Source organism: Eptesicus fuscus, chromosome 9 (assembly GCF_027574615.1).
Source record: "Eptesicus fuscus isolate TK198812 chromosome 9, DD_ASM_mEF_20220401, whole genome shotgun sequence".
Lineage (NCBI taxonomy): Eukaryota > Metazoa > Chordata > Mammalia > Chiroptera > Vespertilionidae > Eptesicus > Eptesicus fuscus.
The window spans coordinates 28,982,423-29,037,996 of record NC_072481.1 but is presented as its reverse complement, the minus strand read 5'-3'; the positions used below and the strand labels follow the sequence as shown (position 1 = coordinate 29,037,996).

The following is a 55,574-nucleotide window of genomic DNA, read 5'->3' as shown; positions in this document are numbered from 1 at the left end:
TTTGATCATGGGACATAATTTGCTGACCAATCTCATTTGCCCTTTTTTGACCAAGTTCATGGGCTGGGGTTTCTATGTTGTCCAGACTTTTGAGTCTTGACTAGATAATTTATTCACTCTCTGGCTTCCTTTTTTGTTAACTTTATTTTCTTCTTCATTCTCTTTTCTCCTCCCCCTTCTCCCCTTTCCCTCCCCCTTTTCCCTCTTTCCCTTCCTTGTCTCCTTCCCTCCTCTCCTAGCTGCTAGGAATACTGACCATAAAGACATGGCCCCTGTGTTCTCTGAGTGCTGGAGGTTGGCACACAAACCCATAGTCCAATGTAGGATGACAGCTGTGTTACAGTTGTTCCCAGAGGAGGGCCTGAACTTGGCCTGTGTTGGATATTGGGACCCTGAAGTTAATAATAGTCCTTCTTTCAAGGGACCCAGAGGAAGAGAACCTTCCCTCTGAACAAGGTGTTGGCGATCATAGGTGGGGATGGCTAACTCTTTGGAGGGGATGAGAAGGCTGAGATGATGATTGAATTTGTCTTAAAGAATGCATAGGTGCCTTAACCGGTTTGGCTCAGTGGATAGAGCATCGGCCTGCGGACTCAAGGGTCCCGGTCAAGGGCATGAACCTTGGTTGCAGGCACATCCCCAGTAGGAGGTGTGCAGGAGGCAGCTGATCGATGTTTCTCTCTCATCGATGTTTCTAACTCTCCCTTCCTCTCTATAAAAAATCAATAAAATATAAAAAAATAAAAATAAATTTAAACAAGTAAAAGTTCAAAAGTTCATGAGTGGGTCAGGCATAAGGCAAACTTCCTTAATAAAAAAATGCATAGGTATTTATCAGGTAAAGAAGAGGAAGAGAAGGCTTATTGTTTTAGGGAACGTCTGATGTAGTTGAGAGTGTCCTATGAGGATGAGATGGAGCTGATAAGGTAAATGGAGGCCTGATCATGAAGGGTGTTGGATGACAGGATAAAGAATTTTGGATTGTGGACAATAATTTAAATCAGGAGGATGTCTTCGATCACATCACCCTTAGGAAGAACACTCAGGTTGGTGAGGATGATGAACTAAAGGGTGTCAAGTTAGCAGGGGCTAGAGGGGGCTCTCCTAACCCACGAGAGCTCTGTAGGATTGGCCCAGAACCTCGCCAATTTCACAGAAAGGGAAAGTTCAAACTCGCCATACGATTTCTGCAGGTTCCTGTGATTTATGCTTTATGGTCTCCTCTTGCCAAAGGTTCCTATGGTCTGTACAAGCCTTCACTGTTTTGTCCCCATTAGCCCTGTCCCAGAGTGAAGCACCTTCATGGACTTCTCTGAGAAATTCTGCCATTCTAGGTATTTAGAATCCCTTGGAGACATTGGGAATCTTGGGGAGGGGTTTTCATCATGGCATGTCACTAGCGTCCTCACCTCTTTCCTCCCATTGCTGCTCTTAGCCTCCTTTTCCCAGATTCCCTGGAAACTCCCAAGTTGTTATACTCTATTATAGAAAGTCTTTTGGCTTTCCTCAGCCCCTGATGCCAATTTGCATACACAAACACATTAAGGAGCTCAGTGGAAGAGGCCTCACCATTTACCAGCTTGTTCCACCCTCATAAAGCAGTTGCAAAAATAAATATCTTCAGAGATTTGCAAAGCATGTAAACATTAAAGGTTTAAGACAGTAGTCTAAACTCAAGTGATTTTCTCCCCTTTCTCATAATAACCCCCCTAAAACAACAGAATGGCAGAGAAGAAGGGTGGCAGGTGCAAAGACATCCACAAATTTCTAGAAGTAGATGACATACAATGATGGCTTAACAGACTAAAGGAAGCCATAGCCCAGAAGTGGGCAATGGAAGTGAGAGCCAGTCTTTCTGGCAAAATTCCAGAGAGGCTCTGACTTTATAATTAGCAAGTACTGAGGACAGGTAAAAAGTGGACCTAAAAACTAGGGAGTTTGTAGGTCTGTCTATGCAGAAGCTCGTACTAGTCACCCCCTCTTATCACCAGAATGGAGGGTGACTGGCACTTAGTTCCAGACAAACAACACACACATGTGCACGTGTGCACACATGCACATGTAGTAAGAACCCAGAAGGGTCATTCTGTAGAAATCCAATAAATCTCTAGGAAAAATCTAGTGGGTTTTTGTGTGGTGTTAGCATACCAGAATAAAACTTTTGTCATTCTGACATTTACAAACCCTCCCCCAACAATCATCCACCCTATAGTCAAGCCTGCCATAAAACTATACTCATTCTTCCTATTCAAGATGGTGACTGTATCAGGGAAACAGATACAGCAACAGAGGAAACATACAGCAAAAGAGAAAACCAACTCAATTACTAGAATTAATCACATTTGTTATTTCATAAACAGGCAACCAGGAGCACCAGAATTATGAAGATAGCTAGAAGCATGAGAGAGGGAGGGAAGAAGGGAGTGAGGGAAGAAAGGAGAGAGAGGAGATAAACAGAATAAGTGACTCTAGAAAACAGAAAATAATGGCACAGTGGAATCTTTAAAAATTCTAATTATATCCTCAGAAAGATCTGAAAAGATACTACCTCCATAAAGCAAGAAAGGTTGCTAGTGGAAAGAAATAATTGGAAAATAAGAAATAGCTTTTGGAAATTAAACATGGTAGCTAAAATAAGATATTCAAGAGACCACTTGGAAGATAAAAATCGAGAAAAGCCCCTAAAATGTAAGCAAAAACACACAGATGTGAAAAGAAGAAATAAAGGACATAGAAAATCAATCCAGAGGGTTCTTATGGTGAAGACTGCTGGTAATCCTCTTACCCAATTTTTTTTTTTTTTTTTTTTTGGCGGGGGGCATTTAACTAACCAACATTTCCTAGTCTCCTTTGCAGTTAGGCATAATCATGTGATTTAATTTCTTGCCAATGGAAAATGAGCAGAATTGTATGTGACACTTCTGGACTTAGACCTCAGGAGAGCAGGTATACCTTCACCTCATTTTCTTTCCACCTTTCACCAGCTGTAATCTGCAGGAACCCAGCTTTGCTGGTTGTAGACTATACAATGTTCTACTGTAGACTCGCCAGATAAGACACAGGAGACCCAGTTAAATGTGAATTTCAGATAAACAGTGAATCATTTTAAGTATGTCAGATATTGCACCCTAGTGGATGCAGAGCAACAGGATTAAAGGAACTGGGTTCTTGAATCTAGCATGTGACTACCTTACCCTACTCACCTGGACTCTTACCTCACAGCTGTCAGTGAGAGAGAAATACACTTCTTTCTGTACTCCAAGCCACTGCTTTCTTGGGTCTCCTTTTTTACAGCACCCTAACCGTTCACCCTAATACTTAGAGGTTGGTTTCTCTCATAATAAGACTGGTGCATTTTACTGTATATGGTGACTTACTGTTACCATTGGTTATTTCCCCTCATTTAAAAAAACAACAACTTTATTGTTCAGATTATTACAGATGTTCCCCCTTTTTTCCCCCCCATAGCTCCCCTCCACCTGATTCCCCCCCCCACCACATGCCCTTACACCCCGCTACTGTCTTCATCCATAGGTGTAAGATTTTTGTCCAATCTCTTCCCGCACCCCTCACACCCCCTTCCCCCCGAGAATTGTCAGTCCACGCCCTTTCTATGCCCCTGATTCTATTATATTCACCAGTTTATTCTGTTCATCAGATTTTTTATTAACTTGATTTTTAGATTCACTTGTTGATAGGTATGTATTTGTTGTCACTTTGTTGTTCATAATTTTTATCTTTACCTTTTTCTTCTTCCTCTTCTTAAAGAATGCCCTTCAGCATTTCATATAATCCTGGTTTGGTGGTGATGAACTCCTTTAGCTTTTTCTTGTCTGTGAAGCTCTTTATCTGACCTTCAATTCTAAATGATAGCTTTGCTGGGTAGAGTAATCTTGGTTGTAGGTTTTTGCTATTCATCACTTTGAATATTTCTTGCCACTCCCTTCTGGCCTGCATAGTTTCTGTTGAGAAATCAGCTGACAGTCTTATGGGTACTCCCTTGTCGGTAACTAGCTGTTTTTCTCTTGCTGCTTTCAAGATTTTCTCTTTGTCTTTTGCCCTTGGCATTTTAATTATGATGTGTCTTGGTGTGGTCCTCTGGATTCCTCTTGTTTGGGGTTCTCTGCGCTTCCTGGACTTGTAAGTCTATTTCTTTCACCAGGTAGGGAAAGTTTTCTGTCATTATTTCTTCTAATAGGTTTTCAATATTTTGCTCTCTCTCTTCTTCTGGCACCCCCATAATTTGGACGTTGGTACGCTTAAAGTTGTCCCAGAGGCTCTTTACACTATCTTCATATTTTTGGATTCTTTTTTCTTTTTGTTTTTCTGGTTGGGTGTTTTTGTTTCCTCATATTTCAAATCTTTGGTTTGATTCTTGGGGTCCTTTGGTCTACTGTTGAATTTCTGTATATTCTTTATTTTAGACAGGGTATGCTTAATTTATGACTGGTCCTTTTTCATTTTTTTGGCATTCTCATTAAGATCCTTAAAGGTCTCACTAAGTTCCTCAGAGGTTTCTAGAAGATTCTTGAGTAACCTTATAACTGTGGTTTTGAACTCTATGTCCAGTAGTTTGCTTTCCTCCCTTTCTTTCATTCGTGACATGTTTCTTTGTCTCCACATTTTGGCTGCTTCCCTGTGTTGATGGAGTGGTTTTCTGTGGTAGGTGACCTATAGGGCCCAGTGGTTCAGCCTCCCCAATCACCTGAGGTGGACACTCTTGGTGCACCCCTTTGTGGGCTGAGTGCACAGTCTTGTTGTAGTTAAGCCTTGATTGCTGTTGATACACTGGGAGGAATTGACCTCCAGGCTAATTGGCTGTGAGGACCCACTGTGTCTATAATGGAAGAACTTCTGTGCTGGAGACACCCTTATGGGGCAGGACTTGTTTCAGTGGGGCTTTGGTGCTCACTGAGTCTGCCTCTTGAATGTGTCACTTATGGATGTGAGGAGTTGAAATCTGGTGTCGTCTCACTACGTACACTGGCTCCTGGATCTCCAATGGGGTGCAGGTCAGCTTCTGTCTGAGGCCACTCAGCAGTAGCTACAGTGAGATCTGCAGATTTCTCCTCTTTGCTTGGGGTTTGGAAGTTTTGGAGCTGTCTGACCAGAGCTGCAGTTTGTTAGATTAAGCTGCGATAGGGCAGGCCATTCATATGCAAAAGCTGCTGCACACAGTTTGAGTGGGTTTGTAAATTGGGCGGGGTGGGGTCTCAGGGAATCACTAGGGCGTGGCAAACAGCGATGGCTGCCAGTCAGCCGTCTTTGCGTCCCCGCATTTCTGTGTCCCCGCGTTTCTGCTTCCCTGCATTCCCATGTCCCTGCGTCCCGCGCCCCAGCGCAGTAAACAATGATTTCTGCGCGCATGTCTGTAAGAAAGCCACCCTCACTTTCCGACCCAATGGCAGACAGTCCAGCTTCTCCCTGTAGGAGTCTGGGTCCCCAGAGTCTCGCCGGAAACTGGAGTTCAGAGCAGTAGGGAGCTTGTGTCTCCCTTCAGATTGAAAAAAACAGCGCACCCAGTCGCCAGCCCGATTCACATGCCTCCGTACCTCTGCTTTTCCGCGCTTGTGCAAGTCCTATCCAGTCTCAGTGCTCTTTTCTCTTTCCTTCTCATTGTAGAACTTCTACTCAGCCAGCTTTCCTGTGGTTCTGGGTGATAGATGTTTTGTCTTTTAGTTGTAGTTTTGGTGTGGTTGTGAGAGGCAGCACATATAGGTGTATACCTTATGCCACCATCTTGGTTTCTCCTTTCCCCTCATTTTTAACATACCCCAAATTGGGATGTGTTCAATAATTAATGCTGTTTTAGATAAAACAAATTATCACATTACGAGAAAGAGATGAGGCAGTGATCTCAACAAGATAAGTCCCAGCCTTCACTGTCCAACAGAGACACCGACTTAACACCAATATATGGGCCAAAATGCCTTTATGAGAACTCCACAAACCCACAAGCCAGCACCTCAGCTCAGGTTGTTCTTGGGTTGGTGACAGGAGTTCAGGGATGGGAGGAGAAGAGTGGATGGAACATATACCCAACGTTCTGGCTTTTCAGAAGGCGGCTTGAGAGATTGGTTTCTATCTTACCTGATTTGGGACTGATGGAGAGCCACAATACTCTGATGCCACTGAGCACAACATACTTTTTTTTTTTTTTAACCAGGTTGGAGTAGGGTGAAGAAATACCTAGTAAGGGAGGAAATAAAAGTATTGCATTTAAACACCTCTTTTGAAGAACTTGGCACTGAAGATTTAAGTAAAGATTTAAATAAAATGGTGGCTGGATGCAAAAAGATTTGCTAGATTTAGCAAATAACAATATAGGAGACCCAGTTACATTGAATTTCAGGTACACTGTGAAAGATTTTTAGTATGTCTAATGAAATATTGTGGGCATACCCTAAACAAAAAATTATTTGTGCATATATTCAGGGCATGCCTATTCTATAAAATAATTTTTTGTTGTTCTAAAATTCAAATTTAACTGTGAGTCCTGTATTTTATCTGGGAAATTTGGATGTGGGTTCAAGATACTTTCTTATTTGAGAAATCTTGAGCATATTTAACAGTTAAAAATATCTGGAGAAGTTAAAAATGCAAGTGAAAGAAGGGAGATTGACTTACAAAGAAGGGAAACTTCTCCCCTGCACTGAAACAGAGAGAAAGGAGAGGATGGTGCTGGTGCAAGCAGATATGTAGATCTTGTTTTGGAAAGATGCTGAAGCCTTCTTTTCAAGGCTTCCAATCTATAAATATAAAAGCCTAAGCAACCGGCTGACTGGCTGACTGGCCGACTGGCCGGTAGCTATGACATGCACTGACCACCAGGGGCAGACGCTCAATGCAGGAGCTGCTGAGTGACAACAACTTTGCAGAGTGCCCTCTTGCACCCTGGGACCCCTCGGGGGTTGTCGGACTACTGGTTTTGGCCCTATCCCTGCTAGCCAGGCCAAGGGACTCCACCTGCCAGAGGGATCCTGCTCATTCCGCAGACAACCTTCAAGCCCCAGCACTGCCCCAGGTGCAGTCAGCTGGAGGGACCGTGGGAGGTTGGCTCCAGAGTGTGTCTGGCATGTCTCACCCAGTTCCACCCTGCTGGTCACCTTCTAATTAATTTACTTTCAACGTTCACGAATCCATGCACCAGGCCTCTAGTTTTCTTTATAAAGCAGCAAGTCAATCATAAGAGCAAAAGGGGATTAGGATGAGAATGAATAGGAAGAACAAGGGAATATGAACTTATTGCAAGAGTGAGCAAAGCTGATTTACAAAATAAGTTAAGATGCTGGTGATATAGGACAAAGTGGGGGGTCCTTTTCCCCAGTGAATTTTCTAAGACTTGCATGGGAGAATGAGTGATTTTTATTTGTGTGGAATTCCATCCTTGGGTTTCCAAGGTGTCATTTCTCATAGTCCAGTCATAGAAGAAATGTAGCTGGGGTTTCAGTACAGCTAGAAGCAAAGCCAGTTTCAAGAGTTTCCTTTCCATATTGGGCCTGGGTTGCAGTCCATTAGTCCATTGTGTATGTGTGTGTGTATGTGTGTGTGTGTGTGGGGGGGGTATCCACATGGCTGTGGGCCATGTAGGCAAATGCAGGAGAGCACACCCCAAGTAACAATAGTTCTAAGGGTCCCAAAAGTATAAGAGCAACAAGAGGGTGAATTCCTTTATTCAGGGGATTAAATATCCCAAATTTCCATGCACTTGCAGTGGCCACACCCATTCTGGCCAACCATCTCTGTCCCCAGGTGTGATAAATAGAAAGCACCTTTGCGAGTCCTCCCAACTTTACTGGGCATGTGTCCACCTTCCCTTTGTTGGACCCCTGGGGAGTGTAAAGTTGTAGTTTCCTGGTGAAGCTGCCTAAATGACATGCCTATATCTGGCCATCCCTTTGCTCCTTTCCTGTTATTAATAATTAGGTTAAATTACAACGGTATCATTGGCAGTGTTGAAGGCACAGTTAATGTTGGTACCAAAAGGGGATTAGAATGGTACCAAACTACCTCTCTCTTTGTTTCTTGATGAGTCTGGCTAAAGGTTCATCAACCTTGTTTATCTTTCCAAGAACCAGCTCTTGGTTTCATTGATCTTTTGTATTGTTTTTTTTTTTTTTTGTGTGTGTGTGTGTGTGTGTGTGTGTGTTTTTAGTCTCTATGTCATTTATTTCTGCTCTAATCTTTATTATTTGATTCTTCTAGTTATTCTGGGCTGTTGTTGTTTTCTTTCTAATCCTTTAAATTGTAGAGTTAAATAGTTTATTAATTTTTCTTGTTTTTTTGAAGTAGGCCTGTAATGCTGTAAATGTCCCTCTCAGGATTGCTTTTGCTGTGTTTCAGAGATTTTGGGTTGTTGTGTGTTCATTTTCATGAAGTTTTTTATTTCTCTTTTTAACTTTTCTTTTAAAAATTAATTTATTTTCTAAATACAGTTGACCTACAATATTATATTAGTTTCAGGTGTACAACATAGTGATTAGACATTTATATACCTTACTAAGTGATCACCCTAATAAGTTTAGTACCCATCCCACACCATACATAGTTATTATAATACTAGAGGCCTGGTGCATGAGAATTCATGCACTCGCGGCGGGGGGGGGGGGGGGGGGGGGTCCCTCAGCCTGGCCTGTGCCAACTCGCAGTCTGGGACCCCTTAGGGGATATCCACCTGCAAGCTTAGGTCTACTCCCTGTGGGATCAGGCCTAAGCTGGCAGTCAGATATCCCTCTGGCAGCCCAGGAGCCCTTGGGGGATGTCCACCTGCCAGCTTAGGTCCACTTCCCTTGGGATCCTGAGAGGGAAGTTCATAGCATTACAGGCCTACCTCAAAAAAACAAGAAAAATTAATAAACTAATTAACTCTACAATTTAAAGGATTAGAAAGACAACAACAACCAAAAAGCCCCAAGTAACTAGAAGGATGAAATAATGAAGATTAGAGCAGAAATAAATGACATAGAGACAAAAAAACACACAACAATACAAAAGATAAATGAAACCATGAGATGATTCTTGGAAAGATAAACAAGGTTGATGAACCTTTAGTCAGACTCATCAAGAAACAAAGAGAGAGAAAGAGAACCCAAATAATTAAAATCAGGAACAAAAGCGGCCTAATCCCACGGGGAGTGGACCTCAGCCTCAGTTGGACATCCTTAATGCAGCCAAGAAGGCAGGAGAGGTTCCCACCACCACCGCTGTGCTCGAAGCTGTCAGCCCGGCTTGTAGCTGAGCCAAGCTCCCCCCTGTGGGAGCACACTGACCACCAGGAGGCAGCTCCTGCGTTGAGTGTCTGCCCCTGGTGGTCAGTGCATGTTATAGCGACCGGCTGTTCCCGGTCGTTCTACTGTTAGGGTCAATTTTCATATTACCCTTTTATTATATAGGACTAAAGGCCCGGTGCATGAAATTCATGCATTGGGGGGGGGGGGGGGGGGTGTCCCTCAGACCGGCCTGCACCCTCTCCAATCCAGGACCCCTCAGGGGATGTCCAACTGCCTCTCGCAATCTGGGACTGCTGGCTCCTAACCACTTGCCTGCCTGCCTGCCTGATCGCCCCTAACCCCTCTGCCTGCCTGCATGATTGCCCCTAACCACCTCTGCTTGCCTGATTGCCCCTAACTGCTCCCCTACTAGCCTGATTGCCCCTAACTACTCCCCTGCTGGCCTGATCTCCCCTAACTGCCTCTGCTTCACCCTGCACCCAGGACCCAGGATTCCCTCCCTCTGGCCGGCTGCAGGCACCCAGGGCCTGGGCCGGCCGCAGCCACAGGGGACCATGGGCAGGCAGATTTGCCTGGGCTGCAGCCACAGGTGCCCGGGACTGCAGGGCAGGTGGCTTGTCCCTCTCCTGGGCCACAGCCGCAGGTGCTGGCACCCGGGACCATGGGGACTGTGGGGTGTGTGGATTGTCCCACTCCTGGGCTGCAGGTGCAGGCGCAGCCACTGGTACCCGGGACCGCAGGGCGGGTGGCTTGTCCCTCTCCCGGGCTGCAGCCTGGCTGGTCCTCATTTCTCTCTCTCTCGAGTTGAGTCTCTGAGCTGTTACGACGTGATGGCGTGAGGGCATGATGATCATTTGCATATTAGCTCTTTATTATATAGGAGGATTATTGACTATATTCCCTTTGCTGTGGTACAGACACTTTGGAAAATAGGCAGTTTTCTATAAATTTAAATATACTATAAGACTTAGCAGTTCCACTCCCAAAAGAAATGAAAAGTTATGTTCCTACAAACAAATAAACAAACAAACAAACAAACACCCTGTACATGAACATTAATAATGGCTCTGAAAACATGACTATACTGTCGGGAATGATTGACTCTAATTACAGGAAGTTTTTTATTTCTTGATCTCATTGTAACCCATTCATTGTTTAATAACATACTAGTTCATCTCCATGTGTTTCAATGTTTTTGAGTGTTTTTACTGTATTTGATTTATGATTTCATTTCATTATGATCTGAGAAGGTTCTTGTTATGATTTCAATCCTCTTGAGTTTGTAGAGATTTGTTGTGTCCACAATGTGCATTACCACAAACAGACACCAGAGGGAGCAAGAGCCATGAAAAAGAAAGCGGCAACCTAATTGGGAAAATAGCCTCACAAGCTGGGAGAAGTCACATCTAACCAAAGTTTTGCGAGGTCCCCAGAATCTCCAGCCAGCTGATCATTAAAGGTCTTCCCCTGCCTCAAGCCAGTGTATTAAAAAATCAGAAAAATGATGTCTGAACAAAATGAGAATGTCAACAAAGAGAAGCTATAGGGAAAGAACCAAACAGAAATCATGGAGCTGAAGAATACAATCACTAAAATGAAAAATTTATTAGAGGTTCAACAGCACATTTGATCAAAGAGAAGAAATCATCGCAAACTCTAAGACAGATTATTTTATGTTATTGAGTCAAAGAAACAAACAAACAAAAAAAGAATTAAGAAGAGTGAAGAAAGCCTAAAGTACTTATAGAATACCATAAAACAGACCAACACAGGCATACGTTGGAGATATTGTGAGTTTGGTTCCAGACCACAACAATAATGCGAATATTGCAATAAAGTGAGTCATAATATTTTTTGCTGGTGGAGTGTCTTGCCTTTAATTTGTTAAAAAAAAAAAAAAAAAGCAACATCTGTGAAGGCAATGAAGCAAACACAATAAAGCAAAGTATGCCTATATATGCATTATGGAAGTTCCAGAAGAACAAAATACTGAGAAAAGGAAAGAGAACTTATTGAAGAAATCATGGCCAAAACACTCGCCAAACTACCCATGAATCTAAAATTATTTCAAAGTAAAAAATTAAAAAGAAAAAGACACAGACTTTCTGAAATAAATGGTGTTTGGGAAACTGGTTACCTATTCGGAAGAAAATAAAATGGGATTCCCATCTTACAATAGAACAGTCTATTCCTAGAGTATTAAAGCCATAATACAAATAGAAAAGTATTAGAAAACACAAGATGGAAGATTATCTTTGTGACTGCAAAATAGGAAAATATTTCTTAACTTGGTCCAAAAAAGAACAGACCAAAAGGAAGAAAATTAATACATCTTTAAAGCTAGAGAAGGCCTCACAGTGGTTCTCAGCCTTGGCTGCATATTAGAATTACTTGGAGAGCTTTGAAAAATCCTGATGCCTCGGCTGCACCCAGACCGATTACATCAGAATCTCGGAAGAAGGATGAACAGCCACCTCAGTAGTTTAAAAATATCATAAAAGAGCTTAAGCATCCACTCAAATTCTGTGAGAGAAGTTTCCTTTCTTGCACCCTGGGTGAGGCTGAAATGCTGATCAGATGAATTGCAGAAGGGTGTAATTTGAACCCAGGAGAAGGATATGGACTAGAAGTCCCCTGTTGTTATGGTGACTATAACAAGGGCTCACTGTATCCACCCCTGGCTCAGGTAGACTCACCTGGAAGCCTGCAAAGCTCAAGTGCTGCTCCCCAGTGTCAAATCTCTGACTGATAATGACCTTATTGGCTGATAAGTTGTCAACAGAATAGCCTCAACTTTTTACAGATGTCAACCTCAGCCTTCCTGAGCAGGTAACTATGAATTGTTGAGCCAGTCACCTCAACGTGGCCGCCCTGGATAGTAACTCTATCATGGTTGTGAATTGACCCAGTAATCTGAACTCCCTGGAGATGCTAGAATTTCTTTCTCAGCGAGTTAAGTGGTTTTTCAAACCTAGAAAGGCTTAGAATTAAATATAGAGATGATAAGGAAATCAAACCTATCCTATTAATACTTAGGGTTTGAAATAAGTGTGTGTGTGGTACTTAAAGTGTACTTTTGAAATAACATGACATATTGAAGAATTTGGTGGATTAGCCTCATTTGATAGGTTAGACTTATGAGGTGTAAGAAAATTTAAGTTTGTAAATAGTATTGGCATATTTCACAAGTAGATCTGCTAGATTGATATGTTATATATATATATAACAAATTTTTGTTAAGTACCTGGAAAGGATTTGCTCATTAGGGATGAAAGTTGATCGATCAGGCATATGAAGGATGTAAAATAAAAAGAGAATATATGAAATTTACAACTTTAGTTTAAAATGCTTAATAAAATTATATTTTATAAGTTTAAAAGTGGGATTAATTGTTTAACAGAGATTAGAATTAATTGTTTAACAGAGTTTAGATTGTTCTACCTGAATTACTACCTGAAGTATTACTAACTTCAATAAAATATCCCCTTAAACCTAATTATTTTTATATAAATATAAGCAATTTAGAAATAGAATAGTATACTTGAAATTGAACTTATAAGACTTAAATAAAACCAAGGTTTTGAGTGTGTAGAAAAATTTAATATTAATTTAAAGTCCAAAATGCTGTAAATAGTCTTTAAATATATATATATATATATATATATATTTGTATTGGTTTCAGGGAGGGAGAGGGAGAGAGAGATAGAAACATCAATGATGAGAGAGAATCATTGATCGGCTGCCTCCTTCACATCCCCTACTGGGGATCAAGCTCGACACACAGGCATATGCCCTTGACCAGAATCAAACCAGGGACCCTTCAGTCTGCAGGCAGACGCTCTATCCACTGAGCCAAACTGGTTAGAGTATAAATAGTCTTTTGTGCTCACAAATCTGCTCCCAGATAAGAAAAAAAAATCACATGGACACTATTGTTACCTGCATCTAACAGATGAAGAAACTGAAGCTCAGAGAGGTTAAGAAACTAGCAATCAACTCCTGTGCCTGGCTCTGAAGCCTGTGCTCTTAGCCAGTGTGCATGTGGCCTCCTGCTGGACCAACCCCCTGAAAAGCCAAGACTTCAGAACAATCAAATAAAAGGCTTTGAAGTGACTTACTCAGCGGAAGCCAATATGTATAATAAGTTGATTTTATAGCTAAGCAGTCCATCTCAGCTCAAGGAAAGATACTTTATTGGCGCATGTAATGGGAAAGTCTGGCTGCAGGCAGGGTGCTAGACTCAAACCCTGCTTCTCTCTGTCCATCTGTCCTTATTGGTTCCACTCAGACAGACAGTCTTTTCCCTTGTGGGGCAAGATGACCGCAGCTATCTCTCTGGGCTCAAGTACAGCTAAAACATGTGGCTGCCTCTCTCCCAACCGTTCTCACAAGAGCATTGCATCTCATTGACTCTGATCACCTCATGGGCGTATTCTGTACCCAACCACTGTAACTGGAGGAATGTGATGTTTTAACTGCCCCTGCCTGGGGTCCCAGGATGACCCCTAGAGTTCAAGGTGAAGTCAACTCCACCACAAACATATGGGCTGAGAGTAGGGAAGGAGCTGTCGTCCTTGAGAAGCTTGATTGGATCACAGGGAACAAAAACAGCTGTCTACTACAGTGGGAAAATGTGCCTCTCCCACTTGAAGTTCTTGGGAGTACCTCGCTATATCATTCCCATTTACTGCTGACATATACACTTCTACTCTGCCAAACATCACAATACGCTATAACTTAATTGTGTAGCCTTTGTTCTTCCCATTTTGAGAGCAAAGGTATCTGTCTTGCCTTTCTTTGTGTTCCCTTACTTCATTCAAATCTGTGTTCAACGATCACTTTCTTAGGAAGGCCTTCAAATGATCTTATCTAGAACTGACCCACCCACCCAAACTTGCCCCCACAAACCATCATCCTCTATTCTTCAGTTTCCCCTTTTTTCCTCATAACACAAATCACTATCTGATACTTTATTAGACATCTGGTGATGGCTTGTTGGGTTTTCCCCACCAGAATGTAAGCTCCATGAAGGCGAATCTTCGTTTACTGCTGTATCCCCAGCACTGAAAAGACCAGAGCTCCACAGCAGAAAGCAGCTTGTGCTGGGAAACCTGCACCAGGTGGTTTAGGAGATGCCAACTATCAGAGCCAGATGAACTTGCAAAGGGAAGACCCTTATATTAAAAAAAGAAAAGGAAAAGAAAAAAAGCCTGGCAGGCGTGGCTCAGTGGTTGAGTGTCGACCTATGAACCAGGAGGTCATGGTTCAATTCCTGGTCAGGGCACATGCAGGAGGGGGCATGCAGGAGGCAGCCGATCAATGATGCTCTCTCATCATTGATGTTTCTATCTGTCTCCCTTTCCCTTCCTCTCTGAAATCAATTTAAAATATATCTATAATAATAAAGGTGTAATATGCTAATTAGACCAGACAGCTGAACGACCTTCCGGATGTCCTTCCTGACGACCTTCCGGATGAAGCAGGGGCTGCGAGGGCTGAGGCAAGCTGCCGCGGCTGGGAGGGCCAAGCCCCTTACATGAAATTGTGCATCAGGCCTCTGGTATATATAAGGAAGGAAATGGAAGACCCCTCTTTGCCTTCTGCCTGGTAGATTACATGAGACAAGTAACTATTATATTAGCCAGAGACAAGGCAAGAGAGGAGGAAGAGCAAAACATACAAAACAAGACCCAAGTTAAAGAGGAAAGAAGAGCCTGGCAGGTAGCAATGCAGATGGACTTCCTTTTGGAAATCCACCTACAGGCAGTCCTCGGGTTACGTCGGACTCGACGTTGTCATTTCGTGGTTACTTCCCATCTCCCATTTATTTATATAAAAAAAAATTTCCGTCATTTCGACGTATGTACATATGTGCTTTATGTTTTTTATTATTTATTTACCACAAGTAAAGGTCAGGAATTGTTATCTTTCTTTTAATTTTTTTTTAACTGTTTCACTTCATTACTGCTGTGTATGTGCTCCATGTGAGTGACGTAGGTGCTGATGTAGGTGGGTTCTGACTTTCGGTGAAACGGATCACCGATGTAACCCAAGGACCTACTGTATTTCTATTTTGGAAATCCAACTAAATTTTAAAAGAGGGCATACATGATTTTTGGTGTAGTTTTACTTTGTTATTTTGGGGGAAAAGCTCTAAAAGAACTTTAAAAATATGACTCTAGGAAAGATAACAAGGGATGAGTTGGGCAATCACAGAACTTTCCAGCCCTGGGGCCTTAGATGTTTCTGAAATGACACTGAAACTTGGACTTCTATCTGCTAGTGCCTCCTGTAGAATTAAAGCCTTTAGACATCTCTCTCAGCAAAGATAGCTGGTGTGTAATTTTGCAACAAATATACAGTAACTTTTATCTGCTTTTATTTACATATAGTAGGGCAAAGAGAAGAGAAGATGCAATAACTCAAAGACAGGTTTGAATAGATCCCTTTCATGGAACACAACCTGTACTTATTTTATGCAAAATATAAGTGTATAAACAAGGAATAACAGATATGGAGACATCTACTAGCTATCCCATCTGAATTGTATAATAAACCAGTTTATTACATAAGCAGGCACACTAGATAAGATTTCCATTTTCTAGATGAGCAAGTTGGAGCTTTATACTCATTTAACCTAAACAAGCTCATCGGGAAAGATGTCAAAGATATATGTATTGTTGAATTAATAAACTTTTTTTTTTTTTGGGGGGGGGCAGGAAAGTTAAAAGAAAAAAATAAGAAAATGAAAGAGATCCCTGGGAATTCACAGAAATCTTGGGTATGAGGACTAGACTTTCTGAAAGGGGGAAGGGAGAATATAGGGTAACTCCAATTAATACCTGCACTACAAATACATTATCTTATTTCATCTTACTATCACAACACAGCTGAGGAAATTGAAGATCAGAAAGGTGAAGTGACTTACCCAAGGTTATTCAACTAAGTGGCAGAGTAGGAATCTGAAATCAGCTCTATCTGACTCTGGAAACCATGTTCTTTTCAAGATACCACAGAGCTTAGGAGAAAGCTTGGCAAAGAATGTATGTTCTGGTAAGTAACAGTTGAAGGAATGAACAAATGTTTCATAGAGAACATGACAGTTAATTTGGTCTTTTTGAGAGACCAAAGGCAGACCAGGAGAAAGAAGAGCTTGAACAAAAAGTTTTAGAATTAGATGATTAGGAACCATCCAGGGAACACTGAGTAATCAGCATGGCTGGATCTTGGGGTGTTGAAGGAATGTATTAGGAGCTAAGGTCTCCAAAGATCAGAATGTGAAAGATCTTGTCTGCTAGATTAAGGAATTTGGGTTTCACCATGAGACACTGGGGAGCATTAAGCGGTAGAGTAATATGGTCAGACACTGACTTCAGAAAGTCATTGTGGGGTGCAGGGTTACCAAATGGATTTCTTGTAAAAGAAGAGTGATCTCCAAAGCAACCTGCTCTCTGAATCCCTGAGAGGTTGAGGTTAAAACCAGCCCTGACTTAGTTGTTCACACAACAGCCACTAGTAGGCAGCAGTGTCCCAAGAAACCGATGAGCCTGAGCTCCAAGTAGCAGCTTCCCCAGCCAATTCCAGGGACCATGATGGGACATGATCACCTGGTGGGCAGTATGAGTAGGTGGAAGGACAATCTGTGTGGAGGGAACCCCCAAGGCCCATAAGGGAAGGAATACTGGTCTATGGAGGTCAGAGGACAGAGTGACCAATGGCTGGGAGATGGGCGGGGTGGGGTGGGTGGTAGTGGTGAGAGATGAGGCTGCATCTGAGCTAGAAATGGATCATGAATGGCCTTGAATTTCCAGGTTAAGGAATCTGGACATTATCCGAAGGGAACTGGGGACCCAGGGAACATTTTAAGAAGGAGAGGCATGACTACATTTGCATTGTAGAAAGATGATCAAGACTGCAGCATGGAGAATGAGGGAGAAGAGACAGGAGCAGAACAGAGAGGAGGTGCTTCAGTGATTTTGGAAGAGATAAGAGGTCCGTCCACACTAGGGCCAGCAATTGCAATGGATGGAAGGGGAGAGATTGCTAGGAGGCTTAAGAAATTATAATAATAGGATGAGAAAGGGCTCATTAAAAGTGTTGTTATGATGGAGGAGAATTAATATTCTTTCCCTGGTACACAGTCTCAATTGGATTTCCTGCCTAAAACCGCACAGGAAAAACTCAGATTGTGGAACTTCATGGAGTGCAAATTCTAGTTCATGCCTCAGTCCTGACCAGAGTCTGTGGTGGGAACTGGGGACAAAGGAATGACTTCGCAGTTGCCTCCCCAGTCTGGTGGAAGGACAGTGTGGAGAGGGCTTTGATGGGAGAAGTACAGGATGCTATGGGGTCCATCGGGGAAAACGATCCAGAAGGCTTCCAGGGAGAGAAGAGTTTTGAGCCCAGAATAGCAGATAAAGGATCTCACAGAACTTCCCGTGAGCTTAACTAAGCACCGGAAAAGAAAGGGGTCTGCTCCGTGACCCATTTACCCCTTTGTCAGAAACCGTAGGCATCAACTAATGCGCGACAGGCATCCCAGTGAGCTCCTTTCCCCAGGATGCCGGCGCTAAAATAGCAACCGTCGTTCGCTCCTGGAGCAAATGCAACTCCCAGGAGACCGGCGCGCAGCATCCCGGAGGCCCCGGGCGCCCGGAGCAGCCAGGCTGTGATTGGTGGGGCCTGGGGTCCGCCCCCCCTGCGGGCGACGAGAGGAGGCTAACGGGGTGGGTGTGCGACCTCTGAGTGGGGCCTGGACCACAGCTGTTAGGTCTGGGGAGGACGAGGGGTCGGCAGGCCCCGAACCCAAGCCCGCGGGAGCCTGCGGTTCCTGGGAAAGGTGTCCAGGGCAGGAAGCCGCGCCTCCCGAGCCTTGTGGGCGCGGCGGGTCGCTCGGCTCCCGGCGCCTGCGCACTTCCGTCGGGGGAAATGACCAGCTCTCCGCGCGTTGATGCAAACCCAGAGAGGGAGGGAACCTGGGGGTGGGCGGGGCTGGGGTGCGGCCGGGCTCTGCCCAGCTTCTGGGCCTCGGGAGGGCGAGGCGCGTGGGCGCCCAGGAGCCTCGGCCCTGATCACCATCTGCTTTGCATCCTTAAGCTCCTGCCTCTAGCGCGCCCCTCCCACCCCACGTGTTTTTCCATCCTTTGCTAACCGCTGCCAGAGTGCAGCCCTAGGATTTTATGACTCAACTAGAGGCCCCATGCACGAAAATTGTGCAAGAGTAGGCCTTCCTTCCCCTGGCTGGCAGCACCGGATTCCCTCTGGCACCAGGGACCCGGGCTTTCCTCGAAGCCCAGGCTTCATTCAGAAGGTCATCTGAAAGGATGTCCAGTCGAATTAGCATATTACACTTTTATTATTATAGATAGCACCCCTGACTCTGCATTGTCCTCTGGGGCCACCCAGTGAAGGTGACAGAGACAACTCCTTTCAGCGGGTGCGGGGGGAGGGGGGAGGGGAGGTGGGGCAAGTGATAGGGCTTCCCTGTCCTGATTGCTCAGGTTATCTTTACCTAATACACACCTCATAGGCACTCCCAATTACTCCGTACCTGCTTTCCCTTCTTCACCCTTCCTCATAACCCCTCTTCTTGCCAAGATTGTATAGTTTTGCCTGTGTGCAGTTATGAAGGCTTCAACAGGAAATTCTTCCCAGATTTTGTCAGCTGAGCCTCTAGGGACAAATATCCTTGTTTTATTCCATCAATTATTTGAATGCGTGCTGCGTGCCAAGCCCTGCATCTGTAGATCCAGATGAACCAAAGAGACTTCCCATTAACTTGAAACTAGTGGGAAAAATTAGGATTTGTGATAGGGTGGAAGGGGATAGTGCCATAGGAAAGAAACAGAAATGCTCTGGAAATTGGCAGGGGGTCAGGGGGTGGGGGGGCGGTGTGGAGGGAGAGGAGGATCAAGTCTTTAGAACGGATATAAACTGGAACCAGAGGGGGCATTTCCAAGTGAAATTGATGGAAGAAGGCAGCTTAACAGCTAACTGGCCATGCAGTGAACATGATTCACTTTGTGTGTGTGTGTGTTGGGGTGGGGGTGGGGGTGTATGAGGAGGTAGGGGTTGTGCAGTTTAATTGTTAAAAGCAGGGCGTTTAGCATATTTTCCCTGAGACTTCAGGCATATAACCTCTTTGAGCCTGTCAAATGTTGATATAGTACCTACCTCACATTTAAGATAACGCATATCGAGGCCCAAACATCAAGATTCGCACACTGCTATCATGTGTTTTGCATACCAACTAGCATATATGAAGGAAAACGGGGATGCCGCGAATGCCAAGATATTTAAATTTTCTCTGGGTAACAGATCAGCTTCTTGAACATAGAGGGTGTTGATCACAGGTGCTTCAAAGAGTCAAAAAGTCTAAACCAAGTGTAGCAGTTGCAACTGCTTGTTTCTCTGCCACTCCCACCCAAACCTCCCTACCCGTAACCCACAAGTATTTCAAAACCATGTTTCTAAAAACCAGCCATTTATATCTGTTTAGGTAAGTTACAGAGGAAGTATGGTGGTGTATTTACAAGTTGGTTTGTCCAGATATACTATAACTTAGTGTCTGCATTTAATATTGACAACCAAAAAAAATATATAAATATTTCTATCTATACACAGCAGGGCAGGAGCATCCACGTGTTCTTGAGTAGTGAGTTCTGTCTCCCACGGCCCTCCTCTCATGGTGATCGTCTGGCCTTCAGTGCAAAGGAGACTAGAATCTGGCAGCCCAGTCTGGCCCTTCCCCTCTCCTCCCTCCACTCCAGTGCTCCCAACTGGTCTCAGGCAAGGAAAAATTAATGAGTGGTCGGGTAGGAAGAGATGGGAATGGGCGAATCCTAATGGAGCCTGACCCCTAGGGTGGGGAGATTCAGGGCCACACAAGCGAGTGGCCATGGCCACCTCTAGGGGTAGGAGCCTTGTAGTTCATAGTTCGATTAGTGTGTCCTTGGTCATAGGTCCAGCCCTACAAATTAGCTTGGTGAAGAAGGCAAGTGTGTCTAGGCAGGACTTGGTCCCCACCCTCAGGTACTGAGCCATTCAGGGTGGAGCCTGAAGTGTGGGTACAGGAGACTCTGGCTGATACAAAAATAATAATAAAATCAGTAATAAAAAAAATTATAAAATCTGTTGCTTGTCTGAATAGATCTGAGCAACAGTCTTGCTTCTGTTAAAACCCTGGAGGCATTAAAAGTCCTGAATATTCTTCTGGACATCATTGCTGGCGGAAGAAAGGAGCCCCAGGCCCAGCTCTGCTGAGATCTGTCAAAGTGGAAGTCGTGTCCAGCTGCGTGTGCTCTGAGAGATCCTTGGGGCCGCTGGGAACAGGCTGGGCTGGTGGTGTGGGGTTCCTCACACCTGGGAATCAGCTCCCAGGGGGTGGAACAGCTCCTCAGGTGTCTTGTCGCTTTGGCTGGCTCCCCCCTGCCGGAAACCGGAAGCGATCTCATCGAAGGTCTTGCCTTTGGTCTCAGGAACTTTGAAGTAGGTGAAGATGAAGAACAGAATCAGGAGCACCGTGAAGATGATGAAGACGTAGGGACCGCACAGTTGCTGAAAGACACAGACACACTTGGTTGGAGTCCTGACTCTACATTCTAGCTGTAGGACCTTTAATAAGTCACTTTACTCTTAGGCCTCCGATCTGAGAAAGGGAACACCCACCTACAACCCAGGAGTGCTGGGGTGATTAAATGAGAGTCTGCCTGCCTAGAGCGGGCATGAAATAGGCTCCAGGGAACAGGTTCCCATTGCAGAGCAGAATGGAGACAATTCAAAGCCAAGGAAAGAACCCTGGGGCTGAAGTCAGGGTTCTTAGCTGTGTAACCTGGGCTTCTGAGTCTCATTCCAATGGGAACAGCTGGGAGAGCACTTGGCAGGTGAGGAATGGTGTGTAGAGACCATGGGGGTTCTCACCTCCACATACTGGAAGCACATGCCCACAATGAAATTTGAGGTCCAGTTGGAGAAACCGGCAACAGCAAAGGCAGCCGGGCGAGGACCCTGGCTGAAGAGTTCGGCTACAATGAACCATGGGATGGGGCCAGGACCAACTTCAAAGAAGGCGACAAAGCCAAAGATGGCCACGATACTCAGATAGGACATCTGGGGCACCTGCTCCTGTTGAGAGAGAGAGAGAGGAGGAAAGTTAGATTGGAGCCTCAGGACAAACTGCAGAGGCGGGCGGGGCTGGACAGCAGGAGGCCTGGGGCTGATCCTGGATTTGCAGAGTGAGTTAAGTACCCTGCCTTGGGGCTCAGTTTCCTCACTGGAACAAAATGACTTACGCCCTGCATGGTGGTTGTGAGCTCATCTCTCCTCTGGGAATGGTCATGGTTGTGCATGCAGGAGTGCTAAGAAGAGATCCCTGTGGTCTTGCTCTGGGTGCAAGCCAGTCTGCTTGTGGCAGGAGGAGGTGGAAGGACATTTCTGTAGTGGGTGTCAGAAGCCTTGCAAGGCACCCAGCTCAAGGCCGGCACAGCATAGGCCTCAGACATGTGGTTCTATATGTAATCATTCCCACCTCGAGGAGGCCACAGAAGAGGTTATGGGTTTTGGCTCAGAACCCAGATCTGCCACGCATCGCTGTGTGCCGGACCGCTTAGGAATCATGGGACTTTCTAAGTCTTGGTCCCGCTGTAAAACTGGCGTACTGGCGCTTTCCTTGTGCAGAGGTTGGACAAATGAGCGTTCGAGTATGTGAAGTGCCTGGCACAAGTTATCACAGGGGTTCAGTCAAGGGCATGTGGCCAGCAGACCCGAGGTCAATGCCTGACTTTGTCCTTCATCTGCTGCATCACTAACCTCACTGGGACTAGGTTTCCTCACCTGTAAAATGGGACTGACTACTGACTGAACTACCCTGAGTTGTGAGAACTGAGTGAGATCAGGCATGTGTCTACACCTCTGGTGAGGAGGGCAATGCCTTCTAGGACTGTTCTAAAGATGAACTGAGGCTACAGATGAAGACACTTAAAGGGATAGCCTTGGGCAAAGCAACTCGCGGGGAGAGGGAACTTGGGGTCTGCGGCTGGAGTGCTGTGGTGAGACAGCTCTGTGCAGGGAGGAGCCAGCTCAGGGCAGGATATGAGTGGGTAGAGTGCAGAACTGGGGAGATCAGCAACCCCAGCCTCTGGTGCCGATGGCCAGGCTGGGGCTGAGGTAGGCACTTTGGGATCAGAAGCCCCTGTGAGCTCTGTACCCACCCCTGCCACCTTGCCCCCACAGTGTGGCAACTCACTAGTAATGCCAGCGCGATGGTCATGAGCACGGCACAGCCCGCCATGCCAGCCAGGCCAATGAGGTGCAGCGTCCGCCGGCCAGCTCGTTCCACCACAAACAGCTGTGGGCAGAGAGAATGTCAGTGCCCCCGCCACCACATGGTGCCACTCTGAACCCCCCACCCAGAGGTTCGCCCCAAGAGTGGGAAAGCCACGTGGCACTGCAGAGACCAAGGGAAGATGGTATCACCTCCTCCCGGGGACTCGGCGTGGGGGCCACACAGGGAGTGAGGGAAGGGAGGCTGGCCCGAAAGCCCGACAGCAGCAAAGGGGCTGAGAGCTGGCCCTGGAGAGCCAGAGAGCTGAGCACCCTGACCGTGACCGTGGGCAAGCATCACTTTTCTCTGAGCATCAGTGTCATCAGCTGTTTGATATGAGTAATGAGCTTGACGAGTTGAGGATGAAACGACAAAGCACTCAGGGAGCACATGACACATGCCTGGCTCGCAGTCAACGCTGCCATTCAGTCACGAGGCCCAGAAGCACTAAGCTGGACCCTGGCTGCTGACCGGGGGCGGGCGAGGATGGGCACAGACTCACCGACACGACCGTGAAGGCGGTGTTGACGATGCCGGTGCCGATGGTGGCATACACAGGCTGCTTCACGCCCGATTTCTCGAAGATTCCCGTGGAATAATAGAAGACCTAGGGACAGAGAAGTCATTGGTGCCGGGCCGGGCGCTGTGGCCTCTCCCGTCTCTGGCCTGGGGGGTACAGGCCACAGGGTGAGCACAGGGTGAAGGGGACGCTGCCCCAGTTTGGTGATAAGGAAAGCCCCGTTGGCAGGGGCTTGTTTGTTATCTGAAGTCTGGGCTCCGTTCACAGCATGTACTTGACCACAGGGTTTGGCTGGGGCCATAGGGAGGTGGGTGCGGGGCACTCACAGCGTTGATGCCCGACAGCTGCTGGGACAGCTGCAGCACCACGGCGATGAGGATGGGCTGGCGGTAGAGGGGCGAGCGGAACAGCTCCGGGATGGTGACCTTCTTCTCCCGCATCATCTGCCGACCCTCCTCCTTCATCTCCTGCAGGTCTCGGGTCACGTCTGCCATTCCGCGCAGCTTCTTCAGCACTGGAGGGAGCGGAGGGAAGGCGGGGGAGGCTCAGAGCAGGAAGAAGGCCAGGGCGGGGGATGGGGAGGAGGGCAGGGCCCTGCCCTCACCACTCTTGGCTCTGTTCTCCTCATTGCGGTTGATGAGCAGGAAGCGGGGGCTCTCGGGGCAGAAGGGCAGCATGATGCACTGCACCAAGGCTGGGACGAAGATGATGCTCAGCAGCAGGGGCCACAGCTCCTTGTTGCCCAGGATGGAGTCCAGGCCGAACACCTGGGGAAGCAGGGTCGGAGGAAGCGGCTGTGAGCACTCCCGCCCTGGCCCCACCACCAGCCCCCCGCACCCAGGGGCCTTGGCCGGCTTTGTGTCCGCCGCTGCTTTAGGGAAAGGGCGCCGGCTCTGAGGCTCTGCCACTAATGTGAGGCTTCGAGTTCTCTGACCTCAATTCCCTCATTTGGAGGAAAGCAGGACCTGCTTCCCGGCATCAGTGAGAGGGCAAATGGCACAGGGAATGGGGCTGCCACTCGTCCACAGGCCTTTCAGGCACGGGAACAGGAAAGCCCTAGAGAGGGGTAGTGTAGTGAAGACATGGAGGCCTGCAGCCATGACAGAGCCCGGCAAGGCGAGCACCCTCCGTGCCTGAGGCTGGATCCCCAGGTGAGGACAGAGGCTGAGCGAGCGGGGATGGACTTGCTCTCCTGCCAGAGGCCCACGGGGGAACCATGAGTGGTGGCGTGTCCTCTGGGACCTGTGCTAGGCTGTCCCATGAGGCAGGGCTGTGGAAGGTGGGGTGAGAGGTCTAGTCAGGTGCTGTCTGGACACACTTTCAAGAGCCACTGGAGCTGTGGGGTGGGGGCCGAGCCGGCCCCACTCACCTGGGCGATGAGGATGCCAATAACGATGCCCAGCTGGTGCAGGGTGCCCAGCGCCCCTCGAAGGGCCGTTGGGGACACCTCCCCCACGTACATGGGCACGAAGCCCGTGGTCAGGCCGCAGTACACACCAATGATGAAGCGGCCCAGGATCAGCATCTCAAAGGACTTGCCCAGTTTCGAGAAGCCCATGAGCACAGCGGACATGAAGGCCAGCAGATTTATCATCAGCATCGAGTTCCGCCTGGGGGTTGGGAGGGTCATAGGTCAGGTGGGTCCTTTGATCCCCCCGATTGCCCAAGGACTGGGTCATAGGGAATATCCTGGAATAGGCAGGGACATCTCCCCCAACCCCCACCCCCATCTGGGACACCCTGGGCAGGGCCAGGACCCCTCTGCTCACCGGCCAAAGCGGTTAACAAAAAGGCCCACTGAGAAGGAGCCGATCATGCCCCCTACGGAGAAGATGGCCACGGAGAGGGACCAGAGCGTGGTGAGCGTGGTGGGCAGGATGTTCTCCCCATAGCGGCGGAACCACGTCTGGTTGTAGAACTCCTCAATCACCTGCAGGGGGAGAAGCAGCCTGGTGGGCAAGGCCAGGACCCAGTGGTTCTTTCCCCTGGCACTTGCCCCTCAAGGATGGCCATTTTACTACAGGATGCTGGAGAGGGCCCAGTACCTGGCCAGGCCCCAAATACACTGCATTTTCTTTTCTTTTTTTTTTAATGTTTTTATTGATTTTTAGAGAGAGAGGAAGGAAGAAGAACAGACAGACCATCGATGAGAGAGAAACATCATTGATTGGCTGCCTCCTGAACGCCCCTCCGCCCCCCAATTGGGGATCTAGCCTGCAACCTGGGCATGAACCAATGACCTCTTGGTTCATGGGCTGAGCTCAACCACTGTCACAACGGCCAGGTCTACTGCATGCTCTTGAGCCAAGTCCCTCCCCATTTGCGGGGCTGAGTTTCCCAGGTGAGAAACAAGGGGCTGGGCTCCACCCCCCGCTCTCCTACTCCCGGGCGTGGTGTCCCGTGCCCTGTGGGGTTGTGCATGTTCAGCAGGACCTGCTGGGGACGATGGCAGATGCCCAGTGGAGGAAGTTCAGGCATAGAGCGGGGCGATGAGAGCAAGTACTCCTTCCCCCTTGCCCCTTTCTCCTCAAGGTACCTAAGGCCCCAGCTCCTGTCACCAGGTCCTCTCCCAGCCCCCCTGCTGGGGAGGAAATGCAGCTGGCCAGACAGGTTCTGCCATTCCAGAGGCCCGGCTCACTGGCTCTGCACTCAGGGCCCGGTGTGCCCGACCTGCACACAAGCCAAGCTCATGAGACTCACCCTGCCGCTCTTTTGTCTCCCAGCTCCTTGTGGCTGGGCTGGAAGTCCCATCTTGAAGGCCCTATGGCCTCCTCCCCTCTCCCAGGTGCCCAGCTGGGAGACACAGGAAAGGCTAGGACGAGGAAGTAGTTCTAGGAACTGCAGCCATCTGTCCTAGCACAGGCCTGCCCGCCAGCCCTGTCCCTCCTCAGGGGAGGGCCTGGCCAGATCCCAGGAATGTGACAGGCAGGAGGTACCGGTTATGCCTGAGCACACTCTCTCTCTAACTCCAGGACACGCAGACACACACCTAGGGCCACGGGACTGGCCAGACCTCCCCAGCCACATGTGCAGCTGGGCTCAGGCCCAATGTACCCAGAAGCAGCTTCCTGTGCACACAGATCTCACACACATATTCATGCCCACGTCACCTGAACATTCCTGGCATCAGCCAGTCACAAACCTGCATGCCCCTCCTCCCCTCACCACTTGCAGCTCAAACAACTCCATGCCCATCCCAGCACCCTTCACTGCATCATGCTGCAAGTTCATGCACACGCAGCAGATGCATCTCTTATACACCCTCCACTGGCCCTGCCCTTGACCTCCCTCACCCTCCCAAGTCCCAGGGGGCTAGCAGAAGAGGAGGGTGTGGTTAGGCACAATTGCCAAAGGGGAAACGGAGGCCTACAGTCCCAGGAATGCCATTGAGTATGCTGGGCCTGGCCCTGAGGTTCCAGTGGATCCTTGGCCACTAGCCATTTTTTTTCTGCCCTGCTGCCATTATCTGTGTCAGGTGTGGAGACACCTGGCAGGCTGGGCTCTAGGGAGTTAGGATAGGGGACATGGGGAGTGGGGGGAGGGGAGAGGCAGCTTCAATGATCTACGTATTTATCCCAGGGAAGCCGGACAGTACAGGGTTAGGGACCTAGACACAAGTGCAGTCCCAGCTCTGTCCTTATCTCCAGCGTGATCAAGGACTAACGATCTCATCTCAAATGACAACATTGGAAATACCTACTTTGTAGCGCTGTAGGAAATTAATGCAGTTTCCTTACGGTGCTTACATGGTACCTGGCACCATCCCTGAGCCAAGGGACCCCTCCACGTTCCAGTACTGACCCGAGGGAAGTGCAGACCATTGACAAAGTCTAACAAAGCCTGCATTCCACAACTCAAATCAGGGCTCCTGCCAGCTATCAGTCCAACCTCCCACCTACCCATGCCTCTACCTTAGCCCTGCGCACCACGTCCCCACCCCCGAGGTGACTCTGCCGGGAGGGAGGGCCCACCCTGCCTTACCACACTAAAACCTTTTGAGATCCAGCTCAAGGGATCCCAGAAGTCTGTCCTCCCGGAGGACAGGGGCCTCAGTGGATTCACACCAGGGCCTCTCCCAGAGCTGGTGCCAGGGACGCCTGTGAGTGAAGGAAGGAGTCAATGAAGAGAGGGCCTTAGGCTCTCCTTCTGGAAACCCCTGCTTCTTCTGAGGGCAGAGAGAGGGCGGGTTTCAACACACAGAACAGACCAGAACAGAGTGCCTGTGTTCTTCCAGGGACAAAGCCACCCCGGAGGAGGGCTGGCCAGGAACAGGAATGCCCCACTGATCAGCCCGGAGGAGAACAAGCTGTCCTGGATGGGGGTGCTGTCCAGATAAACGACACGCCTCTGAGGCCCCCAACTCTCCTGACCTGTCATCTGGGGGAAGCCCTTCTCCCTCCTGTCACTCTCTCTGCTGCCCTCAGCAACCAGACCTCTAAACTGGGAGAGGCGCTGTGCCTGCCGCACCTCTCAGAATCTTCCTGTGGTTCCGATGCTTGAGCACAGAACTCCCCACACCATCGTTTTAGATTCTGCCAAGAAGTCAGCAAATGGAACTTGTTTGAATTGTGCACAAAGAGTCAACAGGTAAGGGCTGAGTAAGGACTTACTACCTAAAATGAGCTGAAGGATACAGGCTGAGGTGTCTGTTTGGGCATTTCAGGTCTGTAAACCTCTTCTTGGGGCTGGCCGGAGATGTTGAGGACCATGTGCAAGTGAGGTGTTACTGGACCCCCTCCCCCCACCCCCAGTTAAGTCTCCTGCTTGTAGTGGCAAGTCAGAGGGACCAAACCTCATGCAGGACTGGCTCCTCTACGGCTCATGGGCCCCTCTGCTACTCAGGCTACTTTATGGGGTTGAGAAAAGGTGAGCAGCCCAGCCCTCCACCTTGGCCCCAGGTTCATCCTCTCTCCCCGCAGCAGCACTTGCTGGCCAAGCTGAGGCTGTGCAGTGGAGTCCTGCCTCTTGATCTGAGACCTGCTATTTCTGGGAAGAAGCTATGCCCTGTTTTCCATTCCTGCTGCCGGTGTGGGGGCTGTGTGTCCTCTGGCCCCTGCGGGTCCATGCCCCACGTGGTGCTCAAAGCTGGCTCTGGCCCAGGAAAGGCAGGGAGATCCCTGGAGAGTCAGAAGAATGAGAGAGGTCCTGGGATCACTGCTTCCATCCAGTTACTGCCCTCAGCACCCACCCTTGCAGCGGGTGGGTATCCCGAAGGGAAGAAGAACCTACTTCCTACCCCCCTAAAAGAATCCCACAGATCCAATCTCCATAACATGTTTACTGGCAACATCCTTGGCCCGGCTCATGTTTGAGGAGAGGCCTGGCACAGGCTTCTTCTGAACATGCCACCTCATGTGCTCTCATCCCACGTGCTCGTCACAAGCCTGGCAGACAACCTGGATCCTGCCATGCCCTCCATCGAACCAATCACCAGCTCCTGTCAGTTCTGCACTTGCCCCTCAAGGATGGTCCTACTCTCTACTCACGCAACATCTGCCCTGGGTCTCTCCTGGATTCTGCTCCTGACTCCTCCCATCCACTGAAGCCAGAGTCCTCTTCTCATAATTACTCCCCAACATGGCAGGCGGAGCCCTGCCCATCCAATGCCCAGGCTCAGCTGTCCCTCTTCTCCTCCACTCCCTTACAGCTCATTCCCAACCTCTGCACCCTGCCAAGGGTCTGTGCGAGTACATGCATTCTGGGGAGAAAAGGAGGGTCCTTTGAGGGGGGACTGTCAGGAGTTGGGGCTATTAGAGATCTCTGTCCAATTGTTCCCTCATTGAACTAGAGTGGCCCACTCAGTGACACTGTAGGGGCCAACATGGAGAAGTGGGTTGGCTCTGGGCAGGTGAGATCCCTTGGTTTCCAGTTAAAAGCTGTTTCTCACCCTAGCAGTTCTCCAGGGTAAATAAGCATGGGGTGGGGGAGGGAGGCTTGCGTCATGTCTGACTCGTTGGGAATTATCCTCTCCTGCCCCCACACCCAAGCAACTGTGGGTGATGGACCACATGTCTGCTGTCTACAGAGGAAGTTCTGACTTCCTCCCTGCCCTGGCATGAGGTGGAGGACACTGCCTGGCACACAGAATAAGCTGTTACTTGCATCACCGCTAGTCTCTGAGGACCCACCACTTTCAGAGGTTTGCCACTTGCAAACTGCAGGAAGACGAAGCATTACCCTTAGGAATGTATACTGTAGGCAAGAACCCGAAGGAAAGCTCTAGCCTCAGACTCTCCTGGTGTACAGAGCCAGCCCAGGAGAAAAAGACAGCTTTCAAGGCTTTACAGGACGTGTTTACTCACCTGGCAGGCAGTGAGTTCCCTTACAGCGGGAAGCATACACGTCACAGTTTAGAGCAGGGTTGGTAAACATTTTATGTAAAAGGCTAGATAGGAAATATTAGGGTCTGCAGACCACATATGGCCCCTGTTGCTTCCTTTTCTCCTCCCCCACCCCTAATCATTTAAAAACGTAAATTAAAAACACTCTTAACTCATGGGCCATACAAACAGGCTGCTGGCTGAATGTGGCCTTCTTGCCAACCTTGATCTAGAACTCTAGACGACTACCAATAGAAGGGGTATGTGTTTTGGAACCTCTGGCTGTCTCACCATCCTTCCCTGCAGACATCCCTCTAGCTCAGGAGGCCTGCGTCTTCTAGATCATGCTGAGAGAGACTCAGAGCTCCCTCTCAACCTTCTCTTCTCTCTCGGAGATATTACTGTGGGGATGAAGGGGTTAATCAGCCAGCCAAGCTTGGAGCTCCAGTTAGGAGAAGGGCCAGCTCCTTCAATTTAGTCCCTCAGTCTGAATTTGACCCCTACTTCCTGTTCTCCCTTTCTCTCCCCCCCCCCACATCCCCACAGCTGGAGCTGCACCCCATCCTCAACCCGGAGCTTATGTCTCTATAGCAACTCGCAGCCACACCCCAGGGCCAGCTGGCAGTTCAGAGCCAGAGGCTACAGGTGGGGCTGGACAGAGAACCCTGCCCCTTGCGTCCCCTGGGCCGCAGATGGAGCTAGAAGCTGGGCCCCACCCAGCAGCAGCGGCCTGGACCACCCAGGCTGCTTCTCAGGAAGCGCCCAGACTTGGCTTCTCTCCAAACCCAGCCAGGCCTTGGCTCTGGCCTCCTCGCGGGTGCCTGGCCTCTGGGGTCTCCCCTGCAGACAGCGTTTCTTCACTCAGGATGAATGAAGTGTCTCCTCCGCCCACACAACTCCCCCCTGCTCCCGGGGTACCCCACACCTCTGCATTTTCCTTTGTGCTGCTGCTCTGCCTTCTCCCTGGGGAGCTGCTAACCATCTTTCAGAAAAGGCACCAACACTCTCCTGGAAAGCCTTCCTGGTAACCGCCCTCCTTCTGTCTCTGTGGTTCTCAAACAGAGGGCATCTGGCAATGTGCAGAGCCATTTCTGGTTGTCACACTGGTGGCTTACTACTGGCACCGAGTGGGCACAGGTCAGGGGTGCTGCCAGACATCCTACAATGCACGGGGCCCCCAATGTCTAGTGTTGAGAAAACCCTGCTCTATGGCCCCTCCCCCCCCCCTTCTCTGCTCCCACTGGCCGGTCCACATTTCCATTACTGCCCCGAGGAAGTCACTACAAGGTACTATGTGCTCCCTCTAGACTAAATGTCAACACGAGCACCGTCTGATTCATCTGTGTCGCTGGGGCTCGGCAGAGGCTGGGGGTAGGAAGAGCTGTCGCATGATATAGCCGGGACAGGGTGTAATAACGTAAGAAATTGTGTAAACTGTTGAAATGTCTGCATGTGACTCAGCCTGACTGGGCTTGGAAGTCAGAGCAGGAGGGACCAGCTGGGTAGCAGCTGGAGGTGTGTGAACGGGTGTTTCGGAGCTCAATGAACTATAGTATAACGGCCGGGGCTTCTACAGTGGTCAAGGATGCGGACTGGAGCCAGACTCCTTGGATTCAAATCCCAGCTCTGCCTCTTACTACCTGTGTGTCCTTGGGTTAACTGCTTAACATCTCTGTGCTCCAGTTTCTTATAACGGAGGGATTATAGTGCCTACCTAATGGGGTGATGGAAAGAAACAATTGCATTAGGATTTCTAAAGCACTGAGAACAATGCCTGACACACAGGAAGCAGGGAAGCGGCTGTGTTAGTGGAGAAGGGGGAAGGGGAGAGGGGAGAGGGGAGCCAGGACTCTTTGGATCTAGGCACAGGTAAGGAGAGGCGCAGCCTGTGGGGGCAGAGGGCTGGGGCTGGGACACTTTCCCTCACCAAGTCACCCGGGTGAGGCAGACCTTGCTGGCTCTCCAGGTCAAGCTCCTCCTTTGTCAAACAAGGAGGGGCAGCCCAACTGTGTGTTTTCTGGGGATACCTCATTCTTAGACGTGCCTGACGCTGTCCCTTGGCCAGGAACTCATGGTTTCTAAATGGCCGTTAGTCATTCCTCTTGGCAGCTCAGCCACATGCGGAGGGGAGAGGCAGTTTCTCCACCCAGTCCGATGCCCTTGTTCATTTATTCGCTCTGTGGCTGGGCTCACCTCCCCGCCCCCCCCTCCCCTTTCTCCCCCAGGAGACAGGAGGCCTGGCACGGAGGAGTCACGGCGATGCAACGTGGGGCAGCGGAGGGTCAAGGAGGTATGAGGCCTGGAGTCCACCTCAGGCTCAGCCTCTCTCCCCCGGGCCAGGTGACCTCACCTAGCCTTGGTTTCCTACCTTACAGCCTCCGTCCCACCCACCTTGGGAAGCTGCTGTGAGGAGATAATTTATGGGGAGTTGCTTTGTAAACATTTAAAATGATATTATGGTTAATTAACCACTTCCAGGAGGAAGCCCTCTGGGGCTGTTTTATGGAGGAGCCTGAGCTTCTGATGACTGAGAGCAGCCCGGCATCCTTACCACCAGCGGTAGTCCTCCTGGGCAGACAGCCCCGCGCAGTTTCCTAAGAGAAGGTCCCAACAGACCGGGCAGTCGGCCTGACCGTGCCGGCGGTTAGCTATTCCGCATTAGGGACACACTTCGGGCCGCTGCGTCTCCGCACAAGCCGTCCCCACGCCTGGGACACCCTCCCCGTGGGACTGACTCACCGTTTAAGGTTTAAGGCAGGGGTGGGGAAAGGGCAGGATAAGGCCCAAGAAATCATTTGGTCTGACCCTGCCAAGGCATTGGGGGTGACAGTTCATTAAATGTTCGACCAAATACAGCAGGCTCATTTTTAAGCTGATAATGTTGTATGGCCTGCAAATGATGTTATAAATATCCAAATGGCCCTTGGCTGAAAAAAGGTTCCCCCCCCTGCTTTAAGGTCTAGAGCAGCTGCCAAGTCCTTCGAGAAACCCTTCCTGTCTCTCCCACCCCCACACCCCAGCATCAGTCATTCCTTCCTCTTTGCTCCCGTATACCTTGAAGCCCTCTTAATTATACTGGCTTTTCCCAAAGAAGAATCTCCCCGCCCCCTGGGAGGCTGAGTCTTTGGAAGGCGGGGGCAGAGTCCTGCTCAGACCATGTTCAGGCAGCTGCCCGAGGGACCAGGATGTGCCCACAACTCTGTCCCTCTTGTTTAGGACACTACCTGGCACAGAACCTATTGAATGAAGTTGCAGAATCCCCGTGCCCAGCCTGCTCTGAGCTGCGCCTTCATCTCTCACTCGTGTCGTACTCTCCCGTCTTCGGGTGTTAAACTTATCCCTTCTAATCTGCCTCTGGTTGGGGAACAGCGGCCAGGCTTGTGAGAAGTGTTTGTCAAGTGCAAGAGTAAATAGATGGAGCGCCCGAGTGCGCACCCCAGGAAGTGCCGCTCGGTTCAGGGTGTGTGTTATCAATTTCCACCACTCAGGTCCCTGGCTCCGGTCCTCAGAGGCTGGCTTCTTCAGTGACCTTTGGACAGGTGCCCACAAACGCACTGTTTATAGGCTCAGCTGGGCCCTCGGTGCTGCCCACCTGGCCTTCTAGACGCCCTGGCCAGCTGCCCCACCTGTCTTCCACAGCAGGTCTCACCTTCCACCTATTTCCGATTAGACCGGAGGCCCCAAGCACTGGAGAACTTTGCTCTGGATTTGTCCACATCCGCAACCTCGGAAGTATTAGTCCCTCCGGCCAGAAGCAGCCCCTCGGCCTCTGCTCCACCGTCTTCCCCCTGGAGGAGCTCCTCCCCACTCCTCCTCACCCTCTTCTCCTCTGCTGACTCCTTACATGTTTAAAAATGAAGTCTTGCCCTAGCCAGTTTGGCTCAGTGGATAGAGTGTCAGCCTGTGGACCAAAGGGTCCTGGGTTTGATTCCAGTCAAGGGCATATACTTTCGTTACAGGCTCCTCCTGGCCTGGGCCCTGGTTGGGGCTCGTGCAGGAGGCAACCAATTGATGTGTTTCTCTCACATCGATATTTCTCCCTGTCTTTCCCTCTCTCTAAAAATCAATGGCAAAATATCCTTGGGTAAAGATTAAAATGATAATAATGCCGAAACCGGTTTGGCTCAGTGGATAGAGCGTCGGTCTGCGGACTGAAAGGTCCCAGGTTCGATTCCGGTCAAGGGCATGTACATTGGTTGCGGGCACGTCCCCAGTGGGGGATGTGCAGGAGGCAGCTGGTCGATGTATCTCTCTCATCGATGTTTCTAACTCTCTATCCTTCTCCCTTTCTCTCTGTAAAAAATCAATAAAATATATTTAAAAAATGATAATAATAATAAAATAAAATGAAGTCTTTGTATTTCTTTAAAAAAATATTTTTATTGCTTTCAGAGAGGAAGGGAGAGGGAGAGAGATAGAAACATCAATGATGAGAGAATCATCGATTGGCTGCCTTCCCACTGGGGATTGAGTCCGAAACCTGGGCATGTGCCCTTGATTGGAATCAAACCCAGGACCCTTCAGTCCGCAGGCCAACACTCTATCCACTGAGCCAAACCAGCTAGGGCTGAAGTCTTTATATTAAAAAAAAAAACACACAAAAGCTTAGCCAGGTGGCCCCTCTAGCTAATACCCCTCTTCTCCCTTCTCCTCCACATCTCTACTCTTTCCCACTTCCCCTCTCTCTTTAACTGGCCGCAGGGAGGTTTCTACTCACATGGCTCCCCCAGTCAGCCTTTGCCACCACGGGGTCACCAGTGGGTCTTTCACATCCAGAAATATGGGGCTGATTTGTCCAGGCTGACCTCTGTGGCCCTGACAGCATTCCTTCACTCCATTCCTCCACCCACTAGTCCCCGAGTGCCTCTTACGATGGATGGACAGGCTCTGCTCTAGGTCGTGGCCGTGGGCAAACCCAACACCCTTGCCCTCAGGTGCTTCCATTCTTCCTCTGATTTGTGAGGTTTTTGTCTCTTAGCTTGAAAGTGCCAGCTCTCCTCCTGCCTAGGATCCTCCTCTTCTACCAGTGAGGCTTGGCCCTTACTTCTCTCTTTATTCCAATCTCTCTAGAACATTCTCCTCTCCTGCTATTTGGATACCAATGACCAACTTGTAACTCTTCTCCAGCTGACCACCCACCTAAGAAACCGACCCCACGTCCAAGTGCGTCTTGTACATCTCTGGTGGTGTCATCCCAAACCTCCATTCCTGCACGGCCCACAGGCCCTGTCAGCGCCTCCCATACCAGCTCCTGCCCCAAGCCAGAAACCTAGAAACAACTTTTAAACCCTACTCTCTTGTCCTCACACTGCTCTGATGATCAAATCCTGCCCATCCTTCCTACTCAGTGTTTGTTTTTCTACCCCTATTGCAAGAGCAGCCTTCTCACCAGTTTCCCAGTCTTTAGTCTCACATGTTCAGATCCACCCCATACCCCAGACACCTGGATCATTTCCCTAAAATACAAATCTGATTACTTCTGTCCTCTTTAATGGGTCCCCACTGTCCTCATTCTAAAGTCCACACTCCCTAGCTTGCCCTAGACCTGTGGTCGGCAAACTGCAGCTCGCGAGCCACATGCGGCTCTTTGGCCCCTTGAGTGTGGCTCTTCCACAAAATACCACGGCCTGGGCGAGTCTATTTTGAAGAAGTGGCATTAGAAGAAGTTTAAGTTTAAAAAAATTGGCTCTCAAAAGAAATTTCAATCATTGTACTGTTGATATTTGGCTCTGTTGACTAATGAGTTTGCCGACCACTGTCCTAGACAGTAGTGTGCACATGCCCATTCTTTTTTTGTTTTTTTAAATATGTTATTATTGATTTCAGAGAAGGGAGAGGGAAAGATAGAAACATCACTGATAAGCATCATTGATTGGCTGCCTCCTGCATGCCCCCTAATGGGGATCGAGACCACAACCTGGGCATGTGCCTTAACCAGGAATGGAACCATGACCTCCTGGTTCATAGGTAGATGCTCAACCACTGAACCACACCGGTCAGGCCCATATGCCCATTCTGACTGTCCCATGCCATACTCGTGGCTGGATATTTTATAGATGAAAGCTACCCTACCCCAAGGCCCTTGGTGGCCAGGCTCTGGCTTACCTGTGGCCCTCCCAATCTTTTCTCTCCTCCCATTCACCCAAGTCACGCACCAGACTTTCTCTCCTCTGGGCATTCTATTCCCCTCTCTGCAGGATGGAGGCGCCCTGCCCAGCCCCACCCTGTTGTTTCTGGAAAACACTTCCTGTGTCCTGATCTCAGAGCCCTAGTTCTGTCAGTAACTCACTATGTGGTCAGTCAGGACATCACTTCATCCAATAGTTCTCAACTTTGGCTTCACATTAGAATCAGTTGGGGAGCTTTCAAAATTCGATGCCCAGGAGTGTGGGGGTGGCTGGGGAGAGGTCAATAGGGGAAAAAGGAGCCTTATGTAATACTTTAAACAATAAAGAACTTAAATTTAAAAAAAGAGAGAGAAAAAATAATTCGATGCCCAAACAGAAGCCCAGACCAATGAGGTCAGAATCAGGGAGTGTCCAGGGGATTCCAATGTGCCCTCAGCTTCCTCCTATAATGATACAGATTTTCCGTCTGTAAGGACTCCCAAACGGAGCCCGCTCTGAGGCACACACCTTGGCAAGGGCTGTTCAGAGCACTGAGCAAAGCAGGGCTTGTGGCTGTACCAAGCATGGGCCCTCAGTTCCCATTCCAGACAAGCTTAGAAAAGTCCCGTCATGACTCAGCAGGCCAGGCCTTCCTGTGACCTGCTCCTTAGCATGGGGCGTAGCTCTGACAGCCGCCCTCCGCCTGTTTGGAGGAGGCCCAGCTCTGACTCCCGACACCGCCTTGTTCTTCCAACGGGCCCCAGAGCCTTGGGAGCTAGCTACTCTCACTTTCTAGCCTGAACAACGAATGTCCACTCTCATTTCGTCCTCCCCAGGAAGGTACAGCATTTTGAACTCACAAGGAGGTTGGTCAGGAAGGGGTCGTGTAAACAAGAGTTTGGCTTCTGACTCCACCATTGACTAGCTACATGACCTTGAGACCATTAGTCATTTCATCCACCCTCATCTGCTCAGGGCCAGTTTTCAGGTTCATAAAATGGAAATCACCACCCAACCTCAGAAACATGTGCGGAAGGCCTGGTGTAGAGGAGGGATGCAGCGCAGTTCCCTTTCCTGACCGCTTTCCTCTTCCCTCCTCCCTGAAGCAAGTGGGCTGGGCTGGAGGTGATCACCAGGGTCCCTCCTAGACTTGACATTCAAGTGAACAAGTGAGGACAGATCTGGGATGCGTTGTGGGGAGAGGAAGTAAGCACAGGCCTTCAGCCCCTGCAGTTCCCTAGGGCAAGACGCCATTTGTGTTGTGACTGGCAGAGGGCCTCCAGGGAGAGGAGGCAGTTCAACCTAGAACGAGATGCCTTATAAGGAGTGTGCTGTGAGTGGACGGGTGTGAGCACAGGCTCAGGGACCATCAGGCCAGGCGGGCTCCACGGCAGACTGGTGCTGGACACCAGCTCCATCCCTGACGAGCTGGGTGATGCCAGGTTCCTTCTCTCTGGCTACTCTCTCCATCTGCAGGATGGGCACGGTGGATGCTGCCTGCCTGCCTGCCTTTTAGGGCTGCAGGTGAGCAGCAAGTGAGGTAAGCACCATGAGAGCCCTCTCTAGCCCCAGGTACCACATAAAGGCAGCATCATTATACCAGGGGCTGCTCTGATTGTTACAAAAGTCTGTGTTGTATAGGAGGTTGCTCAAGGTGACCTATTAAGACCCCATGTTTCTATAGGCCCCAAGCTTCTAGAATTCTGAAGCCCCAAGAATTTAAGGCCAACGATAAGAATCTCTGACCTGTTCGGGGCCAGAAAAGAGGCTACTGAGGCAGATGGTGAGTTGACATAAATGACTGACACCTCAGAGGCAGGGTGCGTGTGTGAGAGGGTGTGCAGTGCAAGCTGGTGCTGATAAGCCAAGGAAAGCAGAGCACTCACCTTCTGGGGGGCATTGATAACTCCCGTGTTGTAGCCAAACTGCAGGGAGCCAAGCACTGCCCCTCCCACGGCCAACATAAGGGTGCCGGTCAGCTTCTGCGGAGAAAAAACACACTGTTACAGGCAGCTCTGGGCCGGGTTACTACAGGGCAGAGCCTGGGCTGGCAGGTTCTCTTACTCAGGTATCTTGCCCGACTCCTGGCGCTCCACCAGCCTTTCTCCCAGGAATCTTGGCCACTTTTTGACTGCAGGTGCCCTAAGCAGCGCTCCTGACTTCCAGACACCGGGCTGGCCAGACTCATTCCGGGGCGGAGGGGGAATTTGGGTCTTCTCTCTCTCTCTGCAGCTAGGTTTCGGCTAAAGATGGACAGGCCTTGGCTTCTCTGGGGTATCATCCTCTGGATGGAGCCATGATGGGGTGCAGGTGGCTCCAGACTGACTGGGAGGCCCAGAAACCAATGCCCCTATGAAAGGGGGGACCCAATTACATGGGAGAAACTACATAGATGGGCGGGGGAGGGGGGAGCCTTGGATTTGGACCCAAAGGGGCTGGCTTCTGATTCTAGCCTACCTGCCTACTTGCTCTGTGAATTCCAGCACGCTAAGTGAGTCTTCCCCACCCCTCCCAGACCCTCTGTTTGCTGGTCTGCAAAATGGGAACAGTTTCAGGCTGATCAGCATTGGAAATGTGAGCCCATCCTTCCCTCCCTCCATTCACAGTGGGAAACGGAGCCCCAAGAGGCAGAGATGAGGGAGAGAAGAGTTCCAGCTCGCTCAGGGGTCTACAGAGAGCCAGGCTGGAGCTCAGGGTTCCATGATTCCCCACCTAGTGTCCCTCACGGTAGCCATCCCCAGACCTCGAGTCTCTCAGGGTTATTTGGACACAGATGACATACCGCTCAGGAATGTGCTTTGGAAAAGTACGTGACATGAGGCAAGTAAAAGCGTGGGGCCAAGTGTTTTCAATGGGCGAAGGGGAGAAAATGATGGTGGGTTTCTGCCCCCTGGAAGCTGGGGGCCTGAGAGCAGCAGGCAGGTGGGCCCTGGGTGACAAGGCACCTTGCTAGAGAGACGGTGCCTTGTAGCAAGAGCCCCTCTGGTTACAAGAGGGACTCCTTTTTTCTTTTAAAACGAGGAAGTCAAGAAATGTGACATTAGGCAGGCCCTTAACTGGTAGTGAGAGAACGGAGCCAGGGGAGGGACAGCAAAGAACAACTGCGGGCACCACCCCGGGCTTAGCTGTTCATCAGACATGTTCCTAGTGTGGTCTTTTCATTCTCTGCTATCAGGCCAACGACCGAGAAAGCCCAGGTTTTCACAACAGAGGCTGAGAGAGAGGAAGGGGGCTTCGGCTAGCCCGAGTGCACAAGCTCAGAGTCCATTCTTCACCAGGTGAGCGCTGGCCCCTTCCTGGCCAAACTCTGGACATTCATCCTGGATGCTGGGGCTTTCTTCACGGCAGGCTGCACTCCCTTTAAACCCTGTCCTTCCCTGCCCAGCTCACCCCAACCCCATACTCAGCACGCCCCAGGGCTCCCAGAGTCCCCTTCTCTCAACTCCGCAGGAAGCCTTCAGATCCAGGGCTGTCAGGTCTGAGTGGTTGGTGGGTACCTGACAGACCTCCTCTGGGGGGCCCCGGCCCAGCCCAATTCATAGGTTGACCACTGGGATTGAGGAAGAGGATGCCGAAAGGCACTGAGCATGGGCAGAGGAAGGGCTACACAGTGGCTGTTGAACCTCACCATGTGAGAGTGTTCTGCCCGGTGAGTCACATGCGTGAGCTTGGGGCTGTCCACTGGGTTGTCCAGAGTGTGGCAAAAAATGGTACGACAGAGATGTCTCTCTAGAACACAACAGTTAAGTATAAAACAAGCAATGCAGCCCTGGCCAGTGTGGCTCAGTTGGTAGGGCGTTGTCCTGGGCACTGAAAGGTTGCCGGTGGTTCGAGTCCCTGGGCACATGCTTGGGGTTGTGGACTTGATCCCTGGTAGGGGGTGTGCAGGAGGTGGGCGATGGATGCTTTGCTCTTGCATCCATGTTTCTCTCCTTCTCTCTAAAAATTAATAAAAATATTTTTTAAAAAAACCTCTATAAAATGAGCGATGCAAACCTATGATTTAATAAAACGTGGCCCAATTATATAACGCAATATTAACTTGGGACACACGCCGAGATATAGTAAGTAAAAAAAGCAAGCTTCAGAGCAGTGTGCTGTATGCTACTCTTTGGGAAATAAATAAATAAGTAAATAAGGCTGGGGGAGGGGGAGGATATAAATACCTACTTATTTAAGGGCACACAGGAAAGGTATTTGAGGGGATCTGAGTAGCAGAGGCAGATTGGGAGGGAGATTTTTCTTTTTATACCCTTTTGCACATTTTTGAATTTTTTACAAGGCCTGCAGTTTCATATTACTTAGAACAAAGCAATTTAAATGAAAATGTAAGTGAACAATAATACAGATGAGATGTGCTCTGGTAAAAACCATGCCGGTAGCACATGAATAAACGACGCTGCAGCAGGGGCCCTGTGAGAAGCAGTACTATTATCACAGGCCCTGTTTTCCGTCTGGCTACATCTTCCAGGGGCCTCCCTGAGTCTCTGAAGTCACCCTTGGGACCCCGACCAGCAGCTGTAGCCTCTGGCGGCTGCGAGGAATCAAGGACTGTGCTATTTGGCAGGTGAAGGTCAAACTCTGCTTTAGGAAACCTGCCTGCCCACGCCCTGAGTTATATGCACATCCACCCAGGCAGGCGGCTGCGTGAGGACCCACGAAAACGCTCGGGGACCCACGCTCAGGGCCCGGTCGTGACATCAAGGAAGAGGCTTCTGGTCCAGTGCACAGCCGGTGGGAGAAGGCACTGTGGGAGTCCTGGGCGGAGAGACTTATAATTTTGCCTGGGGACCGTCAAAGATGGGTTCTCGGGAGGTGACGCTGGAGCTGGGCCGTGAAGGACACGCAGGGAGTCTGCCAAGCGGGGAAGGTGGTGGCAAGACTGCATTCCAGGTAGACAGAACAGTATGTGCAGGGGGAAAGGAGGCCCCAGATTAAACAGGAGGAGCTCAGTGTGGCTGGATGCTAGGTGCCCATGCTCTTTGGTAGGCACCAATCACACAGTCACACTCCCGCCCCACTGCACCCACCAAACCCAGCTTGATCACTGCTGGACTTGGGGTCAGGAGACGCAGGCCGAAGGGCAAGGAGCTGCTTCCCCTCACCTTGGACTTGGGATATGTGGTGGCCCTGGCTCTGGGCCTTGGTTTCTTCACATAGGAAATGGGGACAAGAGTTCCTTCCCTTCAGGGTTGTTGTCAAGGTCTGAATCAGTGCCCATCATAGAGCTCGCAGGGTTCACTTGACAAGCGTTTTCTGAATCAGGGAACCAGGGGAAGCCACCCTCGGCTGGGCTGCCATAGCACCGTCTGCCCCCACCATCCCTGTGGCTGGAACTGAAACATGGTGATGAAATCCATTTATTCAACATGTATTTTTATTGATTGATTGATTGATTTTTTACAGAGAGGAACGGAGAGGGATAGAGAGCTAGAAACATTGATGAGAGAGAAACATCCACCAGCTGCCTCCTGCACACCCCCTACCGGGGATGTGCCCGCAACCAGGGTACGTGCCCTTGACGGAATCGAACCTGGGACCCTTCAGTCCGCAGGCCGATGCTCTATCCACTGAGCCAAACCGGTTTTGGCTATTTTTTTTTTTTTTTTTTTTTGGTGTCAAGCTAATGGACAAGTTGGTGATGCCTTTGGAAGGGGTACAAACCCCACAGCTTGCAGTTTTCTTATGAAGCCTTTTTTAGGGGTGCAGTAGTAATGTGGAGCCCAGACCCTGAGACCCCCTGGGGATGGGGCTACCTTCTAGAACACCCACACCCTTCCAGGCCTTTGCCCTTGCTGTGTCTGCTCCAGTCTCCAGCTTTTGCTCCAAGTAGCTGGGAATACCCACCTGCTGTTGACCCACTAGACTGGGAACTCATTAAGCAGGGGCCTAGAGTGCCCCGGGTAGGACGCAGCACAGGAACTTTGTAAAAGACCCACCACTTCTGAATTTCACTTTTGGGCAAAACTGGCTCTGTGTGTATCTGTCCTGCCAGAGCGGTGTCCATCCTCGCGGACTTTAACTTGGCCATTTATCAGGCCCCTGATGAGTACTGAAAGCTCTGCTCTGAGAGGTGGAAACAGGCCGACAGTCACGGCCTCCCCCAACCCACAGGGCTGGAGAGGAAAGACCACCAAACTGAGTTTAACCCTGACACCCGTAGAGTGCCACAGACACTCCAGTTCAGCTAAGATTCAGGCTCAGGGTCCCACACAGAGAGGGATATCACACCCCCACCCCTCGTCACCTCTATACTAATTCTGGGGGTCCAGAGCCTCGCCGAGAGCTCTCCCTCCCCCAGAAGCCAGTGGTGAGGTGTCAGCAACGGGGACCTCTCCTCCCACACATCGAGATGATGATGGCTCTGGCCAGGTAGCGTGGCGAGCAGCGTAGCCTTTTGCCTTGCTCTGTGCCCTTCCTCGGACTTGGCCTTCAGCAGAACCTTGGTCGATACTGGCAGAGGGAGGGCGTGTGGCTACAGCCATTTGGAGTCAGGATGTTGCTCCCATCCCCTTTCTCACATGGCTTCCCCAGGTGCACTGGAGCATGCGACACAGCCTTTGTAACTGGTTGGCCCCCAGTTCTAAAGAGGCGGGGGTTGGCGGGTGGGGGCTTACTGGATCCATGACAGCTCCCTTTGTATTTATTTCCTGTACCTTTCTTTTTTAAGATTTCACGTGAACAAAATTCTGGGCATTAAAAAAAAAGCCCAAATGCTGTGGCTGGGTGGCTCAGTTGGCTTGAGCATCATCCCATCTACCAAAAGGTTGTGGGCTTGATTCTCGGTCAGGGCATATACCTAGGTTTCCAGTTCAATCCCATGTCGGGGCATGTACAGGAGACAACAGATCGGTGCTTCTCTCTCACATTGACGTTTCTCTCTCTCTCCCTCTCTCTAAGGTCAATGAACATATCCTTGGGTGAGGATTAAAAAAAAAAAAAAAAAAAAAGCCCAAGAAATTGCATAATAGCTTTAAAACCCTTGTGTGATAAATGGGAGCAGAAGGTCAGCGGCAGGGGCCCAGGACACCCAGCGAACAAAAGCCGGTGCTGGGACTGGAGTTCTTTGGATTCCTATGCTGGCGTTTTGCCCTCTCTGACCTTTTCCTTCTAAAAGCTGAGCAATGGGTTATATTGCCCCAATGCCTGACCTTCAGGGGACCTCAAGCATTTACTGCCTTTGAAGCCATTTGCTTCAACCCTTCCAGTGAAGTCAGGACTTGCCTGGCTGAGCCTCCCTGGAGGCAGAAGGGACTGATCAATCTTTTGTGTGTGGGGAGCGGTACTCATAAATCTTTAAAGCAGGGAGGAGAGGAGGGAGCTGCTGAATTTAGCAGCACCTGTAAGGGGCTAGGCACCACCCCAAGGGCTGCTCACACATCCCAATTTAACCACCATGAACACACTCTGGGGAGAGATTGCTCCCACTTTCACAGATGAGAAAATGGGAGGCTCAGAGAGAAAAACGGGTACCGGTCCATCCCTCGGCTTCTGTGAAATGTCAAGCTGGGAGGGGTCTCTGATGCCAGACTCTGCCCTTCCTGCTCATGTCCTCCCCCTTCGCTTCCGGGTACCGGTCCCTGAAGGAAACAAGGTTTCTACCTGGTGCTTCCTATGTAGGTCAGATTCCCTTCCAGCAGCGCGGGGCCTTGCCCATTCTGAGTCAGAACAGCCCAGGCCCAAGCTCCTGGCTACTTGGGTGGATTCTGCTCCAAGGTCGGCAACAACAGCCCGTGGACCGAATCCAGCCTGCCAGCTAAGAATGGGCTTTACGTTTTTGTTTAATTAGCTGGGGAAAAAAAGGACTACTATTTTGTGATACATGAAAATTGTATTAAATTCAAAGTTCAGTGAGCATTAATATAGTTTGATTGAAACACAGCCACACTCACTGGTTTATGTATTGTTTATGGCTGTGTTTGTGCGACAATGACAGGGACGAGTGATTGTGGCTGATGGTGACAGAGCCGATGATATTTACTTACTATTTGGCTCTTTACAGAAAAAGTTTGCCAATTTCTACTTTAAGCCCCAGGTCCCCTGAACTGCTACGTGCAAACTCATTATGAAAACGGCACAGGATTTTCAAAGCCTTTCAGGCAAAACCAAATCATTCTCCCTAAATAAGTAAAAAGGTGTATCTCCTAAAGTGAGATGTTAAATGCAAACAACTAACTCCCTGGGCTGTGTGTGTGGGCCCTGGGTCAGGACCTGGACATCTGGAGAAGCTGCCACCCCCGAGGGGGTAGGTACCCCTTCAGTGGTGAGATGGGTACCAATTCAACTCTGGTCAATTTAATTTGATAAGACCATGGAATAGGCAAAGGTCCACGACACTCTCAGCAAACAAACATAAGTCCCAATATCCCCGCTTGTGTGACCTTGAAAATGCCCTTTCCCCTAAGACCTCCAGTTCTCAATAAGAGGTTTTCTACAAAAAATAAATTACATTACTAAGGAAAGGATAATGCTTGGATGCATATTCCCAACACTATTCTAGTCAATGGGGAATTCAGCAATATACACCAAATTCCTGCCTTTCTGGAACCTGATATTTTAGTTGAGGGCGAGGACAGAAAATAAATACCTAAGATACATCAGGTAATGAGTGGTATGAAGAAAAAGTGATGGGGGTGCTATTTCGTAATCATGGGACACGCCTGTAATGGAATACTATGCAGCTGTTGGAAAGAATGCAACACATCTGTATGCACTTGATCTGGATAGAGCCCCAGGGTAGATTTTTCAGAGAAAAAAAGCAAAGTACAAAACAATGAGTAGAATGTACATTTTGTGTAGAGAAAGGGAAGATAATTAGCTTGTACAAAGGTACTTGCTTATACACGCAGAGAAATACTGCAAGAATTTACTTCTAAGGGGTGGTGGGCCAGGCAGGACTGCACAGAACTGGGAAGAAAGTGTGATCCAACTACATAAAAATTACACTTACAGGCACACATATCCACATGCACAAAATGAGGTGTGTGAGGGTAAACAGCAAACTATTACAACTGGGGGAAGGCATTTACTCTTTTACTTTGTATATTTCTCCACGGTTGCCTCCAATACTTCTATCATTTAAAAAAAAAAAAAATCCACAACCTGACCCAGAGAGGTATGCACTGTTTTCCCAGGGCAGTTGAAGAAATGAGTTCCAATAGGAGGTGTGGCTGGCCTGAGGTCGGATGGTGGAGCTGTTGCCTAGGAGGCCCCCTTTTCCTCCCCACTCCCAAATGTCACCACGGGGGTGGGGGGGTTGGGGAGGGGCGGACGGACCGCTCCGGGTTAGGTGATATGGACAGATGTCCTGTCCAGCAGAGGCCTCTGTAGCCAAATGCTCCATAAACTGGGATCTGGCAAAAGCTCCCCCCCCCCACCTTGCCGCCACTTCCAGGGTGCCGAGGCCCTTGGGAGGCAAAAGCCAGAAAGGTGGTCTTGGAGAGGATGAGTACTGCCTTCATTCTGCCCAAATTCAAGACCTTGGAGCCCTGCTCAGCTACTGTAAAACCCCAGCATTTACGCATTAGCTACCGCTTCCCTGGCCTGGTGGCTGGATGGCAGAGCCTCCAGCTCTATTCCACCCCTCCCACGGAGGGAGGTAACAATGGAGGTTTGTTTTGGTGGCCAGGCGGGGCCTGTGGGCCTGGACACAGCCTCTCTGAGCCCGTAAGATGCCTTCTCAGCCTCTACTATCCTGGGGACACCGGTTACCAAACTGAGTGGCTTTTTCACCTTTTTGCCCAGGAGTGACACGGGGGAAGGGCTGCGGGTCCCAAGCCAGTGCCGCACACACTTTCCCCTTTGTTCCCGGCCTCCCCGCCTCGGCCAGCCTGGGGGAGGGGGAACTGGATGCCTGCACCCTTGGAGCCAGAGCAGAGCTCTAGGCCGCAACACCCCGTGACCAGGAGGCTGAGCTCCCTGAAGTCACAAGCTGATTATGGGGGATTTGGGGCTGACCCAGCGCTGGGGCAAGTGGGGTCGGGTCCCTGAATGGCTCAGCCTGGGACAAGGATCATCATGGAGATGTTTACAATGCCTGCACACCCAAACAGGCCGTACTAAGGGTGTTTCCACTTAAAATAGCCACTGCTCTGATTTAGGGCCCCTGGCCTGTCTCACCGCATCCACCACAGGGGAGCGAACCTCCATTTTACAGGGAAGAAACCAAAGCTCTGAGGAAAGCCACTTCCCCAAGGTCATAGTTTTGTGAGGACACATGTTGTTCCCACTCACAGAAGGGTTTCAGTTGTCAAGTTATGCCTAATCCAACTTTGAGACTCCTGCCGAGTCCAGAAAGAGCTTGCTAAGTCCCAGGAGTCTGGGAATTCCTACTCATTTGGGATGAGTGCAGGATGGCACAGAGGACAGGGGTGTGGGGAAGAAAGCATCTTTTTTTTGTTTTTTTTTAATACTATAGAACATCTCAACTATTTTGTGAAAGCCTTTTCTCGGTCACGTCTCTTTCCTTCTCTGGCCTCAGTTTCCTCGTCTGCCAAATGGAAGGCTGGCCCATGTACTGGAAGGTCCCTTCTTGCTCTGACTTTCCTTTACCCTCTTATGTCATCCTAGGAAGACGGCAGTGTGTTTTGAGGTAGGAGGCTCAGTGTGTGACCTTGGGAAAGTCTTTTTTCATTGGATTGTGATTCATTTCGCCCTCACAGGGGAGGCAGGGCAGACTAGCTGACTCATCTCTCACCCATGGGCTGGCTACCTCTGCAAACCAACTTCCTGACAAACCCCTAACTGGAGAAGAACTGTAACCTTAATGATTCCTTGATTAAGTGGTACTCACAGCCCAGACATCCTGGGGTTCCCCAAAAGTACACACTGTCAGAATGCCGGACTTCTGGACAGAGGCCACAACTCAGGTACAGGAAACCTGAGGCCCAGGTAAGAGCAATGCATCATGGGAGCCCAAAGAGGCCGGGACGATTTATGGAACATCTACGAGGGCACACACATTTTTTTCTGAATTCTTAAGATAATCTAATGATGAAAATAACATTATTATGCAGATAAGGCAACTGAGCTAAGCTGGACTTCAAAACCACTTCAGAAAAGCATTTACTAGCCAAGTGCTTAGCAAACGGTAAGAATAGTCTCAACCACTGAGCCATGCCAGCTGGGAAAACTGTAAGAATATTCTACCTCCACGCAGAATATTCACTTATCCACTCAACAAATACACACCCAGGTCCTGTATCACATGTTGAACAGATAGTTCTTACCCTTGAGGAAGTAAACAGTTATCTGTCTTACCCATGGAGAAACGGAGGCCCAGAGAGGTTCAGCGGCCTACCTGAGATAACACAGCAAGTGTTTGGACTTTGTGGTCTCAAGCCCTTGCCACTAGCGCTTCTCATTTGATTTTTATTATGTTATATCCCAGCATAATGGCTAACCTATGACTGTCAGAACACGCGTTCCCCAGGGCGGGGTGAAGCAAGTAGTCAGGATTCAACAGGTATGAAGGAGCCTTTTCCCGCTGGGGGTACAGCCTGGTGTCAATGTCAGGCACCACTCTGCCCAGCCAGACCCCGTGCAGTCGCACCGCACCCCTCTACAGCCCACAGGCAGGGGCGGTGCAGAGTTCAGGCTACCCAGGTTTTTGTTTTTTGTTTTTAAAAAGCGCATCCTTGCGCCTTCCCAGGCCAGGAGCTGGGAACATTCAAGCGGATAAGAGGGAAAGTTTTCAAGAAAAAAGTGACTTGAAAATATGGGAGGAAGGAAAGAAACAAAGTCCTGCGCGCGGGAGGGGCTCCATCAATGCGCGTTCTGGGTAGGACAAAGCCGTTTGCAGAGGCAAGAAGAGTTGCCTGTCCCCTATTCAGAGTAGGACGCCGCCAGGTGCTCAGCCCCCTTCCTCTGGCTCCACTTCGGCCTGGGGTCCCTTCCCGTCCCCCAGTCCCCGGGACACGCGGCGGCGGCCCCCGCGGCGCTCTCACCATCCCCGCCCCAGAGGGGAGCGTGCCGCTCCGGGCCACATGGAGCTCTGGGGCCTGCGCTACTCGGAAGGAAGGGCCTCCGAGGCCAGCTTCTCCTCATCTACGCCTGGGAGGAACCGGGCCCCCCGGGGCTGGCGTCCCGGCCTTCACAGAGCGCCCTCCGCCTCGGAACCCAGGCCGCGCGAGATGTGGCGCCCGGGAAAGGGGAGCGACGGTCCGCTGCCAGCAGGAGGAGGGTCCCGCCTCCTCCGCACGCCGCCGGGGCCGGGCCGCGCCGGGCCGGGGGCTCGGCCCGCTCAGCCAATGGGTGCCACAGGAGGAGTCCGAGCGCCGGGAGATCGTGAGAGACGTGCGAGCCTCGAGTCCCCGCGCAGCTCCCCCGGAAGCCAGACACTCAGTGCAGGCGCCGACAACGCGCGCGGCGCCTTCGAGCCCGCCAGATCCGAGCCCAAGCCGCCTCCGCGTCCCCTCTCCCTGCGCTCCCGGCCGGCGCCCACAGAGGCCAGAGACGCGCGCCGCCCGCCCCGGGTGCACAGCGCGGCCGGGCGGGCGGTCGGTCGGAGAGACCCGGGCCGTGCGCGCGCGCGGCTTACCTTATCGCTGGGATCCATGACCGGGCTGTGTTGCGCCGGAGGCTCCGGGTGCAACGGGTGCGCGGGCGGCTCAGGTCCCGAGACTGCGACTGCGAGTCTGATTGCGCTCTCTCCCGGGACCCGTGGTCTCCGAGCTCCGCGAGGCCACCTCTGCGGTTTATAGGACCCCAGGCATTGGCTGGCGCTACTAGTGTGTGAGTGTTGGAGAGGGGGAGGGGGCGCCGAGCCGGGGGCGGGGCTTGGGGCACGTCAGGGGCGGGGCTGCGCGGGGAGGGGGCCAGAGAGAGGACTCCTGTCACTCAGATACTTGGGTGAAGGAGTGAAGGAAGGCAGAAATGATGAACAAATGAGCAGTTAATCTGCCTGCTTCCTGCCACCTTTTAAAAAAATACTTTATTTATTTTTTAATTGATTTGAGAGAGAGAGCGAGAGAGAGAGAGAGAGTCGTTGTTCCGCTTATTTTTGCATTTATTGATTGCTTCTTGTATGTGCCCTGACCCAGGATGGATGGGCGCATCCGGAGGACGCTGTAATCAACTGACCTACCAGGCTCCTGGCAACTCTTCTAGCCTTTCCTTGAGTGCCTTTTGGGTCTTGCTACCTCCCTGCGCACAGTCTCTGTTCCCTAGCACATCTAGCCCACTATGTATGCCTCTTCCCAGCAGTGGGATGCTCCACTCAGCTATGGGTCTCACTTCCCCAGGGACAGAGGCGTGTGAACCTGATGCTAGCTAGCCTCCTGGAGACCCAAAACTAGAGAGGATGCAAGAGGGGAGATGCACCCCAACACCAAGTGGAGTGCAGGGGTAAGAATGCACACAGGAGCGGAATTTGTATCACAGAGAGTAGAGATCTTCAGGGAAGGGGGAGGGCATGCTCAGCAGGGTTTAGAAGAATGAATATGAGGTCACCAGGTAGATCAGTGTAAAGGCCATTCTTGGCAAAGGGAAGACCATGTGCAAAGACAGCAGGCAGGCAGAGAGTAATTGCTGCAGGGAAGAAAGAATCTTCCCACCCAGCTCCGAGACTGATGGTGGAGCCCTGGAGTCAGACTACTGAATCCCAGCTCTGCTATTTACTTGCCAAACATCCCTGAGCAAATCCCTTCTCTCTCTGAGCCTCAAGACCCACATTTATAAAATGGGTATAATAATTCCTTCCTGGGTAAGCCTGAGGTAAATGGATGTGTATTCACGTTTATCCAAATACATGGTACTAATTCATGGTGTAGGAAATTCAATCAATCCCCTTCCTATTGTCATGGTGGCCCTTGAAGGCAAAGTGTAGAGTGACCCAACAGCTTTACCTTTGCCTTCCACACCATACCTGCTCAAACGGACACCCATTATCTGGTTGAAATTTCATTTCTAACTTTTCCCTGTAAAAGTTTTATGAGCCCTGGAGGCTATCTTTAGAGGTACAGTCATCAGAAGCTATTGACCCTGGATCAGAGATTAGATTCCCAGGCTGGCTAGTCTATTTTGGGGTGGCTGAGTCCTGTGAAATAGGATTGAACTTCATCCAAGGAGGGAACACCAGAAAAAATAAGTAGCATCTGAGCCTGGAAGGTTGGGTTGGAGGGGGGGGGGGTGGGGGGGGGGAGGGAGAGGGAGCATAAACAAATACATGCCTGAAAGTGGGTCATGAAGGTGCAGCTTAAGCCAGAGAGAGCCAGGCTAAGGAGCCCCTGTGCTTGAAGTGTTGGGGGCTGGGAGAGGGACGAAGCGAGCACAGAGGGAATTTGAATGAGAGAAGAAGCTGAATGGTGAGGGTCACAAAGGCCCTCAAATGCTAGGTATAGGAGTTAGGACTTGATTCAGTAGGCAGTGGAGAGCCACGGAGGGTTTTTGAGCAGCGGAAGGACTTGAGGAAATCTCAACCTTCCCTCAAGCCTACCCTACCCCGAGGCTCTAAAGAGTTGTGAAGAGGCTGGGGAGCCCTGGCGGTCATCTTGGAGGGACCAAAGTGGCCCCCTCCCCAAGCTGCGTTCACACAGGCAGCTTTGTCTCCTGAGGCTGCCAGGAAGGAACTGGGGACTTTTCTGGGTTTGATTCCCAGCAATTCCAGGCTTAGCTGCTTGGAGGAAAAGAGCATTCTGGGATTGGCAGGGCGGTTCCAGGTGATGATGGCAGATGATGCCGGCGAGCGCGTGCCTGAGAGCACGCACGTGGGCTACGTGGGCTCCCCCAGCGGCGGCGGCAGCGGCGGCAGAGGAGGCGGCGCTGAGTTGGGTCCTAGCGGCTCCGCCTTGCGTCTCGCGAGTCATCAGTGAGTAAGCCGGCCCGGGAAAAGGCTTTTAAATTTTTATTATTTTATTTTTGCCTTTAAAGGCAAACGTCCTGGCAGTCTGGAGAAAAGGCCTGCTGAGTCAAATGCAGCTGATGCAAGGGCGGCTGGCAGGGGTTGGGATGCAGGAGTCCCAGACCGCGGGATGTTTTGCAACTCAAATCCTCCCGGGCTGCAGGTAAACACGGTGTTGGACTCCTCCAAGGCCTGATGGGCCAAGCAGGACAGTTTTTTGTGCTTAATATTTTCGCTCTCATTTGCACACCTGTTCAAACCACCTGCTCCCAGAGAATGTTCTGCTTTCCTTCTTTATCCTTTCGTGTCCCCCTCTGCAAGGTCTCTCAGGGCCACCACTCGCTCCCTGACGCTGGGGACTCCCCGAGGAACACATCACTCCTCTGTTCTCTCCTGAGCACCAGGCTTGTCTGTCCGGCTATCTCCAGGACAGCCCTCTTCCTGTCCCACAGGGACCGGGCACGGCCCATGTTTAAATCTAGACGCATCATCTTCCCCGACCCCTTCTGTCCCCAGTCCAGCGATGGCTCCTCTAATTCACCAAATTATTGACCCCCCTCCCCCACCTTTGCCCTGAGCTTTAATATAACTCAACTGGCACTGGTACTAATCTTGTCATTATTTAAAGTTTTGGTATTTTGTCATCGTGGGGTATTTTTTTCTTTAATTTTGATTTTAGAAAATACTGTATAAAATAACTATTTCTCTTTATGACTGCGCTTTTGGCACCCCCTTAGGTCTTACTGGGGAGATGAGTGCCTCACTTGCCACACCCTAATTCTGACCTGACTGGTAATGTTTTGTAATCAGGGTGCTGCTCACTCGGGTGTGTCCGTTTGTCAAACTTCATCGAGCTGTACACTTCCAATTTTTGCACTTTTCTGTATGTATATTATGCTTCAATTAAAAAATTTATTATTATTATTTTTTACTTAAAAAATAAATCTCTCTCTGGTTTCAAGGGAATGTCTGCTGTCTGCTTCTTCTAGCTAGCATCCCCAGCACCAAAAAACAGTCTGGCACACACTGGGACTCTGTACTAATTTGTTGTTTTTTTTAAATATGTTTTTTAATTGATTTTAGAGAGAGAGAGAAACACTGATGTGAGAAAGAAACGTCAATCAGTTGCCTCCCGCACACACCCTGACTGGGACCAAACCCACAACCTGGGCATGTGCTCTGACTGGGAATCAAACCAGTGACCTTTGGTGCACGGGACGATCGATGTTCTGCCAATTAGGCCACATTGGCCAGGGCTCAGTACTTATTTGTTGAGTGAATGAATGAATGAATGAATGAATACAATACTATTTCAGTTCATTTAATCCCCACAAAAACTTTAAGTATTTTGCTCTCCTTTTTCTAAAATGGAACACTGAGATTCAGGGAAGTGAAGTAATTTGCCAAGGATCACACAGGTAGTAGGTTTGAGTTCTAGCACCTCGATTAAAAAAATAAACAAAAACTTCTGACCAGCATTGTACCTGGGTCTGGCCCTATCACTTAGATTACAATTATTTGAGCTGTATCTCTCTCTAGATAATGACTTCCTTGGGGCAGGGACTCAGACATTTCTGACTTCCTTCTGCTAGCTAGTTGCTTAGCACAAGAGAAATGCTATAAATGTTTAAATGAATGAAGCAAAGAATGAGTGAATGAGGCCAACAGTGATATGTGGGGAGTAGGTTTGTGCACAGGTTTGGAAGACAGATCTGCTAGCTGTGTGTCTTTGGGCATATTACGTAGCCTTTCTGAGTCTCAATTCCCCCGCCTATAAAAAGGGAATAATATCAGTATCTTCCTCAAAGAATTTTTGAGAATATAAAGGAGAAAATGACTGTTGAGTGACAGGCATATAATAGATAGTTGAAAAATGGTAACTATTATTGTTTCTAGTGTTTTACATTTTCAACGCCTATTTACATCAGGGTGTCAGGGATCTGCCTCTTTCTACTTCCATGTATTGTTTTCTGGGGGTCTCTGGAGGAGGAAGGAGGGGACCTGATGCAGCCCACAGGAGCTTTCTTCCTCAAGCTGGTCAAGAGAGCAAGTGCTGGAATAGTCCGGAAGTCTGGCCCAGCTCCTCACTGCCAGTGGTGCCACCGTTGATGAGTTGCTTCCTCTCTGCGAGCTTCAATTATCTCTCTGTAGGATGGGGCTCAGAGTAAGCTTGATCTTATGGGGCTCTTCGGAGGGTCCAATGGCATGCTCCTGGGCCTAGCACACAGTAGGTCCTTGATAACATTTACATCTGAGGAATTGATCTGGCACTCTGAGGGGTGGGAGAAGAACATGGAGACAGCGGGTCTCAGAGACCCCGACAAGTCCCAGTACTGATGGGAAAAACAAACAGCCTGGCTGGGCTCCATTTTGTTCTTAGAACCTTATTTCTCCCGAGAAGCGAAATAATAATTCCCTTTATGCGGATGCAACTTTGTGCAAAACCTCCCCACATGTCATTCCTTGGTTCCTGTCTCTTCACACCTTGTGCTGAGGGCAAGACCAAATTTTATGTATACATCCACTGGGCAGTTAAGGAGATTAAGGCATACTCGCTTTACCAAAGAAGGAAATTGGTAGCAAATTAAAGGTATGAAACCTGGACCTCACCCTTTCCCTCCCCCATACCCCAAAAACCCTCAAGGGAACAGGAACAACCTTGCTGGCATCCAGCCATGCCTGCCCCCACCTGGCAGTCAGGCACATTCATCAGAGTTGCTGGCTGATTCACCCCATTATACCAGAGCTGACTCACTTTAGAAGACGGACAGAGAACCAGTTGTGAGCCGGTGGAGTCCTCCCTTCCTCACCGAGGCTTGAAATTAACACCCAAATTCAGGTTAGCTGTTAAGAAAGGGAAAGCACTGTGGGCTGGCTGGAGGCAGAGATCTCAGGACTCAGGAGAGGGTGGTTCAGTTCCACCCTGGCTCTGTTACAGGTTTGCTGGGTAACTTCAGGCAAGTCACTTTCTAAGTCGGTCTCTTCAGTTTTGTAATGAAGGTGTTGCAATAGGTGACTTCCAAAGTCACCTTCTCTGGTCATAATGACATGTGTACTGACAGTTTACAATGTGCCAGGTACAGGGCGAAGTGATGATCTCCTTTAATTCCAGTAACAAATCCTAGACATGCTGTTTTATCCCATTTCACAAAGAAGGAAACTGAGGCACAGTTTCAGAATAACTTGCCCCAGGTCAAGCAAGTAAGCCAGTGGTAGAAGTGAGGATTGAGTTCAGTCTATCCCCAGAACTCTCATAATCCCATCTATACTTACTCCCTTTATTCTGCTGGACCCATTTCCTCAAAAACAATGGGGACAGAACATATATACATAACATAAAATTTCCATTTTAACCATTTATGTAGACAGTTCAGTGGCATTAAGCACATTCACACTGTTGTGCAACCATCACAACCATCCCTACCATCCATCTCCAGAACTTTTTCATCTTCTCAAATAGAAATTCCATACCCAATAAAGAGTAACTTCCCATTCCATCTCTCCTCCCCCAACCCCCCAGTCCTTGACAACCACCATTCTACTTTCTATCCTTTGAAGTCGACTACTCTAGTTAGCTGGTAAACTTTCCTCATTTTTAAAACTATGATAATAAAGATCAAGAGTTGTCTGGCTGGCGTGGTTCAGTGGTTGAGCATCAACCTATGAATCAGGAGGTCGTGGTTCGATTCCCAGTCAGGGCACATGCCTGGGTTGTGGGCTTGATCCCAGTGAGGTGGGCAGGAGGCAGCCAATCAGTGATTCTCGCTCATCATTGATGTTTCTGTCTCTCTTTCTCCCTCTTCCTCTCTGAAATCAATAAAAAAAAACTTTTTTTAAAAAAATGGTCAAGAGTTATTCAATCCATCTAGTTGGGCAGTTGGCTGGACTTGGATTTAAGTTCCAGTTTTTCCATTCAACAGCCCGCAGGCCGAATAAATCTTGCCTGGTGGGGCTATTGATTGAATCACAGGGCACAATGCATATGGAGGTGTTGGGAAAGTCTGATGCCACTTCTAGAGCTTGTAAAATATACCTTCTTCCTGGAGGTCTGGGACCAGGACCCCGGCTTGGATTGATAGGTGTGAGAGCTGGAAAGAATTTAGAATTGTGTGTATCAACCCATTTACAGGTAAGAAGACAGACCTAGAGAAGTGGTAACGACTTACCCAAAGCCATGGAACTTGATGCATCCATTCCCATCTGTCCCTGAGCAGGATGCCGTGAATATGGCAGGTGTCCAACAGATGTTTGCTGCTGAGGTTGGAAAGTAGAGGCCCCGGCATAGAAGAAGGGCTTCGACTGCTCGTGTTCCAGCCTATGTACCTGGGATTGTAAAGTGGATGGTAGAGCCTCTGCTCATAGAAGGTCCTGGGGCAATAGCCTTTTATCTTGGGTTCTCCTTTTTACTGGTTCCCAGAGGCCTGCCCTTGTGGCTGATGGGCTCCATTTTTCTTCTTTCCTTAGAGGAATAATGTTAGGATTTTGCAGTGGCAGGTATCAATATATTTATGCCAACCTCAGCCAATAAAGGAGAACTTATTAAAGCATACCGGTATAGAGGTGGCTACCAAACCAGCGGCAGGGATGCAGTCAGGGGCTGAAAAAGATATAGGCTCCACAAGGAGACTACCACCAGGATGGCCTACATCCCTCACCAGGCTTTCTTCCTCTCTCTTTTCACAGACAGGTATGTTCCGCTCTACCTGGCAGGATGTGACCCTCACACAATGCCAGAACTCACATGGGACCATCGCAACTACCCTCAACTGTCTCCTGGTCCTGCTTCTGTTTCTAGAGGAGAAAAGCAGATCAGTTCCGCTTTGGTCAGAGGTTTGCCCTGGTCCAATTGGCTGTGGTCAGACCAGTCGGGGTCACAGAGCACAGACAAAGAGAACAGGGTGGTGCGGAAGAAGGGGTATGAGTCACAAAGGCAAACATGTATCTGTTATAAATGTTGAATAGAAATATACACACACTGATATGAAAAGAAAGTCAAGCCCAGTTGGTGAGGCTCAGTGGTTGAGCATTGATCTCTGTCATCATTGATGTTTCTATCTCTCCCTCTCCCTTCCTCTCTCTGAAAAAAAATCAATAAAAACATTTTTTAAAATCAATATTGTTTTGAATGGAAAAACAAAAACAAAAACAGGTTACAAAACAGTACATTTATCACATTTAAAAATGTAAATATGCACCCTGGCTGGGTTGCTCGGTGGTTAGAGCATTGGTCCACAGAC

At 49.5% G+C, this 55,574-nt stretch overlaps 1 protein-coding gene and 1 long non-coding RNA gene across 6 annotated transcripts; one reads left to right on the top strand and one right to left on the bottom strand.

Moving 5' to 3' along the window:
- Positions 1-19,696: 19,696 nt before the first annotated feature.
- SLC2A1 (solute carrier family 2 member 1) lies at positions 19,697-48,207 on the bottom strand. Of its 5 annotated transcripts, XM_054720611.1 has the most exons (11): positions 39,127-39,207; positions 37,385-37,480; positions 27,053-27,168; positions 24,841-25,001; positions 24,441-24,681; positions 23,676-23,838; positions 23,398-23,585; positions 23,054-23,158; positions 22,474-22,575; positions 21,150-21,353; positions 19,697-20,786 (listed from the first exon to the last, which is right to left on the bottom strand). In XM_054720611.1, the coding sequence occupies exons 4-11, from the start codon at positions 24,885-24,887 to the stop codon at positions 20,586-20,588; spliced, it is 1,251 nt and encodes a 416-aa protein (XP_054576586.1). In that variant the 5' UTR covers positions 24,888-25,001; positions 27,053-27,168; positions 37,385-37,480; positions 39,127-39,207; the 3' UTR covers positions 19,697-20,585. The 5 variants fall into 5 exon arrangements, with proteins under 5 accessions (XP_054576586.1, XP_028016034.1, XP_054576584.1 ...); XM_028160233.2 differs by lacking the exons at positions 27,053-27,168; positions 39,127-39,207 and adding an exon at positions 48,037-48,207; XM_054720609.1 differs by lacking the exons at positions 27,053-27,168; positions 39,127-39,207 and adding an exon at positions 47,444-47,498.
- LOC129150174 (uncharacterized) lies at positions 48,167-51,298 on the top strand. Its single transcript, XR_008556922.1, has 2 exons — positions 48,167-48,230; positions 50,367-51,298. It is a non-coding gene; the product is annotated as an uncharacterized LOC129150174 (long non-coding RNA).
- The last annotated feature ends 4,276 nt before the right edge of the window (positions 51,299-55,574 follow it).

Excerpts from the sequence above, each read along its gene's own strand:
- SLC2A1 (XM_054720608.1), bottom strand. The coding sequence starts at position 39,345 with ATGTGCCCAGGGACTCGAACCACCGGCAACCTTTCAGTGCCCAGGACA. Across the intron at positions 25,002-37,384 it reads TTATCAATGCCCCCCAGAAG|GTGATTGAGGAGTTCTACAA; the intron begins GTGAGTGCTCTG and ends CTCCCCCTGCAG. Across the intron at positions 24,682-24,840 it reads TTTGTTAACCGCTTTGGCCG|GCGGAACTCGATGCTGATGA; the intron begins GTGAGCAGAGGG and ends CCCAACCCCCAG.